The 71,863-nt window shown below is 45.4% G+C and overlaps 3 protein-coding genes across 3 annotated transcripts in view; 1 reads left to right on the plus strand and 2 right to left on the minus strand.

Moving 5' to 3' along the window:
• Window positions 1–4,549: 4,549 nt before the first annotated feature.
• LOC146189802 (lysosomal alpha-glucosidase-like) lies at window positions 4,550–41,109 on the minus strand. Its single transcript, XM_084605348.1, has 18 exons — window positions 41,039–41,109; window positions 39,401–39,620; window positions 36,440–36,577; window positions 35,382–35,521; window positions 33,811–33,973; window positions 32,248–32,350; window positions 30,835–31,079; window positions 28,175–28,279; window positions 20,503–20,619; window positions 19,564–19,683; window positions 17,505–17,713; window positions 17,153–17,286; window positions 15,213–15,373; window positions 14,152–14,300; window positions 11,218–11,262; window positions 7,046–7,140; window positions 5,314–5,363; window positions 4,550–4,720 (listed from the first exon to the last, which is right to left on the minus strand). The coding sequence occupies exons 1-18, from the start codon at window positions 41,107–41,109 to the stop codon at window positions 4,550–4,552; spliced, it is 2,436 nt and encodes an 811-aa protein (XP_084461474.1).
• Window positions 41,110–47,404: 6,295 nt separating this feature from the next.
• Window positions 47,405–65,364, plus strand: LOC146189803 (acetylcholinesterase-like). The gene is made up of 10 exons (XM_084605349.1): window positions 47,405–47,414; window positions 51,163–51,302; window positions 53,655–53,801; window positions 55,952–56,094; window positions 58,529–58,754; window positions 59,313–59,525; window positions 61,046–61,212; window positions 62,416–62,662; window positions 63,704–63,897; window positions 65,123–65,364. The coding sequence occupies exons 1-10, from the start codon at window positions 47,405–47,407 to the stop codon at window positions 65,259–65,261; spliced, it is 1,626 nt and encodes a 541-aa protein (XP_084461475.1). The 3' UTR covers window positions 65,262–65,364.
• A 2,593-nt stretch (window positions 65,365–67,957) lies between these two features.
• Window positions 67,958–71,863, minus strand: part of LOC146189804 (gamma-glutamyl hydrolase-like) — a 39,143-nt gene continuing 35,237 nt past the window's right edge. The window contains exons 9-11 of the mRNA XM_084603326.1: window positions 70,746–70,836; window positions 69,326–69,472; window positions 67,958–68,214 (exon numbers count right to left, since the gene is read on the minus strand). Coding sequence (XP_084459452.1) covers window positions 68,093–68,214; window positions 69,326–69,472; window positions 70,746–70,836 — 360 coding nt within the window. The 3' untranslated portion in view covers window positions 67,958–68,092. The remainder of the gene's footprint in view (window positions 68,215–69,325; window positions 69,473–70,745; window positions 70,837–71,863) is intronic.

A 71,863-nucleotide genomic window follows, 5' to 3' on the forward strand; every position in this document is an offset into this window, starting at 1 on the left:
ACGTCGTTAACCGCAATGAAATAATAACGGATGTTGGGGACAGGTAGTGGTGATTGGGGCGAAATATGAAACGAATCGCACTTTAGCACTTTCCACTTCTTAATATTCATTTGTAGTAAGAGTCCCAAATAACATAATCGTAATCACGAAGGAGACGAATTAACGAATTAACGAGAGCAGACAAAAAACAAGTGCAAGGGTTCAACGCTGCTGAACCAAACATTGATAGATAGCATTAGCTGCCGGTGACCGAGTGTCCTTCTTCTTATCTTTTTTCTTCTTCCTCAGCCCACATATAAAGCCCCGCTTTAATCAACGTGTCTTAGTGGCCTATAGGGGTAACGTGAATGTCAGGGTCCTAGCAGGCTGAATCTGACATAACCGTTCCATGTGAAACGAGAGACCCAAGTTGGCAGCTCCTGCCAGCCCGTGTGTCACGTGGGGTGTGACGTCACAGCGTCACGTGAGTAAGACATAACTGCGGCCGGGTCACGCGAAGGCTTGAAAGTGTGAGTAGTATTGCTTTCGCAATAAAAATCGGTATAGACCATCACGAAATCTTACTTCTAAGAGTTCGAAATCATCAGGCTTTGTTTACCCCAATTTCGGTACAAATATTTCTAAATCAATTAAAGTTCGTACATATAACAACGACCGATGATATTTTGACCTTTTCACTTCAAAGCGGCGAGTGCTTCCGAGTCTGCACAGCCTGGTACCAAGTCGAAGTGCATTGCAGATTTCATCTGTGCTAAAAGCAAGTTCAATCGGTAAAAGTAGGGGACGCTGAAGTGTAAGCCCGTTTCTGATGCCCTAGTTTCCTTGTGCAGCTCTCTCGGTGCCTCGTTCAGCCACTGCAGTGCTTCTTCAGTGTAACAACTGTTGCAATGTAAGTGTGCACCCATTTCGCCTTCGAGCAATTGGGTTCATGCGCTGCAAGTAGAACCAATTTAGTTCTTTTCCGCGTCGCATCTAAGATTACTGCTCCAGAGATTATTTGAATGTGAACAAAAATACTCATTAGAATTCGAATACCGGAAAGTATCACTTCACAGGGAGAATGCCGATGTTACTAATGTTTGTATGTTTTAATAACTTAAGTTCTTGTAATTACATAACTAGGTGCGTTGCAAAGGTGCTACCAAGGGCGCGTTTATTTTCAACCTACTCTGTTCACTTTATGAATTACATGGTAATATTCAGGTATTCTAGATATCTTCTTGGCTAGAGCGTGGCTGTGATGTTTCTTTCATTTTCACGGAGATATATTCTCAAGACGAAAAGTAAAATTTTAGTCACTGGCAGTCACATGCTGAGAATTAGCAAAAGAAAGTTTCTCTCGTAGTAGCTTTAGACAAAACGGTGCGATAAAAGTAGCACGTTGAAAATTTTCCTCTGGAAGTGCGGCACAAAGATATTCTTCGGTGCTTAGCATCTGTCGGAAGCGAATGACATATGTGGCTTTTACGAACTGAACTATTGTGAGCACCTTAAGCAAAACAGTACATTTACAACTCTTCACCACCACTCATCCAACAGCCAAGTGGGTTGAATTCCAGCACAAAAGGCTACAGACAAAAGCGACTACGTAAAGTGATTGGACTCTCATGGTGCCGACTACACGTAGCGTGCAAAGTGCACGTAACGGCAGCAGAGGTGCGCCAAGCGGACGCAAGGAGACAGGTGCAAGTAAATTGTCCCTGGAAATAAAATCTCGGAAGAAGTGGCCCAGAAAATCTTGCCTGTAAAAGATTGCCACTGAACAGGAGGCCACTGCGGCAGTGGCCCCATACGAAAAAACCTTCTAGTTGCACAGACACTTTCAAAAACCAACATCATACGGCAGGATAAATTTTATACAATGCGAGGTCCCCAGTTCCACAGCTCTTTAATAACCGCATGGGTAAAGTTAATAAAATCACTCAAAGGTATAGTCTTTGTCAAAAGTGTAGTCTAGGGGCTCTACTTCTGAGTCAGTTCGTGCGGCTTGTAATGCATTTTCAGTATTTCGAATCTCTTGATGTTAAGAATATTTTTTGTTCTGCCCTCTCCAATGGACAGGATCACCACTTCAGGTAAATAAACGCCACTACACGGCTCAGAAGCACGACCCCTGGGCTGTACACTTTTGACAAAGGCTGTACATTCAGCTTTACGACTGCACTCGTAGTCTTGAGGGAACTGCCCAAAATAAAATGCTTCACTGCAACGCTCTCATGGATCTTCCTGTGACAAAGGTCAACTCTTGCGCACATATCGTGTAGAATCCTTGCTGCATTTTTGGTGTTGATATAGGGTGCTAGAAAAAAATGCCTCGAGCATTACAAGGTTTTTGACCATGACCATCCTAAATCACCGTTTCGAGCTTTTGGCACACCAGTTTCAGATTTTGCGGTTCTGAAGATGTGAGCGAAGGTTGTTTTTATACTTCGTGTGGCGATAATGAAATATCGTTTCTTTAGATAATCAGATATCGTCATAACTCACGATATGTCACACAACGCTAAAGGTTCGAAGACGCAGTCTCATGTTTATTTTGATCATGGAATGTTTCACAATCTAGAAAATGAGATCCTTAATGCGGATTATGATCTTTTTGTCACTGTCCTGAGAAACGCAGGTGGAAACGAAGAAAATTGAGATATTGGTTCCTTGCATAAATGGATGATCAACAATGTCGAAGCTTCGATACTACACCCCTGTGGTGTTACTGTTCCTGATAACAGGAACGTTACCCATTTTCGGGTTCTTCGGAAGAAGACGTAGCATGCTGGTCTTGTTCAGAGGCAGCATCAGATTTAAAATCACGGTCTGCGAAGAACAAAAAATACACAGAAAAGAAACTATTAGCTTACACTCGACCCATTTTGTCGGATTGTGTAGGCAGCTTGAAGCTGTTGCTTTATATCCCTGTCAGCGAGCAGTTTCTACTCTAACTGAACTCGATCTGCATTCAACTCAATGCTGATCTAGATTTCCACATAACAACTTTCAAGTGCAATCGAGTCCGAACCTGCTTGACTCGAAGCCGCATTCTCAAGTTCTCTTGAGTTGAGAGCGGGCGTCGACACCCTCGTCATGCATGTGCTCCAATATAAATGCGAATGAACGCAATTAAACCACTAATAATAACACAAAAATGTATTAAAAAGAATTATATGACATTGTTAGAACATTATGCTTGTATATATTAAGGAATTTTATAATAGTGACACAGTTGAAGTGCCACCTAAAGCACAGGAATAAAACTTCTCATTGGCCAATCAAAACGCCCGTGCAGTACCGGATGCTCCAATCATTCTTGAAAACCTTAATGCACATTGAGTTCAGTGACTATCAAAAGTGTTCGTGTGATGGGGCATAAGTTAGTAGGGGGTTGCTTAGAACATGGCAATGGACGCCTTCCAGAGCAGTCATAATATTAAGATAAAGAAAAGCCTGGTATAGTGGCGCCTGGCTCATTTAGGTTGGAAAGGATTTTGCAGGGAACAAAAAAGAATTAGATTTCTTGCGCGGATATTGCTAGAACCCTCATTAAGTGGTGCGTTTACAGGAACGGTATGGGTGTATGCCGTCATGGCAGTCTAAGAGCCGCAAAAGTAGAAGACTGTTTTGGCTATGCAGGTCACAATGAAGCCAATTGTATGTTTCTCTTGTGTGAATTTGCAATATCAATGCATAGTGAAATGTTGGAAGGGCAGAGGTTGGACCACTGCTGTTGTTTAGATGACAGAGGGCGGTTTCGGTTCTAATAAGTGGAGAGAGAAAGCTCTAGACGATGGTCACCATGTTAGAGGTACTTAAAGGCAACCGAAACATTCCGTGGTAGACAAAAGTTACATGTAACTAACTATGCATAAAAATTGTGCTGAAAACGAGCCACGAATATTGTCCGGCATTGTCGCTTATTGACAAGGCACCTCGTTCAGTTTACAAAAATATATTTCTGTATCGGGAAAAAAAGTGAACTTTAATTAACAGGAACGTATAGTTTTGCAGCAAACCTTACAAATCATTATGTTAAAACAGCGCTAGAAACACGGACAGATAGAAGACAAACACACATTGCGCTTTCTCTCTGTCCGTGTTTCCAACGCTGTTTTAATATAATGTCCAATGAATTGTCAAGTCAATTCATAGGGTGGACATTTTCTGGTACGCGCAAGGTTACATTTCTGTGAACACATTGTGTGAAATCCAAGGTCGCTGCAGAGGCGCGCAATGCTGCTAACGTTCGTTCATGTGGCTCTTTTGTGCTCATTATTGCATTCTTCGCATGTACAAGCTTGGATATTATACTTTCCTGGCCCATAAAGCTGCCACGGCGCGACCTAGTACTGCTGGTGTCATGCTCCGCGCTCCCTGCAGTGTATTTACAAGCGTTGCCACCAACGATATATCTTCAGTACTCGCTAGATACCTGTGGCACCTGGGGTTTATGGTAACTCCTTTATATATGCCTGCTAAATGCAGACAAATCCACACCAAGGACACGACCGATTATCGGTTTGGTCAGACAGCCGCGTGAGAATTTTTTGTGGCAAGGCTATTATCGAAAGGGGTGCGAAAAGGCAGGCACCTGGTTTCCTTGCATGTTAAAGGAGACCGGGACGCCGTCCAATGTTACCAGCTCAAGGGCCGAGCGCAGGCCGACCAAGCGCACCTCTCGCACCAGACCGCAGGTAAACCCCGTGTGGCGGGGCATCACCGTCATGGTGTCCTGCGGTTACGAAAATAATGGAGCATTAGCGCCTGCAGATTTGCTCATTTATTTTTGTCCTAAGAAAATGAATTGCGCTGAAATCTTCCATTGTTCTCTTAACGTGAAGGTATGAAACGCAATGACTGCAACTAAAAATAAATTTACGAAAGTGAGATTTAATCGATCTACAGAAACCGAATGAGTGAAGCACAGCACCGTTATTTCAGACATAATTTAGTTCGTTCCAAAATTCCCTCTGATTAACCAGGTGATGATGTTGCCACATACGAAGATTCGAATATCTGTCCTCCACCCTTAATTAACTTCATCTGAAAAAACACACCTAATTAGCCCACAAACATTCCTCGTAAGGCGTTAGTGAGAGTATGGGCTTTCTGAGAACTAGTTTAAAGAACGACAGCTGTATAAATTCCACATAACAAGTGCAGGCTCTATCAGTGTCTAATTTCAGACAATAGTTCTCTCAGAATTCTCATAATATTCACCAATCTTATTTTGTAGCTAGCCCCATGACATGCGTAGTAACAGGTTCTTCCCGAACACGCATACAACACTGCAGAAATTGAAATAGGTGCCATTTATTACATTACCTTGTAGAAGATGATGTCGGCGAGCAGATAAGCTCCATTCTCGTAGGAGCCTGCGCCAAATCCGCCAGAAAAGACAATCGCAAAATGGCGATTTCGTGTACGTATATTAAACCACATTTTATTGTATATGACTAATTATTAACAGTCGCGAGGCTATCATTAAGGTTCCATGGCACTTTCGAAGCTGTAAAATTGCATAAGGATGAGGGTGGTTGTTCTCCAGACATTCTAAACAGTTTCCGCTTCAGGGACACCGCAAGGGTATACATTAAGCCATCGCGGCAAACCCTTAGGCCCCACCTACACCACTCCTTACTCATCCATGCTCTCCACTACCTACACACCACATGCAAAGTGTTTCCTCACAAAACTGCATTCATTGCGTGTATGGCTTCGCTTCGCAGCTGAAACCCAGACTACTGACAACAGTTTACCGCCTATTAAAGGATTATATTATTAATTCACATAAACACTCAAAGAAAACGTATGCTCTCCACAACAAGGACTGCAGATGAAACTGCCAAGGGCCTGAAAGTATGCTTGTCAGGCTTTGCCAACGGAGCAGCTTTAGATTTGCATTGATCTGAATTTAAACGGTGACAGTTGTATCTGTACAGACTCTTGTTTCGGTGCATTTTTGAGTAAGCCAGCTTATTCGTGGTAGGGTGAGCCTGTGAAGTTGATTCTCTGGCTGAAAACCGCTAAACAACGCTGAGAAGATCACGCCTTCAATGCAGTTCAGCTTATGTTGCGTTTTTAGGACGAAAACACAACTTATGTTCAAACTCAGTTAATATTATTGCGGCTTGCATCTCCTGAGCTCGGGCAAAATAAAACCTTTAGAGCCGGACTCGGTAGTTTCTTGCGGGAAGCAAGTAGAGGCTCATAAATATATCGGAGCACCGGACCGTCACGCGTGTTAAACGCACTCTCGCGCTATGCGTGGCACGTCATCGTCTCAAAGTTCCATTTATTCGCTAAAGCTTTCGCACGTCCTATTCAGTTTAGCTCAGTTAAAATCCTACCGTTTTAATTCTAGCCGTATAATAATGACAGTGGTTTAGCTATATGCAAGCGCGAATTTCACGTGTGAAAGCCACAAGTACTTTTAGGCTAAATGGGCTTAGTTAGGCCTGTCAGGCTTAGCTAAGCATATTCAAGCATAAATAGGCTGGAATGATGTAATTACGGCCAATGTGTGCTCATCCAGAAACAGTACTGTAATTAAACCTTACGACGTTAATAAAGCCTATTTCGCGTAATTATGGTCGTTTATGTATGGACACGCTCAAACTTTATTTTCTTAAACTTTCTTCAGAAAGTTTCAAATAGTGCCACTCGTATATGCCAAATAGGTTTGGACCTTGACCTTAGTCACAATCACAAATATCGAGTCAAAGTATAACCATGTAGGAGGTAAATCAAAGCTAGGCTAGGTTGTTGCAGTATAGCAACACTCGGTTGAATGGACAGAAACCGGAAATCAGCGAAATCCACCGTGCTAGGATTAAAGTGGTTTCTTGCTAAAAACATCCAGAGCCTTCTTTCACAGAATAAACTTGGACCAGTGACTATTCACATCTGGCATCGTCCTCTCTACGCTCTTATTAGCCGTAACAATCAATTAACAGTTCTAAAAAAGTCTCCGTTTTTACACGTACCCCATATAAGCCACATATCATGACTCGTGCGTAAATATTGCGGGGAGAAAAGGGTACCATTGTCCTCTTACCTAGCGATACTCCATCGTCGCAGTAGACGCTACCTTTAGCCTCCTGATTAGCGTCCAACACCACCATCAAGGAATAGTCCATATCAGTGTCAGGACTGTCGAAGGCAAAAATGAAAAATTCGTATTCGTCAGGCGTTCATTATGCAGGTACAAGGGAACAAAATTTGAAACCCATCAAGCATCCTAAAGGAAGCAGACAGCAGAATTGTTCAATCGACGCCTCATATGTTCTGAACTTTTTATTCTTAAATCGTGATGATTTTCTCAGATGGAAAAAAGCTCTGAATTGTAGCAACAAGAATTGGTTTACAGAACGAGTCAAGTAGCGATGGAACCAATGTGGTGGGCATCTAGGTTTAATCCACACTGGGACCTGCGGTGTTCAGCAGGTTACCGATTGCTGCAAGGAGCAGGATTTTTGTTCATATCAGTTTCGTTAAGCTACGACAGATAATATTGCACCAGGGCCTTGATAAAATGTTTGACAATACAAACACATTTATCTTTAGCGGTTTAGTACATAAAAAATAGGCATAATTTGATATTGGTATGTACCGCGTTGAAGGGGCTTGAAATACGAGTTGGCTGCTGACCTCATGACAAAGACATTTTCTTCAAATAATGTCAGGCTTGGCAGGTTTTGTTATTCTTCTGTTTATTTCTCCTTCTCCGTTCCTTGCGGAAAGCTTTTGAGAACTGTTCCCCTGCAGATGTATTCTGTACCAGGGCCCTTTGGAATGTCTGTCCCCTTTCAAGAAAGGTGTCAGCATCGAACCTTCTGTAGGTGCTGACTCATCATACATCCCAAATTGTAGTTTTTCCTGCTCCTGCCGCTTATTATTTTCTCTTTCAGGCCATGGGATCACCGCTTCGAACCTCAGCAATTCATGTCGAAGATAACATTGTTTTTCACCCCTTGTCCTGCTTTCTTCCCCAACCTCCTTCCTCCACCCTCCCTTTTTTTTCTTCTTCGGAAGCAAAATCGTATTTATACCTTCGCCAGTAACGATCACGCTGCACAGACGAAGACAAGTCCCCTTGTCGAAACGTTGGCTCGACTCAGTGCTCTTTCACCTTGTTAGTATCAGTGAAAAGAGTACTTGTAGAGGTATGATCCTAAATGCTGATGAAGGAACGCTTCTGCATACAACTAGGAAATGTCTCAGAAAGCTCGCATATATTCTACATGACACCTTTTTCTAGAAATTAGTAAACACAAATAATAAGAATTCACAATCTCAAAGGAGCTCGCTTCGTCTGATCACATAGATTACATTTCAAATTCTAGCGTCGGTAAGCTGTAGGTTCTTAGGAGGAGATTGCAAGACCGCCAAATATTCTCTAAGCTTCTGGTCCACAAAAAGTTCAAAACTATAATACGTGACAGTTATGCATGATCCTGACGTAAATAAATAGGCACAGACACTAGAAAATATTAAAAGGAACCTTACGAAGACAAGTCCACTTGTCGAAACGTTGGCTCGACCTGCGAACTGAGGCGTACCCCATTTACCCTTGTTCAGTGCTCCTTCATACCGTGTAAACCATCTTATTCCTCTCGTTCTACCTGGATCCTTATCAAATTTACTTTTTCAAAATGTAAGAGGCGAGATTCTCCAACATATCTGAAGAAACTTAGATATATCCCTACACTTCGTTCCTCTGTGTCGACAAATTTCTCCATCACGTATAAATATTTTATGCCCTACAAAATATTGCCCATGTAACTTGCTCCGCGTCCTGATCGGAACACGCTGTTATTAACTTTTTTCTAAGCTTGGAAACTATGAATCATGTCCATCTTCAATGTTATTGTAGCGCATATAAGGCCCGGTCTGCAAAGTAATCACGTAATCTACCTTTTTTTTTAATTTGGAAGTTAGGTGACACTGAATACGAAACGTCAGGTTTTACCCTACAACTCCTAAGCCCAACACAGCACCTAAGTTGTCCCTTAAGGTATGCTTGTTCTCCTCACTGTATTGCCGAAGGTGACGTGGTGGAAGTGGCCAAAACGTGCCCTCCTCTGAGCAGAAGCAGCACACGATGGCGCCCATGTTCCAGGTCACAGTATTCGCCATAGACAGAAGACCGTATAAGGACCCCACTGTAGAAGTCGTACCAAGTGCCCGCAGGTAGGTAAGTCCGCCATGTGCGCGATCTCTGCGTTAAGGCCGAGCAGCCAAGCGCTCACTATTAGCAAAAGCACTGATTGAATGGCGGCAACAATAATGCACGTGCATGTCCCGTTTTCTGAAGTACACTCTCGCTTCGCACACAGCTGGTGGTAATCCGCCTTTTTCACATGGCCGCTGTGTGCATGCGCGCTCCTGGTTGAAAACAAGCCACCAGCCCCCGGTGCACATGCGCAATTCTCGGGCTCTGCAATCTGCGCAGCCGAAGCTGATCTCGAGGGCCATGCGCAGTTCATATTCGTGACAGGCGTATGCGACAGATGGCGGTAGCTGCCAAGAACATATATTACCATTTCCCAGGTGGCTGCGTCCCACAAGGACGTTTTCAACCAGTAGCAGACGAATTTTGAACCCCTCCCCGAGGGCGACACATTTTGTGAAAAAGTCACAATATCTTGAGTGAGGGACTTGTCTGCTGATCCACTTTCGCGTACGCTCCACCCTCACCCGCACGCATCTTGGCAGTCGTTTAATCTCTACATCCTCTCTTGGCACCTCTTCAATCTCAGACGTGCTCATTAGGATACAGTCGTAAGCTACGACATTTTGTGAACTACCACACAACGTAGACATAAAAACCTCATTTAACAAAGTCGTAGAGTTAGAGTTTCTGACTCGAAATGCAAGGGCTGCGTGTTTGATTCCCATCTCCATTTTTGCATTTCATTTGTTTCATATACCTACATATCCTGATGGCATTTTAGTCAGGTTGCTACCTTGTAATTATAGTATATGCAAATTGAATTCACTTTTCGTTTAGGCTGCTCTAAGAGTGACGTGAAACCTTTTCGACTGGCTGGAATTTCCTTTCCACGGGTTCTCCGCAGATTTGGACCCTTCAATAACGATGTAGTGTTAAAACGTCTCAACCAATTCCTCACAGTAATGCGGCACCTTCGGTGCGTTGAAGAGCAGAATTTACAATTCAACTAGGCTTGAGCCTCTTTTTCGTAGCTAGCTAATCTCCCTGACTGGTACGCACAATATATTTTTGTGATAATTACGTTAGTCAGTACGCTTCTCTTTCTAAGAAGAGTAACCAAAAGCTAGAGCACCTCGCCAATGCCTCAAAACAGTGACGCCGAGCAAACTCTCTTTCTCCATCGCAACTGTACATTCATAAATGTCGCATAGTTTAGTTTATAGCTGCAAGTTGTTAATTAGACAGCAAGAGCCCACGCTTTCCTCCCCTCCCCTCCCATAGTGTGCTTTGTCTAATCACAATCACACAGCAGGCCAGCTGCGAGTTTAAGGAAGCCAGTCTCGAAAATAAATTTGCGGTAGTTTAACTATACTGAACCGAGTAAGACGAGCGATAGTTAAATTTTGCATTGTTTAACTTGGTTTAGCGTTTGGTATTAGATTTTACTCGTCAAGACTTTCTAAGCGATGTATGACTAGATGTTGTAGCTTCAATTTCAATTTTCACTCACAATTACCTATTCAGCAGAATTTAAGACATGCAATTAACGCAGTCTTATCGCATTCTGTTTAAGCCATACAACAATATAGGACGATGTTGTATCGTGAAGTTCAGTTTTTATCACGAATAATAATTAACGGCAACTATTTAAGGATTACAAAAAGGTTGGTTGGCTGGTTGGTTTGTTTGTTTGTGGAGTTTAACGTCCCAAAGCAACTCAGGCTATGAGAGACGCCGATTACAAAAAGGAAGTGCGATTTTACTCAAATTAAGTTATCCAACAAAACAAAATTTCTGCTGATATTATACTAGAATTTTGTTGTTGAATGATATGACACTTGTGTTGTTATTATACTCGACATAAGCTACATAATGATTTAGCGCTTGCATTGCTACAGTTCGACTCGAAGGTCAGAGATTAAGGCTACGCTGGTGCCCCATTTTGCCTCAAGTCGAGATCTTGCTCTAAAACGCGCAGTCGCAATTATTACCCCAAATAGCGGAAATGGCTCACCGGTTTAATAATGGGAACTATCATTAGCCCAGAACCCCACAGTAACTGGTCGTCGATGGCCCACGTCTCCTTGTCACTTGGGAACCTGCAACATAGCACAAAAAGACAATGTCATATTGAGGCTTCATCATCAGCAGGACTATGCTATCGCAGGGCAAAGGCCTTGCTATGTCCTTCCAATTAATTCATTCCTGTGCTAGTTGCTCCCACCTGACCCCCACAGACGTCTTTATCTCCTCCGCTCAACTTTCTCCCGCCCCTGCTATGCATTCATTCTCTTGAAATCCTATGTTATCCTTAGCGACCGTTGGTTATCATCCCTCCACATTACATATCCTGCTTATGCCCATTCCTTCTTCTTGATTTAGACTAGAATGTCATTACATCGATTTCGTTTCATGGCCCACTCTGCACGCTTGCTGTCTCATAACGTTGCTCCTCTGTTGGTCTGTTGAGGCTTACTCCACTGTCACAGAATTGGCGGCATCCCTCAATTTGTCTATAACTGAATGTATATAAAACCAAGGCATTCTCGTTTCCGCAAACTTGTCCATGGAGCCTCTATAAGTGTCTATCGCGCGGGCATGCCAGAGGGCGTACGTGCATGTCGCCTCCGCACAATAGTTTGCTTGGTTAGCTGCAACTTTCCCTTCACCCAATCGGGGGTCTACGGGCTGCTTTGTTTGTCTATTTCTTACTTGTCCCCCTCTCAAAGTCACCTTTACTACGACCAAAGTCTAGAGCCATGTCCGTAACTTTCCACAACGTATATCCGTAATGTCCGTAACGCATATCCATAACTTTTCTTCCGTGGCAATGTAACCTCTAGCAGAACCGAAGTTGTGGCGTACTACGTTGGGTCGCGTTGGTTGTGTGCTACTTCCTCCAAACACAACACAGCGTACATGCAGTGTCGAAGTGTGATGCATCTAGGTGACCTTCCCCTGTAAGTGAACTACTTTGTGCGCGTGTATTGCGAGCTTTAAATTTGCACTGCGACGCTGAGCACAAGGCATCGTCCGCGAGTGTCCGTTCTTAAGGGGTTAGAAAGGAGCTGACTAGGCACCAACGGCAGTCCGCTCCTCGGAAGGGAAGCCTGAGCCGCCGCGTACTCCTGGCGTCCCGAGCCGCAGTCGCACAGCATCCACGGAACCGCCAGCTTCCCCGGGGAAGGACCACCGCCTTCGAAGGCCAGCCCGTCTAGTTCATTCAGTGATGGGCTAACGCCGCGCTCCCTGGTCAACTGTATGTGCACTCCTGTTCTAAACGTATTTCCTGCTTTTGTTGTCGGACTATTGTTTGCACTTTGAAACGCGTGTTTAATTCTCTGTGTAACGTTATGGTATTTGATTCGACATGTTCCTCACTCGTAGTGTCCTTGTCCTTTAGTACGTTAATGCTGCTTCCCACTAGAAGCGGTGTATCGGTATTTCTTAATGTATAAGCATTGTTTGTAATTGTTACTCGTCAACACGCCTTCCTCTGATTCTCTACATTTCTTTACCGGCTACGCCGGTCATCGAACGACCACCCCTCCTCTTTTGTCATGTCTCGGTGATGCCCTCGGGTAATTACTGAGCTCGTGACATCCCCCAATAAGCACTATATTGGGACGAACGTTTACTATATTTCTACGTCTTCTTTGGACTTTTTCTAGGAATCCCTTAAAGGCCCACTGTCCACCTTCCGGTCGAAAATATTTTCTGCCCCGATGACTGTTAGACTTCGCCCCTAGAACGCAAGGCCGCAAAATGTTTTTGAAAAGAGTAACTAATAACGCAGTTACAGCCACCGCAATTACCCGATTCTGTCATGCTTCTCTCCTTCCGTTCCCTCGCAAATGTTTTTCACTCTCCTGCCCGAGGTCGTCTAGCTTCCGCAAGACAAATTCCCCTTCCTCCTCCTCGTTTGGCAGGAGGTGGGGCGTGGCACTCTGCGAGCGCGAAAAAAAAAAAAAACGGGCGGAAAGCGCGCGCCGCTGGATTCAGTCTGGCCGTGGCGAGGGAAAAGCGCGCAGCGAGCGGTAGACACCCATGCTTCTCCCGTCAGTCAGCGAGACGGACCAATGAACGTCGTTCTCGGGAAGTACGTCATAACTGTGGCTCGATGGGCCAGCGCAGGAAACGGGGAAGCTGGCTTCCCGAAAAAGAGCATGAGAGAGCTTTGATTTCTGTTTTCGTTGCTTTGCGGCGCTCGTGTCACTGTAGCATTTTGCACAGACTATCTCCGGTACCTGATCGAAACACTGGGCTCCTTTTCTTAAAAGGTCCTTCCCTGGACAGTGGCCCTTTAAGAACTAGTTGATCACTTCACTCTCTGCCTACAAGTCCTCTCCCTTCCCACGCACTTCTAACCTATACGCATCACCATTTAGCAAAGAGTCCGTAATGTACCTTAATTACCCGGATTATGAAAATAACGCTAGACCAGGGTTATCCCTTGTAATTTTGACATTCATTGCCTTCTTTATTATTTGTTTGTTTATTACTCGCTGAAACAAGCTCTAACCTGCACTTTTCATATCTACTATGCGACTAAACTATACGAAGACATAATTTGGCATTCCATCTCTCACAAAAATGTTTGCTTAAACCTGGGCGCGCACAAATACCAAGGGTTTAGTTGGGCACTACCCTCGCACTCTGTCATCAAGGCATTCACCACCTTACGATACCGCACAATTACTAGGCTAACTAGCAAAGCAGTGATACCTACCGCCGGAAACTATGCATGTAAGGGTTCTCAGACAGGAGCGTTAGAGCTCAAGCGAGAAAAAAAATCAACAATTTCAAATGCTTGCAAGGAATGCTACGTCACTTTTTGCACAGTCATGGCTTACAAATCAACAATTACCTTTGGTAGTACGCCTAGTGGAAGTGTCGTAAATATTTAACGGGGCAAAGGAGTTTCGCTGAGCGCAAGATGAGAAATACAAGCTTTTCGGATCGAAGACTTCTCTAAGAGACGCGCTCACTCGACAAACAATGGCCGCGCGACTGTGTCACCAGCGACGTGGCTTCGATGAAGCAGGTAGTATAGGTAGGGACGCAGCGACACTCGGACGTCCAGCATGTCCAGCGTCTCTGATAGGAAGGAGTTCGAGAACGGGGGCGGATGCCGCAACTGCAATGTGCAAACAAAACCAACTTTTTTCGCAATCTCCGGTGTGCAACATTAGCCCCAAGTAGCTGCAAAATCATTGCTCGCCAGAGAAATCTGAGCAATGGGCCGCGTTATCATATGCACAGGTGCGAGCAACACAGAAGAAAAAAATACTTCGTTCTAACTCGAAACAAAAGTTTTGATTTTCGTTTGTTAATCAAACTAGAAACGGCATTACAAGGTTCATGCGCATGAAGAAAAAGTGCCCAGAAAAATATTAGAATATATATTTGTAAACAACAATAGAGGTGTATCTGTTACTTGTGCGCTCATAGAGTGTGTACTTTAAAGCTGTTCCGTCTTTACTATACACATAGGTTTCCGCAGGCTCATGGTCTCTGCGCGGATGGGTGATTTTCTATTAAAGGAACAGAACATTGGCCAAAGTATGTCATGAGATTATCATGGAGATGAAAATATTTTGCATCACATAATACAGATCGAGCACCACAATATTATAAAAAAGAGGCTTTACCATTTTAATTTGCCGTTGAAAATCGCATAAAAACAACTGAGGCGCTATCTAGCGGAAAAACCCTATTACGTTCAGTGTAGTACCACACGTGACTACATGTCAGCAAAATATCGCTCATTTTCGTGATTTCACGCTTTTAGTTTTTCCATTTTTTCTGGCATCACTCAGGCAACAAAACGTGCTGCCCACGTGCCATTGTGCGTCTTCAGAAGCTTGTTGTCGTCGAGCCTAGAGGATCAAAAACGACAAGACCTCCAATCACACAATGCCTCACAGATGAGAGCCCTGTACAGGCGGAGAGCAGCTTTTTCACATCGTTACACGAAATACTTTGTCCTGAGTGTTGTGCAGAATTCTTAATTCGGATAGAATATAGCTCAAAGGTGAGATGGACATACGAAAAGCTCCCCGTTGCTGGTTCTGAGCAGCGGGTAGAAGACGGCCAGTGAAAACCACGTGGCGCACAACTCCTGGTCAGCGGGTGAATACAAGGTGAATCCGTCTCCACACAGCTCCGCGCCGGACAATGGCATGCCCAGCAAGCTCGCAGTCAGCAGCACTGCGCCCATCATATCATCGATAAAGGCTACGCAGCCAGGATGCGCGTACAAAAAGCATATCGCTGGTACCTTCAGGCACAAGCATCCACTTGTTAGAGCGACGAATTTTAAGATGAGAATTGCCTGTCCATATATTACGCCACACATTTTCATAGCCATCATTCTCTACGCACACTCCGTGAGAGGATCTCGATGAGGAAAAAGCTTGTTGGCTCCACTTCTCTCGTTACAGTCGTGGGCATCTTTGTAGACTTACTCATTAAAGCAGGTATCTTGAGCCCTAATTTTATCGTGTTCCTTAGATTCGCACTTCAAAACATCAGTAACAACGATGGTTCGGCAATCAGAGCAAGCGATCCACCTGGCTACATACGTGACGCTCCCCAGAACGTAGCGACCAAGCTTCCCTGCAAGACTTCTACTATGCCGTAATATTACGATGCGTTGCCGCTCTCCTGCTGTTTCGAAAAAGGCAATTATATTCTGACAAAACAGTGTGCACTTCCTTACCTCTGAACCCTGCTTAGGGCAGCTTGTTTATTCAATGCGGCATTATTTATTCAAGCTCCATGAATTGAGGTTCCTTTAAGGACTGTAACGCTGCACAGCGAGAAAACGCGGTTATGTGCCAATTTTTAAGATCTCAAGGAAACACTAGGATTAAGAAAAAAGGAACCACATCAAAGCTGCATTGCAGCAAAATACAAATACGGATTTACCAGCTTGCTATACAATTACTAAATTTAAATTTATGCGCAAAATTTGATAAGAATATCTAAGTGGCCTTTATAAATTTTGTATTCCGAATCATTTTTTATTGAAGTGGACAATATGAAATTCCTCGGATATTGCTCAGTGTTCGACTTAAGAGCATTGGCTACGTGAGCATCAGGCAGCGCCATCTGCTTCATTCGTTTTGCACTACTATTGTGAAAAGGTCATCGGTGCGAATCCTAAACATATTTCAACTTCATCTCAATTAGTAATTTTAGTCACCGGAGCATGCCAGGTCATTTGATAGGACTCCGAAATCTACGTCAAACGGGAAGCATCCCTTCCAATACAAAAGCAGCGCCATCAACTATGTGGATTCGGACTAATATTGCGAATTACAAACGCATTCGCCATATACTGAACATTTATTCGTTGCAACAAATATAACGTATACATCTCATTAAGGTTGTTGGTGCGACTCTCACACATACTTTTTTTTTTCAAGTAGCAACTTTATTCTTTAGAAGGTGCCCATTTTTTTGTCCCCACCTTCAATATTCTGCGTCAAACGGGTGACACCCAAATCTTTTCTAAATAGTGGTCCTCGGACTGGTCCCACTTCGACGGCCAATATACTGGTACATATAAAGAAATCGAAGGTGTAATTACCAGCCGAAATGCTGTGCGCTCAGTATTGCTCTGCATCATGGTATGGTCACTTGATATCGATTTTACTGCCTTCTCGCCTCAGTTTGACCTTCATATCAGACATACGTGACCTTTGAAATATAAATTAGTAAGAGCTAACGCTTGTTAAAACTTGTGCAATTTAGGTTATCACTAAATCAAAGTACCTGAAAAATCTGCAGTCAAAACCCACTCTAGTATCGCGATCTACTGCCATTTTTCAAAGTATGGCGAAGATTACCTACAACACTTGCCTTGTGTACAGCCTGAGTGATTTGAGCTGCTTTCGACACTCCCCCCCCCCCCCCCCCCCCCACTTGTCCAAGTGACAGTGGCGGGAGAGCAAAATTAAGAGTCTATAAAAATCTAGCGCTTACTAGGGATGCTGAGCCGCAGGTCCTCCCACGAAGGTCGGAGGCCGTGAATCACGTGACCAGCAAACGTTCCAATACCAGAGTAGCTGGCGCGGCTCACAACGAAGGGACGCTCTCGCGAGAGCTGGGTCAGAACGCTGATCATGCGAGGCAAGAGGTGACCCCAACGGCGTTAATACACTGTTTCTAAGCACAAATCTACCGCCTCCTCCCGTGCACATTCTATCCACGCTCTCGCTAATCGAGGTAGCGGCGAAAGAAAATAGAGAGCAGTCAGCAGGTATGTTCTACGTAACTGTTGTTCCTCTTACATTTAAGGCACTTGCTCTTGTCAGCAGGGGACAAGTGGGCTCACCCGTAGGCCGCCTGCGCTTGTGTGTAGGGGAGCGCGTTGTGCGCGACCAGGTGGGGCCCCGATCCAAGCTGCTGGGACATGCACAGTGTGCCCGAGTCTAGACGGCCCTCAGAGAGCAGGACCTTCGGGGTGTAGGGCAGGATATCCCAACCGTCCATGGGACATCCATTGGGAGGTTCTCCGGTCCCCAGAGTGGGTTCGTTGAGGTCCTATACAGATCATGGAGACAAAGAAATGGAATGAACAAGGCTCCGGCCCTATCTGTTCCAACCCTAGCTGTCCTTAAGGCAGGCACAGGTCTTCTCCCCTGGAACTAACTATTCCTCCACGTACAACCACACACTACCCACTGTGATACGGACCACTCTTCTTCGATTACCGGATGTAGACAAGAGGGTATGAGCGTGCCAACAAAGGATAAAAAAGAATCATCGAAGACGTTACTTTGTTTCCAGCAAAAAAAAAAAAAAAATCAGAAAGCTTCGGCGAAATCCCTGAAATGCTTGACAAGAACTTAGCTTCCTTGCACAGTTTGTAGTACAATGCAAAGAAAAGGCGTGAACATGTTGGACAGGAAACATCCAGCACATTGCGTCGAAAGCAATCATAGCAAAGCGAGGAAAGGAAAGGCCTTTTATTTGAGCAGCGGAGAAGGCATGAAAACTATTCAAGGTGATGATACGTGATCTTTATCGTCCCCAAGAAGGGACATTTTATGTGTATTGTCGATGTATCAGGATCTAAGAGCATACGATTTCGGGGTCTTACAAGTCATTTTTGATGAGGTAGCACTTAGTGTTTCTAAAAACTATTTCACACAAAGCAAACTGAGTTCAGTAAAAAATATTACTCAGCTTTCTTAGCCAATCCATCATTTATCTACATATCTAGTCGATGGATTTCATGATTCAGATAGGCATGTTCCTCCAAAACTTAAACAGTGCGTGCCGGACAAGCACACGCCACAAAAAAAAATTCATCCGTTGATAGTGCACTTCAAAAGGAATTCCCAGGATTAGATATTTCTCAGTACCACCGTCGTTGTACAAAGAACGATGATGGCTTGCCGCCACACCAAGGCTTCTACGCTTTCCATAGGCAAAAGGCTGCTGTTCAGCGGTAATATAGTGCATATTTAAGAGTTAAACGATCTATGAAAACCCCTATACTCCGTGCCACCTTTTTCGCAGGACCGCAAAGGAGGCTATTCGATAACACGTAAAAAAACGTAAGTCGAAGCACTGAAACAGCTAGCACAAGAAATGACGATATGCTTTTTCGCCAGATGGTATGCGTGGTTCGATCCCTAGAGCCGCTGAGTACCAGTCTCACTTCAAATGCGATAAGCGCTGCTCAGGGCTGAGGCCGGGCAGTTTTATGCAGAAATGCCAAATGAACTGGATTTTCTGCTCCTCTTCCAGCGGAGCAACATTATATTAGAAATGGGCCTCTAGCTGTCCTTGTATCATTAGAATGAGAGTGCCATAAATTCTGATAATTCGAATACTTTTATCACGTTTCAGGATTACAAAAAAAAAAACTATATTTTGCTACTGCATCGAAATCCCTAGCAGGGTCGGCTTGGCCACAAAATTCTTGCTGTCCTGACTGTACGCTCGCTCTAGAACATGCAATCTTGGCCCCGTGAGTGACGATGGTGTTATTTTCAGAGGATCACTGGGGAGCCTTGGCCCAACAGCTACAGGGTTTTCGAGTCCAATGTGCGCATGTGGGGAGGGGGACTAAAATACCCGTAATCTCAAATATTCTGCTACAGGTAGAGACCACCATCAAGAAAGTAAAATGCTACACTTACTGAAAAACCGTTGGATGACTATACTGTACTGGACATCGTATCTGGCTGCTCCCGAATACGATGAAGATACTGCAGGCATCAGCAAACTGTCACGTTGCGAAGTCACATGAAAGAAATACGCTCTAAAACTGGCGTCATTCGGTCTGGTGTGGCACAACTGTCACTTGTTAGTTTGCTACATACTAAGAACGGCCGTGCGATACTTTAGGATCAATCGCCTTCTTTTTAAAAAAGGAAGCTCACCAACCACAGTCCGTCCATGGCAGACCGGGGATAGAGATTACTCATAACCTTGCTCAGGTACATATCGTATCGAGGGGACGATAAGTCCAGAACGTAGGTCGTTTTGTTCGGCGCAGACACCTGGAATAATAAAAAGATTGGAGTAACTTTAGCCATACTGAAGCATATAACAAAACAGCGTTAGTGGCCTACATCTTCGGCTCCCTTTGCTGATTCTTGTTTCCGTCCATTCGTTTTGCGAGCCTTTCTTTTTCTATAAATCAACAAACAATGTCAGCGTGGACCCGCCATAGCCGCAGGACAAAGTATGGCTATAAATATACTGTGCCTTACTTTCCAGAAAACACCCGACCACTTGAAATGTAACCTTGTGAGCCACCTTAGTGTGGCACTAAAGGGTCATGACCTTGACCCTTCAAACTTTGTATGACCCTTTACCTTTCAAACTTGGAGCTGAGAAAGTGGAAGTGGAGCAAGTGATTAATCGCGTGGGTGATGTAACATCGCACCATCGCGTGATGGAAGCAGCCATGACGTCAGTCGATGGATATAAGAACGAGGAGTAACCGCGCCTCGACTCATACCCACCCACGGCCTCCAGTGGCGGTGGTGCTGTGCTTAGCGCGTCGTACCGATGGAAATTAAATCGGGCTATGAAAGAGTTCTAGCAAGAGTAGCCCTGCTGTGAAGCCTTCGCTGAATACCATGTTTAACAATGCTAATTTGTTTTTGGGAGGCGACGTCCCGAAATATGACGTCATCAATGTGTTTATTAATCGCGAAATTTCTATGTGACCCTGTGGTGTTCGATGATCGTGCGCAGTAACGACATAGTGTTAGTGTTTTAACCCTTCACGACCCGTGAAGTGACGGTCGGCTAAGATAGCATTGATAATACAACACCACTGTGCGCAGCCAAAAGACTAACTCCTCACTCACCTTATCTTCGACGGACTCCTGCGTCAGGTTGGTGAGGATCACACCTAGATAAGTGGCCTCCCTCACTGCCAAATAGCAAACCGAAGACGAAGCAGATTGCTCGGTCAGGGTCGGCACCTGCACATAAAAGGTCCCTCGCCATTTAACTCTGGTACATTTATCTCGCTATAGGCTCTGCGAGATTTCTTATTCCACTTCTGGTGCGATGAGTGTTCAGTTCTTTTCATTGTTTATTGAATACTTCAGCGCGCAGTTACATGACAATGTTTTCGAGGGGGCGTTAACTGGAAAGCTAATTCTTTTCAAGGCGAAAGCCTTAAATGGTTCTTCGGGAAGAAGATCCTAATGTTTTCACGAGAAATGTGACATCAGTACTAAGTCAGCCTCATCAGGACTGTGACGTCGGTACTCCTGAGACTAACGAGCAGCCAGCATCAAATTTGAAAAGGCCTCTTCTCTTACCTGGCGTCACAGGTCAAAAACAGGCCAAGAACATTCTAATTTACGCCGAATTTCTTAGCAAGCTTCCTGCACGCAAATTTATTTAGTTGAAAAGGAAGTTCGATTAACATGAAGGAGAAAGCGGGAAGGAAAAGGGGGAAGGGGGGACCGAACCAACACCTTGCGATTTCGAGATGGGCACACTGACCAGAGGCTGTGAAAGTTCGTTGCTCCAAGATGAATAAAAGGGGCCCAAGTGAGTGCGCGCGATGGAGTCAGTCGTTCTGACACTCAATGATAGGGAAAATTCAAAAACAAAAATATAGGCTGAAAGTTAAATGTAGTAAGAACCCAATAAAAGAATCAGAAATAACAACGAGCCATGCCTGCTTTTTCCTTAAGAGCATATGAGCAGTCCTACGTGTAATTTTTGTATTATTTTTGCGCAACACCTGCAATTAACTTTGCCCAAAATGCCATTCTAATTCATTCCTAATAAGTATACCGCTATACAATGTAGATACGCATAAATTTCTCTATAAACACTGCAGTCATTTATTCGAATAATCAGTGCCTCAATGGTTCAAATCGCATTCTTCCTTAAAGGGTCGTAATTATTCAGCTCTTGGTAATAAAATTAAACGTCATTGATATTGTCACGTCTCGATTGAACGCCAAGGAGGACCCAAAGATAGGACGGGTTTAATAAATCAACCTGGACGAGTCTTGCGCTCCAACTTCCTTCTCTTCCAGGCTCGCGCTTGTGGGGCCCGGTCATCATCTTTGGCGTCGTCTTCTATGCGGCATTTGCCCCCCTCCTCAGGAAGCATCGTCCCGATGAGCATAAAAGGGAGTAGGGGGTCAAGGTCAGTCCGATTTGTACGGCTTCATGCGTACAACGTGGACGACGTCGGCTTGTTGCTGGCGTCGCTTTGAGGTCGACACCCCGTCTGGCACCACCTCATAAGTGACGTCGGTTAAACGTCGCTGGACAACATATGGCCCGAAATATCGCCGCAATAGTTTTTCGGAGAGTCCACGGCGGCGAATAGGCGTCCAGACCCACACTTTGTCGCCAGGTTCGTACATGACATGTCGGCGTCTATGATTGTAGCGTCGTGCATCATGCTCTTGCTGATTCTTGATCCGCACACGCGCTAGTTGGCGGGCTTCCTCTGCACGCTGAGCGATTTCCTCGGCGTCCTGATCGAGATCGTCGGTGTCGGCATTCGGGAGCAACATTGCATCCAGCATAGTTGTTACTGGTCGCCCGTGAAGGAGGCTGAATGGTGTCATACGAGTGGTGTCTTGGCGTGCCGTATTGTAGGCGAACGTGACGTAGGGAAGAATTTCGTCCCAATTCTTGTGGTTCACGTCAACGTACATGCAAAGCATGTCTGCAATGGTTTTATTGAGGCGTTCCGTCAACCCATTGGTTTGGGGGTGATAGGCTGTAGTTTTACGGTGACTGGTACCACTGAGGCGGAGAACGGTCTCCAAAAGTTCGGCCGTAAATGCAGTTCCTCGGTCAGTTATAATGAGCGCCGGAGCGCCATGCCTCAGGACAATGTTCTCCACGAAGAACCGAGCTGCTTCGGCGGCGGTACCCCTTGGCAGAGCCTTGGTCTCCGCGTAGCGGGTTAGATAATCGGTGGCGACAATTATCCATTTATTTCCGGCTGTCGACGTCGGAAATGGTCCCAGGAGGTCCATGCCGATTTGCTTAAAAGGTGTTGTTGGCACTTGAAGAGGATGGAGTAGGCCAGCTGGTTTTACAGGGGGTGACTTACGGCGCTGGCAGTCTATGCACGTACGTACATAGTGTTTCACTGTCGCAGGCAGTTTTGGCCAGTAGTATCCGTGCTGGACTCTAGCCAACGTGCGGGTGTAGCCTAGGTGACCGGCGGTTGGCTCGTCGTGACACGCTTGCAGAACTTCACTGCGGAGAACAGATGGGACGACGAGTAGATGACTGTTTCCCCCAGGGCGAAAGTTCTTCTTGTAAAGCACGTTGTTGCGAATAAAGAATGAAGAGATTACTCGGGTGAAAATCTTAGGCACAACGGTAGTTCGTTTTTCCAAGAAATCAATAAGAGGAAGCAATTCCTGGTCTTCTCGCTGCTGTTGGGAAAGCGTTGCGTCATCTATGACACCTAAAAACGCAGTGTCTTCATCGGTCATAGTGAAAGGTTCGACCGGCGCTCGCGAAAGGCAGTCAGCATCCGCGTGCTTTTTTCCAGATTTGTAAATAACTGCCATGTCGAATTCTTGTAATCGAAGGCTCCAACGCGCGAGTCTCCCTGAAGGGTCCTTTAGATTCGTCAGCCAACACAGCGAGTGATGGTCGCTAACTACTTGAAAGGGGCGAGCGTACAAATAAGGGCGGAACTTCATAACCGCCCATACCACTGCAAGGCATTCTTTTTCGGTTGCCGAGTAGTTCGCTTCTGCTTTAGATAAGGTCCTGCTGGCGTAAGCAATTACTTTTTCCACACCATCCTGGCGCTGCACCAGCACAGCACCTAAGCCCACGTTGCTGGCATCCGTATGAAGCAGTGTAGGGGCGTCGTCATCAAAGTGCGCCAGGACAGGTGGTGTCTGTAAACGTCTCCGCAGCTCATTAAACGCTTGTTCCTGTTCTTCACCCCAGTGAAAGACAGCATTGTCACGCGTCAGCGAAGTTAATGGCCAGGCAATTCGTGAGAAACCAGCAATAAACCGGCGGTAATAGGCGCAAAGACCCAGGAAACGCCGCAATGTCTTTTTGTCCGTAGGTGTCGGGAACTTGGCGACTGCGGAGAGCTTTTCAGGATCAGGCCGGACACCTTCTTGGCTAACGACGTGACCTAAGAATTGCAGCTCCTCGTACCCGAAGTGGCACTTCTCGGGTTTTAGTGTGAGGCCCGCAGATCGTATGGCCTGAAATACAGCTAGCAGACGGCGTAGATGCTCTTCAAATGTGGCCGAAAACACAATCACGTCGTCAAGATACACCAGGCATGTTTGCCACTTAAGTCCCGAGAGCACAGTATCCATCAACCTCTGAAATGTTGCTGGTGCTGAGCATAAACCGAACGGAAGGACCTTAAACTCATACAATCCATCGGGAGTGACGAATGCTGTCTTCTCCCGATCTCTCTCGTCTACTTCTATCTGCCAATATCCACTTTTCAAGTCCATTGATGAGAAGTAACGTGCATTTCGTAGGCGATCAAGGGAATCGTCGATGCGAGGAAGAGGGTACACGTCTTTTTTAGTTACTTGGTTGAGCTTGCGGTAATCTATGCAAAATCGTAAGCTGCCGTCCTTCTTTTTAACAAGTACCACGGGGGAAGCCCAGGGGCTCTGTGACGGCTGGATAACGTCGTCTCTAAGCATTTCGGCCACCTGGCGCTGAATGGCTGCACGTTCTTTCGGAGCTACACGGTAAGGATTTTGTCGAATCGGGCGAATCGAGTCATCCGTGATGATTCGATGTTTTGTCAAAGGCGTTTGGCCGATCCGCGATTCGGAAGCAAAGCAGTCTCGAAATTGATCTATGAGATCTAAAAGACGGTCCCGTTCTGAAGAAGACAAATTTGGACTCACATCGACGATGGTTACGGGCGTCTTGCACATTGATCCTTCCTGTTGCAGTGAGAAGCAGTGCTGCGCATTTGGTATGCTGTCGAAAAAGGCCACAGTTGTGCCTTTCGGAATTTGCTGACGCTCGTCGCTGAAGTTTGTCAGCAGCACTTCGGTCTGTCCATTGGTCAAGTTGACTAGCCCTCGAGCTATAGAAACACCTCGGCTTAGTACCAGGGCGACTGCCCTTTCGGCGATACCATCGCCGGTATGCGCCATGTCGCACTTCACTTCAACAAGAGAGCATGATCGCGGAGGTAATGTCACTGTCTCATTGGCGACGCGTAAGGGCATCAGTGGTACTTCCGCACAACCAAGGTCTTCATGATTGTTGGTGAAGGCAACGACGCTGTCACGAATGCTGATTACAGCCCCATGAAGACGCAGAAAGTCCATGCCCAAGATGAGATCTTTGCAACAGTCAGGGAGAATAACGAAGCTGCCAACAAACACCGCGTTTCCTATTCCTATCCGGGCAGTGCACTTCCCTGTCGGTGCCAGTAGCTGGCCCCCAGCACTTCTTATTACTGGCCCAGTCCATTCGGTTTTTACTTTGCGCAGCGTGTCAGCCAGTTTCTGGCTAATAATTGAAAAATCCGCCCCGGTATCCACCAGAGCATGTACCTCCAGCCCATCAATGGAAACGGCGAGGTCAGCGCTAACAACGTTATCTGGGTTGCTCGTCTCTTTCGGCATTTTCGGCGGAAGTGCGGCAAGGTCAGCGGTATCAGCTTCGTTGTCGGGGCTGCTCATCTGATGCGGCATTTTCGGTGGTAATGTAGGCGGCATTTTCGGCGGTAGTGCGGCAATGTCAATACTAACGGCAGCGTCAGAAGCACGGGCTGTCGGCTGTTGCGGCGGTGGTGAGGGTTTTGACACTTTTAGACTGTGTGCAACCTCCCCTCGTGAGGTTGCGGCTGTTAGTTTCCCCGGTGAGGGCTAGGGGACCGCCGTCCGCCAACGTCAGCATTGCCACGACGCATAGGCGGGGAATAACGCTGTGGCGATGGGGAGGAGCGGCGGCGGAAGCCCGGGGATTCGGTTTCCCTGCTGACCGGAAGGCCGTCCTCGGCTTGGGCAGTGTCAGCGTCGAAGCGGCGGCGAGCAGAAGCAGACGGAAAGGCCTGCCCCTCTTCGCGGTAACGGCAGTACCGATATACGTGGCCAGGTTGTCCGCAGTAGAAACATAGTGGCCGGCTGTCATAACTGCGCCACCTGTCCGTTCGGCGTAGTTGAGAGCCCCTGGAAGGCGCCCACTGAGGCCCCTGGAAGAATCGCGTCTCCTGACGGCTTGGTGCGCTCGGTGAGGCGTGGTCTGGAGGCGGGCGACGTAGGACCGCGGCGTAGCTCTCAGATTGCGGCTCGTGATAAGGTGCAGGAATGTTGGCCGTGTAGTTGACCGGTTGTGGAACGCGGTATGGTGGTTCGGAAATGACTGCCGCGTTGTCGACTGGATGAAACTCGTTGCACTGGGCAGACGGTGTTAGGGAGCACCGAATTTCATTCCTTACAGCCTGCACGAGGGCCTCTGACGACTGAGCTTTCGTAACCGAAATTCGCTGCAACTCCTCAAGGACAATTTCTCTAATCATGTCTCGAAGAGTGGTCTGATCTGTTGCAGTCAGCGCCGCCGCAGTCGTCGGGGCACAGTTGACCGGTCGGTTGTACTGGCGGCACCGGTCTTGGAGGGCTCGTTCGATAGCCGTAGCGTCCTTAATGAACTCACTCACGGTTTTAGGTGGGTTGCGTACTAAGCCGGCAAACACCTGTTCTTTGACACCGTGCATAAGATGCCGTAACTTCTTTGGCTCACTCATATCAGGGTCGGCACGGCGAAAAAGGCGAGCCATGTCTTCCGCAAACATAGCCACGCTCTCATTCGGCTTCTGGACACGCACTTCAAGCAGGCGCAGCGCATTGTCGCGTCGATCAGTTCTCGCAAAGGTGTCTACAAGCTGGCGGCGGAAGTCGTTCCATGTGGATAAGCTGGCCTCGTGGTTTTCAAACCACGTTCTAGCATTATCCTGAAGGGCAAAATAAACATTGCAAAGCTTGTGATCTTCGCTCCACTGATTAATCTTGGCCACTCGCTCAAACTGGTCAAGCCAGTCCTCGACATCTTCAAACGCTTCCCCGCGAAAGCACTCTGGCACCTTGGTGTTCTGAAGAGTCACCGGCGTAGGGTTGGGATGTGCCATGGCTTGGGAGACCTGATGGACTTGGTCGTTTGAAGAGTCGCTTGGCAGATAGTTGTACTCCGGGGCTAGGCCTAGAAGGCGGCGGCTAGCGCGATGTACAGGCGTGTCGATGTCTGGGATTCGCTGTGGACTGCCGGAAGGAGTCTTATGCATACCCCAGCGTGCTCCACCAGTGTCACGTCTCGATTGAACGCCAAGGAGGACCCAAAGATAGGACGGGTTTAATAAATCAACCTGGACGAGTCTTGCGCTCCAACTTCCTTCTCTTCCAGGCTCGCGCTTGTGGGGCCCGGTCATCATCTTTGGCGTCGTCTTCTATGCGGCAATATTGTTACGGGGATGTACTTAATGTAACGGCACTGCGATGGGCTGAACTCGACGCTAAGACTTCAGTAGCCGTGCAGAATCCACTCTCTCAGCGTCGTCTTCTTTCTCAACGCTTCGTCGTGCCCGCGTTCCTCGGTCGTCGTTTTTGTCAGTGAGCACATCACTTTGGTCCCGCGTTTCCCGGTAACAATATGTTCACACGAAACTAGCACAGCCAGGGCGCTCAGTACTCGATTGGCATGAAAAAGCTACCTCCATTTTTGTTGCGTATTGCAACAGCTACAACGACAACCGTCATTATGGTAGACCAACGTCTTTTCGTACGTCGTAAAGAGAGACGCGCGTCTACTCCTTGATTAGTAAGAATTCATTCCAGGTAAGCATGATGTACCAGGTTCATGAAATTTGCATTTCGAAATCACATGTCTCGTTCTCTTATTACTTCATTCAGTCCTGTAATGTGCAGCGGAGTACACCAAGGCTTTTGCAGGAATGTTCTGCGTTTGCCAACGCGGTCTACGTAAGTCATCTTGCTGTCCTTGTCTTTTGAGGATCTGAACGCAACCTCTTAGGGTAATGTCACGAACGAGCTCATGCAACAAGTACATTGACAGCGAAATAGCTTAAAAATGAAAAATCAATGTGAGTGCAAAGTTCGCGTAATCACAGCTCATGAATAACACTGCAATTATTCATCAAAATGAAAGGTGTATAAATGATGTACCTTTCGAGCGCTGACCTACGGGCTAGAAGAAAATCTTGAGCTTATGTTGCGTTATGTTGCGAGGTATGGAAAGGAAAATGATAGGCATAATTTTGTGAAGCCGTAATAGAGAAGAGTGAGTCAACAATGTGCTAGCAGTCATGGGCTTAGGAGCATTTACTTGTCCGCTTTAAGCGAGCACTTAGCACATGCAACGGAGATATTAACCATCAAAGGTATCGTGCACAGGTCTTCCTTTTCATTTATTGTTGAATACTTTAAAATATTTCAAAGCGACATTGACCCAGGCTTCGCCTTTATAGAAAACTATGCATTGTTTTATTCTTTGAGGGGGCTATTACAAGGGGCTCGTACTCACCAGCGTATGGACGACTCGGATGGACGGTCGGAGCCTGTTCATCTCGAAATACCGCGTATGCTCGCACTTATCCCTCTGCACATCCAGAGGCATCCAGGCGACGTCCTGGGCAGTGGGAATAATTTCCTAAACATATGATGGAAGAACTAATGCTCTCTTCTTTCGTTCGCGAGAGAATTTGAGATGTTAGAGCAAGTGTTCATCTTTTCTTTTTCTTTTTTTTTTAAGGCGAAAGCTTTTAATGCCTCCTCGTTCGTCGTGAACAAAAAGTGTCCGCGTTTCGCGGTGGAACCGAAAGTCGACCAAAAACACACTAACACCTATGAGGCCCAACTAAGGATTAGTAATAGTAGTGGCGGTAATAATGAACCTATCTACCAAATTTAACAACGAAACAATGATTAGTTAATTATCTATCATTATAATCACATTGGACGTCAAAATTGCATGTTCCAAAAAACAGCTCAAACAACCGGGGGCAAAAGGAAGAAAACACAGGAACAAGCGCTGACAGCAGCGCTTGTTCCTGTTTTCTTCCTTTCGTCCCCGTTTGTTCGTGCTATTTTTTTGGAAAATGTATCACCAACTCGCCCGCTTAGCTATCCTGTTAAAATTGCATGGAAGTCTATATAGTGGATAGGAAGTGACGTCACGGACGTCGACTGAGTAATTGCGACGGCTGCTACTGGGTGGCGTCGCCAGACTGCGCAGCCGCCATGCGGTGTGACAGGGAGCGGAGCAAGATGATTGATGGTTGTATCAGGCGCGCAACGACGGAATTACTTTAACGGCGCACCTGCTGTGTCAGTAGTCTGTGGGAAGGATGGCACGTGTCGCCATGTCTCCGAACAAAAAGTGCGTGAAAGATGCTGAGCGGAAGCTGGCAAAGCTTGAGGCTAAACGTCTGCGCACGGGATTACTGCCACGACCGTCACCACAAAGTCCTAGAACTAGGCGCAGGAAGCGACGTGAATGTATGCGTCTGAAACGTCTTAACGAATCTCCTCGTGCGAAGGCGAAGCAAGCTGAGAAACGCCGTGAGCGTTTGGCCAGCCGTGCGCATCCTTTCGCCTCTGACCGCTTTAGACAGTCAAAGTGACCCCCGAATTTTCGTTTGAGTGATTCAACATAGTTGCACAGACCAATTTGGAATGACTGGTGAACGGCTCTTGTTGGCAGGGACTCAGGCAAGCACTTACCAGGGCTTTATTTCTTTACCCCGTCAGCTTAGTGGAAAGGGCAATTAAAGAAAATAAATGAGAACCAACAGTATACGTCACCGACAAGCAGTTTTAGCTCCCTCCCCGGTAGCAAGCTTTTCATGCACAGCTGATAGAAGACAAACTTTCATTTGTATTACACCCACAAAGGTGTTATCATGACAGCTACTGTAGCGTACCAGACGTGTGAACAATGAAGGCTATGTTCTACATTTGAGCGCAGGATCATTTCCTACAATGTTTACGCAACAACGTTTTAAAATATTAAAGATTTGCCTCGCATTAAAAAGAAGATGTTTACACGCGTGATATTTAGTGCCTTAAGCATTAAAAAACATCATCCTTCTTTACGGTGACAGGGTAGCAATTTCTTGTTGTGAAAGATCTTACTTTTTTTATTTCCCAATGCCGGCCGCAGCAGCAACTTTGAGACAGACACAAAACGCTAAAGGCCCCCGTGGATTGTGAAAAGTTAGTGATTAATAAAACCCTTAGTGACTTAAGTTAATACAGAGTTCTCCACTACGATGCCCACATAGCCCATGTGGCGATTCGGTACATATATAATCCCCTATTAACCTTCAATTCGCTAGTGCTGCTTTTCTCATAACAAATATTATGAAATACAAGCCAATCTTAGTGCCAATTAAGTAAAAGCGAAGTTTTGTTGGCCTACTTCGGGGCAGACGTATGACAATAAGCGCAGCATTTTTTTTTACCTATTTCCAGATCGACATCTCAGAAGAACAAATGTATTTTTGTCCAATTTTTCGTATCTTCCTGCATCTCGGAACGGCAAGGCGAAATAATCATATATTCACATACGAAGTCGCATTTCGCACTTTATGCACTAATGTGGACTTCGCTTATTAGAACAGCGCCATTTTTGCTTCTTAGAATTACCGTCTTTTTTTTTTTTTTTTTTTTTTTTGCGCAGCCTAAAATCATTGCTGTAGTTGCCGATCACAAACTTGAATAGCATTTTTCTCATAACTACGTTCTCGTATGGCATGTCATTTGCCCAATAAGTTAAAAAAAAAAAACAGGAGCGAGGGAGCTGGAACGTCAACAGAAAGACGCAAGTGTGTTAGTTACAGTACAGGAAATACAAGCAAAGTTGACTAACAATTCCAAATAAGAGATCGTTATGACTTCGACGTGAAATTAATCCGCTCTATTACTGCGCTTCACCCGGCTAAAATCTTCTCGTATGTCTGTGTTATGTTTTACCTATTCCTTTCAGTATCACGGTAATGTCGACTAAGGAGCCAGTTGGAGCTTGTATCTTAATTTTTACAATATTTTTTTCTATCCTTTTTGTATGGCTAAGATTGCAGAAACCATAGAGCCGAACCTAAGAATTCCGCAATAAAAATTATAACCTTATCGATATTATAGCGGCGAAACTAAAGAGAAGAAAGAATCCAGCGGCGAACACACCACATGATAGTTTCCGTGTTTTAGCAGAGGCCACAGATGGTTCCCCTCCTCCAGCGTGGGTGGCGGAACGCGGGGCATTGTCGCATGCAGCCCAATTGCCCACAGCGGGGGCATGGCGGGCCGACCAACCACGTCCAAGTACTGGCGGACCACATCTGCCGGGGTGGGGCCCCCGAAAACAAACACGTCTACCTGACTGCCCAGAGACCGGAACGTCAGCGCCGGTGTGGTGTGACCCAACACCTCTGCAAAATACCGATGAAACGGGCTGCAATGTGACAGCCAATTCAAGTGCAGCCTTCGTGAAAGGTTTGAGGAGTAACACAGCGGTTACAGAAGCAGGAGATCTGCCGAGTGATGGCGCTGTTGCAAATGACACTGTAATGGTATCCATGTAATGGTATCCATCCGGAAGTTGATGCAGGCGCAGTCACTGTTCCTGAAGTTCTGGGGTTTAGAGATACCAGTGGCCGGGTGAATAAACCGGCGGTGGATGCTAGCAAAAAACGACTGGAAGATTGGTGGCTTAATAGCAGAGAAGTGACATAATGTTAATAATGTAGAAACAAAAATTTAATAAATAGAATGAGAGTATAGTTAACCAATCTAAAACAATAATTAAGATATAGGGAGAAAAATGAGCATGATAGCTACTGCTACCACCCCGTTTCAAAGGGGACGCTCCTACATTCCATTCCGTCCATCCACCCATCCATTGACGGTACGGAAAGCGCCAGGAGATACGGGTTGCTCATTTTGATTTTTCAAGATTTCATTGCCGGTAGAAGAACGAGAGTGAGAAGGACATGCCTCCTTACCTGGAACACTTTCCTATTGCGAAGATCGGGTAATCATGGCGGCAGTACTTCCTCTCCTTCCGCAATCCCGCAAAACTGCTAAAATATCCTTTCCTGAAGTTGTAGGTTTAAAGTTCGGCAGTAAAAATCTTGGATCTCTTACATTCTCTCCTAGTTAAAAGTACAGGAGAATATCAGTCGTGTCCATAACAAAATATTCGCACATGCATAGCGCTCTACAGTAGATATCCGCATGTACCTACTAAGGCTACAAAATTCAAGAGTGGTTTTTTTCAACGAAGCTTTTTATCAGCGAACTTATGTTTGTAATTACAGAGAATATCTTAATTGCTGCACTCGATTCAATACTACTATGACGAACAGTGCTGTTAAAGATGTTTCTCCTATTGGCTCAAGAATATGAGTACCGATTCACTCAATATACAAAGAAATAACTTTTGTGCTTACTTCATAACCGATGCGCTGGCTTTTTGCTCAACTATGAGTGCGAATCAGAGCGTCGCCCGGTACCCTCACTTGGCGCCGTAAAATTTGGTTTGAATATAGCTCAAGACTCACAATGCAATAACGCGAGCTATACAACTAAACTGCTTACCGTATATGGCGCTGGTGCGAAAATAGACCCCGAAACTGGTTCCCATTCGGTCGAATCCCATGTAGAAAGGATGGCTGCTATGGAAGATGTGACTGCTGTCGTTCTGCGACAGGGTTGAAAAATTCAAGCGTTTTATTATTTTTATTTTCACTCCGGATATTACCAATAAATGGGTCGCTGTCTCAACTAGTATTGTTCCGCCAGCTTGCATCAGACAACGGCGAGAGGCTTAAATAAATACATAAATACTGCATATTAAAGATCACCATCAAAGCCAAATATGCGCTCGCAACACCTATCACTCACATGGGGTATGTAAACTTCGCCGACTTTCGTTTTTACGTTATGAAAAGCTGCATAGGGCTACCTCTCTGGAAGCACTTGGTCCGGACCATTTCCATCACGCTCGAATATTTCCCTATTCGTATCTTGGAGTTTACAGCAATTTTTGACAAGTTGATAGTCAATAGCCGACCAAATAACATATAGGCGAAGCTAAAATGCTAGCGGGTATATAAATAAATTCCAACAACTTTCACTTCAGTTGAATTATGAAGACCGCTTAGGTCTTATTTGTTTTAATATCTGTTCATTTCTGCTGCTGAGACAGAGGCAGCACCCTCGTATTTCACTATCGCGAAAACAGTGGCCTGGTGATCCTTCCTGACGCTGAAAGCGTGCTAGTTGATAGTGTAGTTGATAAAGATCGCCACCTGGACTCTGCAGTGCGCCTTATGCCAGAGCTCATTGAGAAAGGTCTGGGACGGGTTCTTTTCCCGGTATCTTTCATCACATCATTTGCAGAACAATGAACGGGTCAGACTGCAGCAGTCATAATGGGTCAAGACATTAGAGCACGATAATTGACTTTCGTGCCATTTGGCGGATGGATCAGGGCTTCTCATTCCAAGCTTATGCTTAAGACAAAAAGTTATCCAGCGCCGCCTGAGGACACGGGCTTCGAAAGCCAGGCTTAAGCTTGAGATGAAATTGCAGGCGTGCGCCATTGTTAGTGTATTGCGATCATCAAAAGTGGCGGCTCCCGTTTTCAGACAGAGCGAATAAATAACTGAGAAGTGAAGAAGAGCGAGAGAAGGAATAAAATACTGGTGGAGCAAAACTACAGAGGATACACATTGCGAACAATCAAAGGAAGAGATATAATAAAGCTATAAGATATTAAGAAAGGAGCTGGCAGAATGTAATTTACCTAGAAATAAAGAATTGAACTTTTTTTTAGGTAGACAGAAAACACGTCTTAATACATCAAAGTGTCGTAACCAATTTATAAGGCGCCAAATATTCAGCAAGGCGGCTCTAGCCAACATCCCGATAAAGCGGAGGGCCCCGATAAATATCAATGCATCCTTCCACCCGTAACCACCATAAGGTAAAACCTGAAATTTGATGAGGAGTTCTCATAACTGATAAAATTTGAATGAAGGACTGTTTTCTCTGTTCTTCTGAAAATATTTAACATGCACTTATTTGGTGTCTTCAGTTTGCCGCATCTCCCATTGACCACGTCTTTAAATCAGCACATGCGAGTGGTTCAATGCGTACCAGGGCGAGGAGGTCCCTGTTGAAGGCTGCATGCGGCTTTGTGATGTTGCGCAGCAGCCTGCCTTTTCCCTCACCGAGGCCATACAGCTGCGTGGTGGGCACAAGCGTCACCAGCTGCACCAGCCGAGGAGTGTACACCAGCCGCGACAGATCGGTCTCGAAGCTGCGAAGACCGGCACCGCAATCCCTTTGGGCACAAGCACGACATTCTACTGTGTTTAAGCATAAGCTAGGCATATGAAAAGATAATCGTGTTGAAGCACGAAGAATTACAGGGCTACGAGATCGCAAAACATCGCTACGAATACGAATACAACTATGCGGGGAGTGGCTAGGAGTGGAGCACCACTGACTGTGAAAATTGTATCACCAACGGAGACTAATCCCAATGTGCTGAATGACCATCCTGCGTGCCGAAGAGCCTTTCAGGTGCCCACATGCTCGTGATCACGAACCTGCAAACAACGTGTTTTCCTCCAATATTCGCGGTACGTAAAGCGTTATGATTTGTGTAATCTGGTCGACATGTTTAGTGAAGACATTGCGTTCCTCGGCGAAACGAAACAGAATTCTAAGATATGGACTAAAGAATACTTTGAAAAAAATACAATAGTTTTCGTGCGACCGCAGAGACACAGCAGGAACAGGAGTCCTATATATTCAGCATATTGAATTCTCTTGTAGTTTTGTAGTACCTTTACGTATATCCGTAGTTTTTTCTGTAGTATTTTTTACAGCCTGCAGTTCTGTAGTACTTTTCTGAAGTAACTATGTTAAGCATATAAGCATTACAGGTTATGGGATTGCTTTTCAAAGGTGTATTGTTAAATCGTGTAGTACCTCATCGACATATCGCGGGTTCTGCCGCACGACCAAAAAAACAGATTGAAGTGCGCGAGACACATGATGACGGAGGATGAGGGATGTATTGATCACATCTAGACGACACAGGTCGCACGTCGATGGCTCAACGCGCGTCGTCACAGTCACCTGCCACCGGTGTCGAAGAACCGTGCCTAATCAAGCCCTCCCGACCCAGAAGCGTCAGCGCCTCACAGGCAAGCACCGGGATACTATCGGACCTGAACCCCAAGCTATCATACAAGGTTCGCTCATTCACGAACCCAACGGCCCCCTGGTGAACCAAGAGGGAGAACCGTATGCATCTGCTGCTGCTGCCCGAGTCTACGGCGGTCTCCCCGTTCCATTCCCTCGCGCGGCCTCGCGTCAAAACAATAACCCAATAAGGTCACCTCATCTGGAGGTGGTCCAATGAGGACGCGAGACCGGCACGGGAAGAACGGGAGAGAGGAATGAGTAACAGCAGTTTACAGAGGAGCGCCCTTCGAAAGGAGTCAGCAGCATCCCTGTTGTCCCCTCTCTGTAGCAGTGACGTCACAGGAGGTCTCTAACTGAGCAAAAACAAACGGCAGAGGGCGCATGTCCCGTGTCAGGGAGCCCAATCCACACAAGGTACTTCTGGTTCTGTGTCATAACAGAAAATTTTCAGTAATTTTCTCCTACGGCAAATAAGCGGAAGCCACGCATAAAAGCCGAGAGAAGCGCCTCACAGTATCTGTCCGTCACTGTGCCGGTAGACTACCACGTCACCCAGCTTCGAGGTGAACAAGCCGAGTGCTGGAGACGCAGGCTCCCGTAGCTGCGGAACAGCGGGAACCCCAGTGCGATGTATGTCTCCGGGTGACGTCACCTGCGTCGGTGGAGTCATACGTCGTGAAAGCGAAATCGCCAAGCAAACTCGAAGACGGTTTTGCTCAGCCCACTTTTTTGTTTCGAATGAGGCCCTCTAGCCAACTAGTTCTAGGATTTAACAAGATAAAAGATATCTTTTCAACGCAACATCAATCGAAGTCATGTTCCAAGGAAAACCGGTCGTCGGCGCCATGTCGAGAAACCTGTTTCATTGTTTCATCTTTCATTTCATTATTTTATTATTTATTTTATTACTATAACTAATTTCATTACTGGTTGAGAGGACAGAACGCCCCAGAGCCTTAACATTTAAAGAAAAATTATGTCTGATAGCAGAGAATGAACAAGCTGTACACAGAAGAGAATCACGAACAAGTCTTAAAAGACAAAATTCTAGTTTTGTGGTAGTCTCGTCTGTTCTCTGCTGTGACATGGTGTACTTAAAACGCCGTCATCACCAATCACGCCCACTGCAAAACAAAAACTGCTGTTATTGGCATCCAGTTAATCTTTTTAATGTCAGCTGCGGCCATTTTGCTTGTGATAATCCCCTGATCTCATCAGATCATTTCTTAGAATTCGATTTCACTGCCTAAGAGTGCCGTATAATTGTTTAGCTTCATTAATTGCCAAATCTTTCTTCATGTTCATTTTTTCTTCTTCATTACAGCCAAGATATCATTAGCACTTCGTTAATGATCGCGCTGTCTACACGTCCACTTGTTGAAACTTTGGCGTGGCTTGCGAATTGAGGCTCCCTCTCATTCCTACTTCAGTGCTCTTTCATTTTGTTAATGATTAGAAATACTTCGACTAAAAGGAAAGAACGGCTATAACGAAGTGACTTCGCAGTATCTTCCGGTTTAACCAGAGACAAACTTCTTATGCAAGACAAGTGCTCTGTATGTGCTCTCACCGTTAGCCGGGCGATCTGTGGGGTGTGCAGAGCTGCACTCACGTCGATCTCACTCGCATCCTCAGGAAGCCTCGAGGGCCGCACCCGACGCATGCGCAGGAGTGACAAGCCGCTGGGCGAGTCTTTCCACTGCGTAATCTTCGAAAGCGGCCCGGATTCATGCGCAGAATGGACAGAATAGCTTGAGTCAAAGTGTACTATTTGTAGAAAGTAAATGGGCCAGAAGGTTTCCTTCTAGGCTGTGATACCAGGGGCGTTTGGCGGTACCTGGTACTTGAGACCCAGCGTAGCGAAACGACACGTGGGCTAATGGATGCTTAAGATTAATTTTTCCAATCTTGGAGTTCTTTCAGGTACGTTAAAATAACACGAACGCATCCTGATGTCTGATATCATACCAATTGCCGGTATTTATTCACTAGTTTCGGGATGACAAAGAGACGCATAATTTGATCCATTGTGCATATCTTTCTCGTGCAGCACACAAACCTTTACCTCTCTTTACTACCCTCTCTAGACAAATATACTATTAGCGGACACTATTGAGCCTGCCTTCCTCGGACAGCACACACCTACACTCGTTATCCTGCACGTTCCCTCTTGCTAGCTGTCTAACTCGGATGTGCAAAGTATTTGCAAGGAGGCTGAGGGTCCGGGTAACCCTCACTAGGAAACCTCGGCACCAGCGTCATAGCTAGATTTTATCAACACTGCGCCTGTGTCCGAACTAGATAACACCTCCCTCAAACCGATGTGCTCAGACTACATCAGCGACGCCCAGAAACGTAATTGGTGCGGACACAAGTTTTTCACCCCAGCTCTTGGTCGATCAAATTATGCTCATAGCCGTAGCTTACGACCTTACTTGCAAACAATAATCATATTTCATATTTATATGTGACCCTCTGTAACATCTCATTATTGTTTTCACGGTTCGTGCCTTGTAACCCATTGTAGGAAAAACTTACGGGGTACACGTGACACCTGACAGCGTTAATGACTGCCATCTGTGGTTTCCCTTGCTGTTCCTCATTCGCATGCCTGTAGTTTCTGCTCATTTAATTCTTATCCCTTTAACTCATTCATCTAATCTGTGGCACAATTTTATCAGCGTGCAGTCCTAAGCTCCCACGCTATACAGCATACGTACTATAATGTCCCGCTTCAACCAATCCGTGCAAAAGCACCTACTTGGCCTAGGTGTATCGTCCCTTACTCCGATTCGAAAAGACATGGAAGGTTGATTGCTTTTCCACTCTCCTACCCCAAATAATAATTCCCAGCTGACAGCTCTTACCAATATTGTGTCACCGAAGAGTATCGTTAAACCACAACTCTCCGGCGTGACGTGTGCAGCGTATAGGTAAGAGTAGAGACAAAAGGTTTCGCAAGAAGGGTCAGGGGGTGGGCGACGAGTGATGGAGAGAGAGAAACCACAATCCCATATCAAAATCGAGAGGTGGGGAGAGTAAGGGGGGGGGGGGGGGGGGCGAATCTCGTACCTCTCGAACATCGATACGTACTGCGTCATGCAGCCAACCACTCGCACGACAAGAGCACGTCGGTGGCAACGGCTCCTCCGTTCTCTGGGTTAACACTACTGAAACGGATTCCAATGTATCATGAATCATACTGACCGTCTCAGAGTACTTTTACTTGTATTCCCTCGGTCGCAATGCAGCTGCCGTAGTAAGTAATCCGACACCGTTACCTTAATATTAGTTAATCAAGTCTAAAGGTGCTGAGCCACTGCTCTTGATATGGCTCTATTTATAGGGCCAGCCACCCATATTTCTAGAAAGTCTTTGTCGTCCCACCGAAGCTTAGCATTGTAACTGAAGGTACGAGAGTGAACATATGCGGCTGAGGAGCAAAGTTCGTGTTAAAAATAAACAGCTCAAACATAGAACACGACGGAAGACACTACAAGCATTTGTGTTCAGCAATCTAAGAACAGCGGTTTTGGTGACCGCCTTTGAATACCTGATATTCTAAGTGTATCGACACAAGCTAGGATCACCGTTTGCTGTGTCAGAGGTGACATCTTTCATCTAGCCATCTGGGAAAATGCCTCTAAGTTGAAGCGACACCGAAGAAATCACGATATTTTAGTTCTTATTACAAATCTATCATCCGGCTCTTCATGGCTCAGTCAATATTGGTTCGGTGCAGATTTGAGAATTTTTAACCGAAATGTGGATTTTAAAGGACGATTTTTTTCTAGCAGTCTATTCAAACAAATAACGTCATTTCCGAGAAATACTCCGTGATCGCCATCTGGGAGTAAATAGCGCTGTAGCCAAGATGAGTCCCAGAGATTTTCATTCAAACAATTATGTCCATGTCGTTGCTGTTTCATAGATGTAAGAAACAGGTGGGTGTGATATAGCTCCATTTCCGTCGTTTTTGTTCCCCCGCAAGCTTTGTTTGAGGACGAAGTATCAGAATGCGGTAATTAATATCTTCATACCTCCGACACTCAATATATTCTCAGCGCCCCTTTATTGCGTATTGTGTAATAGACATGCGTACGTACATCATCCTATATATGCACAGCAGTGCATTGCCGTTTGTACTGCCAACACTTGTACTGTATTGCTTGTATTAAGCAGTTGCCATTTGCAGTAAGACTGGCAGTACAGTTACAATGTGACTTTGCTACAGCTGTATCTTGTAGCATATATATCCTTCATTATTTGTATTCCCTATTCGAATGCGAGTGACTTCACCGCACTGTCACTCGTGACGGCAGTGCATTCCCCCTTCCAGCAAGCGGAGTGACCACGGCGCATCTCAATGACGTTCTGCGGAGCGTCATTGCATTTTGATCAATCAGTGTAACGCGGCGTAACGCCAAAGATGACGATGCGAACAATGCCGCAGCGCCAGGAAATATTCGCGTCTGAGATATCGTCCCTTTATATATAGCATTCATCCACGACACGCTTCGTTTCCCCATACCTTATACCCAACGAAACCAGCGGGGAAGTAGCAGGCCGGCTCATCCTTGCTCCAGGCTTTCTTGAGGTAGCAGCATCCGCGCCGCTCACACGAAGCGCGGTTCATTCCGGGGTCGGGGTGACAGTCGAAGCGCGCCGCCTCGTCCACGCTAGTGCAGGCCCTCGAGCGCGAGTCCCAAGGACGCTGCCGCTGGACGCCGATTTCGGGACCCTGATCGAGACTGCGATGAGGTAGGATGTCATGGCAACTGCTACGTTATAACGTTACAACTTCCTCAAGGTCGGCAGTAAAGGGTTGCTCCGAATGAATGTTTCGGTGTATTTTATGTGCACTTCCCGCACTCCACGACAAATGTCCTTGAATTCCTCTTTTATTCAATTCCAGTCCTGCGCCGTGATGAATCCCGCGAACCTGTGCTCTGTAGCCGAACAACACAGCCACAATTAAATTCCGCTTGTCACAGTGCGTCAGTCGCGAGCTGGACTGTTGACAGCTGTGTTTATTCAAGGCTGAATTGCGTCATCTTTGAATTGGATTTAACACAGTTCCTACTATGATAATGAAAGGGCAATGCGAAGGACGGCGCACTGTTAAGTATACCCTCAATTCAAATAAATCAAAAAACGCCTACGAATTTCTTCCGATGCCCCCTTAGACCGTCTTATTGCTGCTGAGCAGCGAAGCATTAGGTTGCACCAAAAATTACAAAGGTTCAACGCTGCTGAACCAATTATTGAGCGAAAGAATTAGCTGCGGGTGACCGATCGTTCTTCTCTTTTTCTTCTTCCTCAGCCCACATATAAAGCCCCGCTTTAAGCAAGCCCTATGAACGTGCCTTAGTGGCCTATAGGGGTAACATGAATGCCAGTGTCCTATAGTAGGCTGATTCTGACATAACCGTCCCATGTGAAACGAGAGACCCAAGTTGGCAGCGCCTGCCAGCTCATCCCTCGCTTTTTTGTCACGTGGGGTGTGACGTCACATCGTCACGTGGGTAAGACGTGGGTACCGGCCGCGCTACGATGAATGCTAGAAACCTAGAGTAGTATTGCTTTCCCAATAAAAACAAATCTTATTCGCCACTTTTAGGTGTTGCTCGGTGGGGTCCATGTTCTTGTCGACGTTACAAGAGTCGCTACAAAGACCCGTGTCCTTGTGATTCAGACCTGCCTGAGCATATTGTCTTCAGGCAACAAGTCAACGCAAGGCCTAGCAGTTACCATACACTACGACATCCAGTAATACTATCCTGTTTACTAGCACTGGCTGTCCAGTACATTCCAATCTTTGACTTTTCCTTAATCTTATTTTTCTTTTGCGTCTTTAATATTTCCTGAAGAGACACCCCACCTGCGCTGTCACCGGGCTTGGTCCAACAATGGAAATAAACGGGAAGAGCATCTCCTGCGCTTTAGACGCGACCGACATTCATAAACCAGTGATTTTCACCTGCTACTCACAATATCAACCTCCCACTCTCTCTTCTCTTTCTCTCACAGTTTGCAAAAGCTGTCACACTGCACGTTCCTAGAGCGCACATGCAGCACAGAGCTTCCTCATTTCTGCCGGGCACAAGTCCAGCCGAACGGCAATTTTCAGGACAGCTGGCAATAAGGAATTAAAGGCAACAACGCTCACCGCTGAATCTTCAGCAGCAGAAGCATGCCGACGACTATTGTGCTCATGAACACGCTCAGGTGCACTTCCATCGGGATCGCCCGCACGTAGTCGGCAAGCCGAGAAAGGCGAGGCTCATACCGGAGGCGGTGATCTGCGATCAGACATCAAGCCAGTTTGAAGCATGGGCTCGCGATCAGCTGGGGTTCTGCATAGCTTGCCTTACCTTGTAGCAGGAGCGAAACGGAACTGCCCTGCCTGAACCATCATCTTCGTCGTCATTAACCTGCCCACTGCAGAGCGAAGGGGTCTGCCATGAAGACTCCACTCACTGCCCCCCCCCCTTTTTTTCTTCTTTTTTTTTCTTTCTTTTTGAAATAAAGTTCTCTCTCTCTCTCTCTCTCTCTCTCTCTCTCTCTCTCTCTCTCTCTCTCTCTCTCTCTCTCTCTCTCTCTCTGCTATATCGCTCCAATAAACTCGACCTTGCGTAAGTAAAGGCCACCTGTCCTAGCAAAGTACTAGCCTGACAGCCTCACCTGGCTCAATTATAACCCGAATGTGTTTGCCTTCTGAAAACCATTCTGTTACTATCATAAGGTGGGAGTTTATTTGTATAAAGGCTTGGGAACTGAAGCAGACCATCTTCTTTACCCACTTACGGTAATCATACATTTGCAATTCGTGCCCTACCCGTGCCACTTTCTTGGACTTAATTTAAGCCAGGATAGTAATAAGGGGCCTGTGCTTCCTAACGCGCTCGGCTTCCTTCTTGTCTATTAACGTTATACCCGGCCCTCCTGGATAGTACTGAGAAGATGTAACTGTTATGAGCTTTAGTCTTTGAAAATACTAGTAGAATGCTATTTTAGACGCGTAGGCGCCTTCTAAGGAGATCCACCTCCTTTCTGCTGTTCTGTAACTTTGGTTTCTTTCTTGACTGTGCCATAGTAGTATAAGAAACGTAAAATGAACGCCAAATGCCCATTAAAGTTGTCACCCTAATGCCATGACGTCACGGCTAACTGCGTTGCAGCCGCTAAAATATATTGCATGTAGCAGACGCAAAGCCATTGCCATCATCAAGTCACCGGGCCGACGGCAATGTTGGTTAGAGGTCCGGTTTATGACTTCAAAAACACTTTGTCCATGTTTGTTTCGTGCCGCGCATTCATGTAGACCATTTTAGAAAGCCTATGGTTGCCGCGTTCTGCTAGAAGAAATAAGAACGGGAACCTCAGGTCCCGTATTTACGTTGTTCATTGTATCAAGGCCATGGTTGCAGCGCTACTCTAGAAGGAATAAGAACGGGAAACACGAAATCTGGAAACTACGCAGCCAACGAAGCGCAAAGAGGTAGATACGATTAGTGTTTGGAATTTGATGTTAAAGCTACACGTGAACGGCCATGAACTCCGTAGCGGAGGGCTATTAAGACCATATCGAGTTCTTCAGCGCCGCCCACCACACAGTCGTCTTCACATTCTGAAATGCGGCAGGGTATACAGGACCTTCAGCCCGCGATCATGAGTGTTGCAGCCAACCACTCCCAGCTAGGGTTGTTAAAGAAGTATAGAAGTCTAATTTAGCCAGTTAAACAACGGAGACTGAGTTTGCAAAAAGATACGCTCATGAACGATACGCCAAGGGAAGGAAAGTGTAGCATGGGGCGGCAGAAAGTTAGGTGGGCGGATGAGATTAAGAAGTTCGCAGGGGTCAAGTGGATGCAGCTAGCACAGAACCGGGTTAAGTGGAGAAATATGAGAGAGGCCTTCGCCCTGCCGTGGGTATAGTCAGGCTGATGATGATGATGATGATGATGATGATGACGCTCATTAATAAAAAGTAAGGCTTTGATGATAGTCAAGCTGAGCGAGTAAAGCACAGTGAATTATGCAGCTAAAATGGTTTCACAAAGGGAGCTGACACCATTTGCAAAAACATTAACTTTTATTTCTTAGTCGCTATTCTAACTTAGAGCCGTCCTAAGAATTGTTATACTAAAAGATTTGTAAAATATATAACGTTGGTAGATGAACCATCAGGCAGAACCTCCACAAACAGCTTATACGTCAACACATGAAAGCCGGAACAGTTCTTCCACCTACGGTTAGTTATGAAAAAGATATACGAAGACGAAGGTACTTGTGCCTCTACGAGCAGGCAGACAGAGAAGACGATGAAGTTTTCTTGTTTCTCGGCGCCGCTCGCTGTTTTTTTTTTTTTTCAGCTGCCACTGTCTCCGTTTGTTGTAAACATTAGGAAATATATTCCCCCCCCCCCCCTTCTCCTCTTCTGCAACTTCTTGATACTCAAAACACAATCACTAAAGGTTTTAACAAACAGTATTTCATTTACTGTGTGAGGAGGAACGAATCAACGTATATATAAGCAGAGTCATGAATCCCAAAATGAGGCCAGATAGATATGTGGAAGAGTGCACGTTATGTAACTATAGGGCCAAACCAGGACATACTATTTCACCTTGGCTTTGACAAATGCCCATTATTGCAAAATTAGTAGCCCTATGGTCAAACGCGTTGAGAGGCCCGCCTGACTGACGCCAACTTGGGCACACAGCTCATGCTGACAATTAGGCCAAAGGCGACAGCTGAGGTCAGCGGGATCCTGGACTATAGAGAATACCGAGAACTGAAGATCCAAATCTCTTTCCCTCCCCTTATTCCCTAACTGTTCCTTTACAAACTCAATGCAGCTACTACAACTACTGCACAATACCCACTGAGCGTTAACGCATCAGTACCAACTCACATTATCTCAAGAGCAAATAGAAGTTCGCAGGGGTCAAGTGGATGCAGCTAGCACAGAACCGGGTTAAGTGGAGAAATATGGGAGAGGCCTTCGCCCTGCAGTGGGTATAATCAGGCTGATGACGATGATGATGATGATGATGATGATGATGAAATATTTCGCAAGGACCCTGCTGTATATTTAGGCACAAAATTGAAGCCGCTTCTGCATCAGGCTTTGGGGATCGCGCCAAAAATATAAAATCCTCAAATTGAAATGACTTCCCTCTTTTTGTATCAACTCGACGCACGAAAAGGAATAATATGCGTCCCTCTTAATTTCCGATGAAACGCGAGCCACTAGCGTTCGGCGTAACAGTCATTCTCCCTAAGCACTAAACGAGCGCACAGCGACATGAATTTCTGGCAAGCAGTGGTGTGCAAGATGCATTCGGCACAGCCATTCTTGAAACCTCGCGTAACAAGAAAAATGTCACGGAAGCTGACACGGAACTTACAGGAGTGCCGGTGGATGCGAGCCATTCTTCTTCCTTGATTCTTCATTTAGTTCCTCTTCTTCCTCTTCTCTCAATAAGAAAAAAAGAGGATAGAATAGATACAAAAAGAAGGGAAACGAAGGCAGGAATGTTAACCATCTCTTAGAAAATCTAGAATTTTAAGACAAAGTTAAATGCGTTAAGATTTATTTCAGCCCAGGGGCTATATTTGGGGCTACGGCAGAACCAGATAAGAGGCGTAATGCTGCAGTTAGTTTCCTAATTAACTAAATAAGCTAATTACCTTTCAATTCTCACTCCATGAAATATGTTGTACTAGCAAAATTCTAACTCGTCCTATAAATATAGTGAAATATAATATAGAAATATAATATTGTGAAATAAATATAACCGTGAAAGCAAATTTTCGTAAAAAATTCTAGCGCGCATTGCAAGGCCCACAGATGTCACCCTGATGGACAGCTTCACACAGTAACACCGCGATGGTGGCGTAAACCACACTGCTGACATCCTTTTGCGGGCATCCCCTGAGATCCAGACGGGCGCAAGAGGTTCGTTGCCGATTTCGTTTCGACCGCGGCCTGGCTGATGCGTGCATAGAATGCACTTGCAGTCGGGCCTAAAAGCGCACAATGGCCTAGCGATCTATGCCGTACGTGCCGCTGGCGCTTAGTTACTGTGTGAAACCGCCTATAAGGGTGACATTTGTGGACATTGTAACGAGCGTTAATTTTAGAGCGCAGCTCTTTGGTACCCATTCCTGCGTTTCGCGTCGTCGTCGCCGTCGGCGTTGTCCCTCGTAACCAGCTCCGCCCCCTTTAAGCTTCCCCAGCTCAGCCCTCCTCTTCCTCCGGGGAGGTGATTGCAGCGCGCGCTCCTGCCGGCACCGTTGGCTGCGTGTACCCCTCCTCCCTCTTCCTGCGGGGCGGCGACGTTGTTCTCTGATTGCAAAAGCGCCGGCTCGCTATCACCGGATCACGGTGCGTGCACCCCAAGCCGAAACGCAGAGCCACGTTGTCTTCACTCGCTAGCGGCGTCAGCGGCATCAGTCAGTCGCTGCCATCTCTTCGCAGCGCAAAGTTCTTATGGGCCCACGCGCTGCTTCCCACAGCCTCCCGATAACGTAATTGCTCTCTTCATTTTTACAACCACAAAGCTTCCTTCTTGGCAATCAAGAACTGATAGTGGAGTGTTTCTTGAAGGAATATGTGTGAAAAATTAGAAAGTTGTCGGTAATTGTACATACATGTCTTGCTCAAAATCTTTACCTCAATCTATCGAAAAAGATGAAGCAGCTGATGAGCTGCGCTCAAATTTCGCATTAAGAAGTAACGTAATCGTCAGCAAATTTTTTAAGGAATATCTTTTATTGCGGCTACACTATTTTCTGGGCAAGCTCATATTCTTAAGTATGACACACCCACGTGTTTAGTTATTTATTGTAATAGTGTAATAGATGAAGCCGTTTGCCTCTTAACCTGGTGTCCGCAGTAGCCCTCAATATAGCTCCAAGAATAAAATTATTCTAAAGACAGTTATCCTTTTTTTTTTCTTTTAATTTTTTCCCTTCTAAAAGACGCACTCGGTATACAGTGGGTTCTATAGGCCTCATACACATCCTTGTAAAATATTTCCTCTTTAGACAATCTTAAATCTACAAACCTGCACAAACACATCCCTTCTATAACTCCTGCCTAAAATTTCAAGATCATATTCCCGTCATGCGAATGTGTTCTTCACTGTCCACACATGGAATCGTCAGCCCAGCATAGGTATTCCTTCCGCAGGTCTCGGAACTGCTTTCCGCTTCCTGCCCCATACCTGCTTCAATTGGCCTGCTGACCCAGATCACCTCAACCGGCAAGTGCGCTCTGCCTGCCTTGGGTATATAGTGCATATGTGGTCAAGGCACTAGGTTTTGACTTCTAGTAGACTGCTCTCGTAATTGAAATAAGGCTAGTTTTGCAACGTCCATATAGCGTTTAAGCCATTGGATGACTTTATTAGTAAAAGTCAATGCTTCATGAAATACTCATATTCTTTTTGAGCCGTTCGTTGGCATAACCTCTCAAATGCCTTTTTCCGTACAAACGTTTAGAATGGCCAATTTCATTTAACAGCGCCAGTGGAAGTTGGAAGGGGCTTTTTCTGTAAAAGAAAACCCCGAGTGATCCTGACTCCATTACCAATCGAAAAAAAGGAAACAAATAGAAAAGCAGTAAAAGCAAAACAAAACAAAATTCTACACAAAAAATTGCGTTTAGTTTTGAAAAAGTGTACCTTTGTGGTTTAATCACTCACTGCAGACTGCAGCGCAGCATCAAGAAAATTGCTCCAGAGGAGCACGTTGAGGTACGTTTGTGGGCTACCCCTATAGTCTAATTATTCGCTTGAAATTATGTGGTCTCAGTCTTAGATTGAAAATAAACCTACCCAGCTTTTTCGTAACAGAAGTCAGTTCAGGGTTGTTATTGTCGCGACCGCAAATAGCACGCACCATTACTTATGAATAGCTAAGAACTGGGAGCCATAGAAAGGCTAATGAACTCTGCATTTTTGCGCCAAAAACAGGAAAAGAAGAAACCAGAAAAATAAGCTAGATAAATGTAAGTCTCCGTTAATCCACCTGAAACTTCGTTGTCTACAAGAAGTGCACTGTTTGCCAAGGTAATTCATCGCCATGGATACGGTTCAGTCGATTAGTCCAACAGAGCAATCCGCCTGTCGACATTTCTTTATACATTTGTTTTTTTCTTTTTTTTTTCTCCTCAATGCTTTCCTATTCTAGTGTTTTGCGATTTCTTCTCTGCCTGATCCGGAAGAGCACTGTGGCCCCTTTGCTACAAAGAGGGCTCGCCGCATCGGGATCGCCATCGATGTTCACAAATAATCCAATCCAATCCAATAATGGACTCCTGACGGGTCCGAGGCGTTTAGCGGTCGCCCGCGGCTACTCGGGGCCGCCGCATCGACCATGCGAAATTCTCACGCGGTCATAATGTGATCGCTCCGGGAGAAGCCGGGCCTCCAGGCAGACCACAGGCCGCAACCCAAAATTGAAGAAAGAGCCTGGGTTAACTCAAAACGAAGGTCCCAGCAAGAGCACCAACTGAATCATCGTTATGGGAAAAGGTGAGCGGTGCTTTATTTCCTTCCTGACTGCGGTGTATGAAGCCGCTACCAAAGCACGTAAGAGGCGTGATTGCAACCTTGGGTCGATATGGCAACTCCCGATATCTATAAGGCAGTAATTAAGGTCAACGTATTAGCTCTTCTTAGGGAAGATTGCATAATAACATGCTGAGTTCCTTAATTTTTCATCGGAGATATTAGATACCATCATTATTCCAGTAGCTTCAAGCATACTTCGAAAGCAGTAAGCTTATTTCCTCACATGGTACACAAAAGTACGCTAGGTACTAAAATTTGATATGTAAGCAAGCGTAGCATGTAATGTTACGCTGGCCCTTCTTGAAACATCAACAAATAATATCGCATGTTGTAAGGCAAGTATTAGTCTAATATTTTATGTGAAGATAGAGTAATTAAAAATTTGTAAACAATGAAAAAATGATCAACATTACTGCTCCAACATCTTTGTAATTATGTGTTCTGAACGTTATTAATATTTTTATTTAACAATGGGCGCCAAGCTAAACATAAAAAATCAATTTCATCGATAACACTTCGTTCTAAAATTTTGATGACCATTACTAAAAGACTCGCATCCTCCTTCGGTCCATCGGTAGAATTAAGCAACCTGGTTTAGGAAGCCAATCATGTAACTGGAGCGCCTGATATTTCCGAGTCTGCACTAACTCTCATTTTTATAGTAAAAACTGATATTTGGCGCAAAAGATGCAGATTGTCCACGGCTGGCTATTTTAACACTGCTAGGTAAGGATATGGTATGCGTTCTTGAACGCTTAGACATTTTGCTGTTTCTCTTCTTGTACATCGTGTGGATGTAATGACTGCTGACTCCTAGTTGCTTTTATTAGGAAATTACGAAACATGCGCATGACTGCTTCCACCGCGCAGTTTTGCATGTTCACTCCTGCATGCAGTACCTGTTCATTACAAATGAAGAGAGCATAAACTGCATTATTGTATGCGAAAGGCATTCATAAGTTCCCCTTTGTGAGGCGCACGAGAGGAGCTTCAAAATGAACGTAAATCTCTCTGCTACTAGCGGTCGTGCAGCTGCTGGCAGATGACGTGCGGTGGGGGTTGATAAGCGGCTGCGGCAGATCACGCTTCCTCTTGGAGACGGGGTTTAAAGGTGTATTCACACTTGCGACTAGATGAAGACGCGCGACTACCAGTCGCGCGACCAGAGGAGAGGAGCTCGCCACTACCGATGTTCACACTTGCGACAGTCGCCTTCTCGTTCTGTTCTCGTTCCGAACGAGTTGGGAGTAGGAGAGCTGCCGGGCGATGACAGCGAAAGTCGGTAGCAGGCGCGCTTGCCAGACACTTCAGCTTTTTCAGGCGAGCCGGTGCGCATGCCGCGCTCTCGTGTTTCCAGGAGAACGCCGACGACGAATAGACGGTGTCAATATAAAATGTTTGCACCTGCGTGAAAAACCCATTTCTCAAAAGTTCATGGTACTAACCGGATAGTCTGAATATCTTTCCTCCACTACGGCGTCTCTCATAGCCTGAGTTGCTTTGGGACGTTAAACCCCACAAACCAACCAACCAATCTTTCCAATCTCCTCCCAGGCCATATATTCCTTCTCCCTGCCTTTGAATTCCGGGTGCCGTTTGTTGAAAAGGTAGGGGTATTCTTTAATTGCCTTGAGAAGGTGCTCGATCGAGTACTCCGGAACCTCGCTGATTGGTGAAATGGTTTGCGACTAGTAGTCGCGCGACTAGTAGTCGCGCGACTGGAAATTTGAGCAGTGCCCGATCGGCCCGCGGCAGTCGCTTTTCGACCGATGAGACCATTTGCGACTGTCGCTTTTCGACCAAAACGGTCGCGCGACCGCTGCTAGTCGCAAGTGTGAACGGGCCTTAAGCCGTAGTCGACGTGCGCCCGCTAGCTTCAGCGTCCAGCCCCGATTTCACATCTTCCGCCGAGACACAGTGACGCCCCCTGCATTTTTAATGGAGACGGAAGGCTTGCTGGACAAGGAGAATAACGATATCATTCATACGAGCCCGGCGTGAAGTAGTGGTTTGCGCACTCGGCTGGAGATCAGAGGGACGGTGGTTTGATATCTGGTATAGGCGTTAAATATGTTTCTTGAAACAGCAATGTGATAGGCGTTTTCTGATCACAATTTGTGATTACTTCCTGCACCGGTGCGCATGGGTCAATGAAGGCTTTTTGCTTAAAACGTGCCCATGAAATGCTTGGATTCTGTAGGACAAATTCCCTTCATTGCGCATACATGCTGAGCTAAGAACCGAAGTCGATAATTTTGAAATATAGTTAATTGATGTTCCTTCGCCTTTCGGCGACCGCTGGCACCGTTCTTTCGCGCGAACAGTCCGCTTTAGCGAGCAGCTCCGCTACTTCAGTACCGCCGCTATGTATTCTAGGAGCTGAGGTACTGAGGCAATCGGCCGCGTAGACGTAGCGCGCGTGACATCGTTTATGTCCCTACAGTGGCGTAGGCGCGGGAAGCGTCCCTGTTGTCAACACGCGTGCTTGTCTGCATGAAAGCTCGATTTTTAGGATAAATTCGTTCACTTTGAGACGTCATGTACTTCGATACTTGCGCGAAGAATGGGTCCCCTGATTTTTATTTTCCCGTGACAAAAGGAGCCCCCCAAAATAGTATGGAAGCATTTCTTGGGGGTAGTTGGAGGGGCTGAATTGAATTTATTGGAGTCTGTAGCAAAATACAGTTTTGCCGTGGGACCGAGGCTAAAGGTGACGTACACGTCATTTGACTGGGCATTCGGCACAACAATTGACACGTGCAACACAACGCAGCAGGCACAGAGCAGCACAAAATAGTCAGTCAGATGTCGGAATGTGATGCAAACACAAACCATCAGCAAAACACATAAAAGTAACCTTTAACATACATCAAGGTAACAGTTTCAAGAACAGTAATTGCTATTACACAACGGAAATAGGAACAAAATAGTCACGTATGTTCCAAAAAGTACACCTTAATTTGTTTTTGATGTAAACAGTTCGGTATTTCTGCGGTTCAGTTTTTTTTTTTTTTTAATGTAAACAGTCAGTTTGGTATATTCAGTATCTTGCCCCTTAGGTCAGTGCGCGTCATAAAATATAATTTTTTTGCGGTCTGAAGCTTTAAAACGCTTTTTGAGTGCCGTTAAGCATTAAGGCATCATTAACATCTGACATCTCACTTAGTGCCCCTTTAACTCTGCAACAAAATTCTTAAGTACTTTTGGACTTCTCGCGCAGCTGAGACTTCACAATTGCTAAGCAATCACCACGAGTATGTCAAACTGCTGTCGTAGACATTTTTGCATTCAGTTTGAAAATCGTACTGACATTTTCTTTCGCGCATTGATTCGCTCTTTTACGCCAGCCTATAGACCCTATTCACTATCAGGTTTAGCATGCGGCAGTTGTGGCAACCCTGCATTGTGGAGACGTCATAACGTTGGGCGGTCCGAAACTAAATGCACAGAAAAAATGTTTCCGACGCGTTTCGGCGCCGGTTTTCCGGCGTCCTCCCTCTGCGCGGCGTTCATTTGTCGGAAACTTGAGACGCCGTTTGCAACGCCGTCCAACCAGAGCTCGGATTTCACATACGCCGTGTCATGATTCGCCGTAGGCCCTCTCTCTCTTTTTCTTCCCTCTCTCCGATGTTGCGTTGTGCGTGCCATGTTTGCCAGTACAGCTGCAAAGAGGTCACGTGAATAAGCTTATATGCATTCCTACTTGCAGGTCAACGACTCTTTCTGTGCACATTTTTCTTGGTCGTGCCAACGGTGATAGCGCCGGCTGTAAATGCAGACAATTGCAACACGGTGCACGCTACTAAAGTCGTCAACACGACCCTGGGACCCGTGCAAGGATTCTGTGATGTAAGCGGTTCAACAGTTCTCTCAGAGAGCCTTCACCCGCAAACCACTCATCTCTGACCTTCTAAATGATGGTGCTCGCATATTCACTCGTAATATTTCGTCCGCAGTAAGTTGCCCTTTCTATTGCATGTCAGTACAACGTGATGAGTTTAGGCCCTAGATAGATGTGTTTATTGCGAGAAAACGCAGAGAGGTTAAACCGCAGGTTTATAATACATATAGTGAAATTAACGGTGTTTGCAGTTCTTTCCTGATCGCCCTTTTAAATACGATTTGTTGCGAATACGGTTCGGCACCGACTTCGTTTGTTTAGCTTGCCGACTTTCAGATCGCTTCGTTCTCAACCCTGCTGTAAAACAATAATGTCGCTGCAAAACTCGCGCGGACTTTTCGCACCATATGAAAATCTCTTTCTACCATGCCGTGGTTACCCACACCAGCATGAGGGCTGATGTGCCCACCACATCGAATGCTCTTTCGGTATTAATGCAGAACATGTCTAAGGGTACTAACGTCCTCCTGATCAATAGAAAACTTATTGTTATAACCTAAATTTTACCCCATGAAACCGGTTCTTTGCTCCCCTTATAGTATGATGTTATGTTAATAGTCAGCTGTGACGCAAAAAAAAAAAAAGAGGTTTTGGCTTACACTAGGTGATTTGGTTATGGTTTGTGGGGTTTAACGTCCAAAGCGACTCAGGCTATGAGAGACGCCGTAGTGGAGGACTCCGGAAATTTCGACCACCTGGGGTTCCTTAACGTGCACTGACAACGTGTGCTGTGCATTGTCAGTGCACGTTAAAGAAATCCAGGTGGTCGAAATTTCCGGCGTCCGCCACTACGGCGTCTCTCATAGCCTGAGTCGCTTTGGGACGTTAAACTCCACAAACCAAACCAAATCACCTAGTCTAAGCCAAAACTTACTTTTTTTGCCGCAATCAAACCTTCATGCAGTCCAAAACCTTAACTTATGTGCCTTTTAATAAAGGTTAGGGCATAAATTTTGTGAAGGAAACAAAATATAGGAAAAGTCATGGGCTCGTTATAGTATGCTTACGACAAGTACGAACAGCCACTGAGACTGATCAGAGTGGATTGAAAGTATAACCATGGATATAACTGGTGAGAAAGTAGATCAAAAAACAGCATATACTCCCGGTAGTATCCCAACTCATGATCTCCATTTTTAAAGTATCTTTTCACATTGATGAACACAAGAAATGATGGGGGTTTAAGCATGGCTTGGAGCTAGCTATACGAGCTAAAGGTCTGTACCAAGGTTGCACACGGTTGGTATTGATTAAACTTTATTGCTTCCAATTAATGTTACGATGATGTAAGGTCAGTGCTTATCACATGACTACCATGTTATTGTCATATTGTTACGGGCGATGAAGAAGCGGGAACTGGCGTAGGCAGGCGCGCTCGCGCTAGGTCCGCCATCTTTCATTAAACCGTCATCTACCATCGCCATCGGTCATGTTCTGCCTCCATTCATCGGCTTGCAATATTATGAAGTCAAGCATGCCCAAAGGTAAAAGGTCAATGTGATTGCGACAAAGCGAGGCCAATTAAATCCAAGGTTGCACGCCGAATAGTAGTGATTCCGCCCCAAAAAACAATTCCCTTATAATTTGCATAGTGTCAAGGACTCTTTGTTTCATATGTACATTTTGTGAAGGAAAGAGAGCAGTGTGTGTGTGTGTGTGTGGGGGGGGGGGGGGGGGGAATGGGTGAAAAAGCATTTTAACAATGTGCGTGTTCCCGACACGAAGAAAAAATGAATTTGGTCAAAGCGGTTAATGCGAACGAAATATAGTCGGTGGAGTAAGAAAGTACGTAGGCAAAGGTAGGAATTGCATTCATGACCCAAAGCAACTCAGTGGGACATGTTCATCAAAATTGCTAAGTCATTTACAAATTGCAAAAACTAGGCAGGTTGCATCACCAGTTAACGCTCGCTAGCAATGGCTTGCTTATATTTCATACTCCTTCATACATAGTATCTAAATTTAATAGTACCCTTTGAATAATAAGAGTCCTGCAACGCTGTTCCGCATCCAAGAAATAACTCCTTCACAAAAGAGTTCCTTATTGGCTCCGAGCGCAGTTTGGTAGAACGATGAGAGTACTAATGGCTATCAATGGGATAAGATTTTACTCTGCAATGTTCGCAAACTAGACGATGCTAAGAGTGGCTAATTTTTTTAAATACCCGCATTTTTGGAGACGCTCATGCAGCGCTACATATCGTGGCGATACATGCAGCTTTTTTGGTCTGAATGAACACTTGCTTCACACAAAACTACATTCTACGAGTTCATGTGTTTGTCTTGCGCCCGTGTCTTAGGTGGTGCTAAATAGCACCATCTACTCGTTCCTCGGGATCCCGTTCGCCGAGCCTCCCGTGGGACGACTGAGGTTCCGGAGACCGGTCCCTATTCGGCCCTGGAAAAATGTGTTCGCGGCGACAAAGATGCCGCCTCGGTGCAAACAGGTAAGCACGTGCTTCCATTCATTATCTAAACGCGCGGATTGTTGGCGCCACTTCACGAGACTCACCTAAAACAAGTTGTCCGTCATGATGACGCGCATTCCTCCAATGAGGCGCTCTCACCAACAAAGCTGCCGCTGTAGCACCACGCATTATTTTGCGTGACGCTTCCATTCCGCAACCACTGCAACCTGCTATGTCCCAGCGTTTTAGTGCTTTAAGGCGGTGGAACATTACTGCACAAACGCAAACAAATGTATGGAGACAATCCGGATACAGGTAAAAGAATAAGTTTTGACCACAGCAACGAGAAAAATAAAGTAAAATTGCGAAAACAGAGGAAAAAACGGCGAACCGGGAAAACGAAAACCCAGAGAGCGTTTGATGAGCCGTATGTAGTACAGTCTACTTACGCGTATTGCGGAACGCGCCACTGTATAAATTTTATTAACCGTGCCGATAGCTCTCGGTATCTCGGTAAATCTGCTAAAATTCCCGCCTGAGTGGAAGTTTCCTGCTCCACTATGCACACACATGACTTCAATAACCTAGTAACTGCGCTGATCAAGATGTCACTTTATTTAGAATCCAATGAGGTCCCTCTTTACACAGTGAAGGGTTTTGCTTGCATAGTGTGCAGATGTTGAATTTGAATTAAGCAACACAAGCTTACAAAGAAATAAACTGGCCTGAGCCCCAAATTATCGCGAGTAATATAGAGATCATCAGAAATGACGTAGGAGCCAAGCGGCAGGGAGTCATCTTCATCTAATTCCGCACGTATGTGCCGAAAGGCATTAACAGAGTTGTTGAAATGATAGACGCTGCCGCACAAGAGGCTGCGAACTACGGCTAGGACTGCCACGCAGATGTATGGCGACTGGTCGTGTCGAGAGCTCGCTCTTCTACTTCCCTCGCGACCGGCCGTGGCATAAGAAGCGCATCAATAAATGATATAGAGGAGGGTTCCCCGCTGCCCATTCATGACAGCAAGCATTGCGATACGAGCACCTCGTTTCGAGAAATCTTATCAACGCAGCGAAGCACTTAGTTTTATGCTTAGCAAGAAGGCGCAGCCTCTACTAGAATATTGGGTAGTGTGCTCACTGCCCTATGTGGCGCACAACACAGCTGAAATAGCCCTTCCTCTAGCGACGTTGCGTTAATTGATACTGCAAGCGACGAGTTTCGGAATCCCCTAAGCCACCACAGAAATGTTTTGTGCATGGAGCAGTTTTCTTTCCGTCTCAGTTGTCGTTGTTACCAGACTATATGTTCTCGCTTTGCTCCCCCTTCTAGGTTTTGTGCATGGAGCAGTTTTCTTTCCGTCTCAGTTGTCGTTGTTACCAGACTATATGTTCTCGCTTTGCTCCCCCTTCTAGGTTCGCATCAAACAAGCGCTGTGCTGTTAATGCATCCAGGATGATCTCTAAATCCGAACATTTCGTCGTCTTGACAAGCCCTTCTGTTCAAAAGTTGAAGCTGCCTCACCAAACATGAAACGCTTTATAACCGTGTAGCCTAAATTCAGTGAAGATTTGTTGGTCCTGATAAAGATAGCTAAATTCAAGCACCCATGCACATTTTGTTTATGAATTAACAGCAATCGTGTGCACAAATAGTACGTCTATGGCATTCTCAAGCTTAAGAAAGGTAAAGAGGAAAGCTTTAGTCCACTATCGCCAATTCATAGAATAGTTTTTGCCTGGGCCCAGACGAAGTAATCATTTCCAATCGAAATTTTGGCCAGCGATTGTGTCGTTCAATAAAGTTAGGAGAAAAAACAGTTGTGTAAGGTAGAGGACGAAAAGTCTTGGATAGGTCGATGTGGAGTGATTAGGTAATTAGAGGCAAAAAGGTTAATTAGACGTCGAAATAGCTCAGACGTGCACACTCGTAGTGACGTCCGAACTTTCATTCACGTCATGACAAAATTTCTGAAAGAATTACAGGGCGTAATTTGTTTTGTTGCTTCCGACCTGCTGCAAATATCCAGAGTTGTAGCCATGATATTCCTGAACTGCGCTAAAATACTAGGACTTAGCAAGAAAAGCACACAAGCAACGCTACACCAACTCACCCAACTTTCTATTTAGCCATCTGAGTTTAAGGAAATGGTAGACGCATGAACAATTCTTTTTTTCTTCCGTCAGGCCAACGTACTGAGCCAGGAAGACTGTCTCTACCTGAACGTGTGGACACCCACGTTAGACATGTCGGAGAAACTGGATGTCATGGTCTACTTCCATGGCGGTGTGTTTGTCTTCGAGAGGCCACTTATTCAGAGGGATCTGAGGTAATCCTCACCTGGGTGAGGCATATCCTTGGAGCAGTGAATTCGATTATTTTGGCACTAATATCATCTGTTGGTCATCACCAGTGATAACCGCATAACGGAATAGGAACATTTTAAACTTGTAATTTTTAGAGGAAAGGGAAAGAAACTAGGGGGTCCCGAAGGACCATCCGCCAGCATAGTGATTATCTCGACCGATGTATCCTAATCCCTGCAAAATATTACTTAAAGAATGCTTCTCGCGCTAATTATATTCTAAAACCATTCAACATCAATAGGAATGTCGCAACGCGCGGGTAAGCGTCGACCGCAAGCAGAAAAAGACGAAATGGTTTTGGCACGTTCTGAGCACCACTCACACTCTAACTTTCGCCTCGGCCGGACGCTGTCGGCGCCGCTCCTGCAGCTTTCTCGAAAAACTTTAGATCCCTGTGTTAGATGCCTGTGGCGACCGGCACTGGAGTAATGCGAAAGCATTGACAGATGCAAACGGCGCACCATACTGCAACGTATCACGCAACTGCAGTCATACAGCACATTAGAAGACGCGTCGACAGCAAGTCAACGACTGGCATAATCCAAGCAGAAGCGGAGGCAACGCGCACGCCGCCACCTTCCAGTGACATAACGTTGTACCAAGGCACGCCATGGCATCACCGGCGACGTCTACTTTTTTCATGCGCGTCAGCCTTTCTCAACGCGGCGCCACTCTTTCCCATCGGGCTGCCATCCTCTCTCATGACGTCACGTGCTGCTAGGACATGCCATAACGTCACAGGTGGTGGTCCCCATGGCAACCGCGTCGTTGTGACGTCACCATGAACGCACCTCTTTTTTGACATTTTTGGGCAGATTATATTTTAATTATCTCTGACTAATTCACACTAATTAATAACTTTATAATAATTTCGACCCTTTATTTGTCTTGTTTATGGTTCTATAAAGTGCTGCACAAAAGAAACGAGACTAAGTGTGTAGCTTGAAATAAGAATGGAATTGTAATGATTGAGTGGGTTCTCAGTGGGCAGACTGTTAATCAACACTACTACATTCAAGTAATAAAAAGACTTCGTGAAAAACAACAGGAAAAAAAAGGTCACAGTTGTGGAGTGATTGATGGCTGTTGCACCAGAACAATGCACCCGCTCACATGGCCCTTTCTGTCAAGCAGTTTCTGACCAGCAAAAACATTACTATGATGGAGCATCCTCCTTAATCACCTGATTTGTCTCCATGCGACTTTTTTTATATCCTAAAGTTAAATCTTGCTTAAAGGGAACCCATTTTACCTCAGTTAAAGGCGTTCAGGCAAAAACAGAGAATCTCCTGAACAGCCTTCCAAAAACCTCGTTCCAGAGAGCTATTACCAGCTGTAGCAGCACAGAATGCAGATGTGAAATCTGAAGACGACTACTTTGAAGGCGATATATCACATAAAACTGATTCTGTAGGTACAATAATTTATTATACCAGTCTCGTGTTTTTGTGTGTCATACCTCGTATTATCACAATATTGACGACTGTCGCTTTGGTGTGACGTCACTACGAGTGTGCACGTCTGTGCTATTTCGACGTGTAAATAACCTTTTTGCCTCTAACTAATTAACTAATCACTCCACTTCGACCAAATTTGGTATCCAAGAAGATTTTCATCCTCTACCTTACACAATTGTTTTTTCTCCTAACTTTATTGAACGACACAATGGTGCAGACAATTTTTTATGGCACGAAAATGCCAACACAACTCGCCACGGTCGTCCCTGCTAAGCGACCTCCACAGGAAATACCGAACATTCTATATTCCGGCGTTGACTTGAGTGATCAGCTTAACTCGGCGCATGACGGCGCCCTTAAAAGCAAGAATTTTTCGTCAGATATCCTGGAATAGGTGTGTGTCACATAATCGATGCAAGCAGTAGTGTTCAGCGAATAATTCCTGTCATTCTTGTAGCCACACCCTTCACAGTGATACAAAGGTCTTGAAAAAAAAAATGACCTACTAAACCACGTAGTGCATGCTAGAGCTTTCGCGCACAGATGGAAGTGAATGGAGATAAAAAATCTCAGTGCACAGCATGAGAGCGCATGTGTTCCAGCCAGCTGGCGTGTCGGTCAGCTGCAGTGATAGCTGCGACGTTCCGTGCTCCGTTCTCATGAGGACCATCTGGTTTTAAATCTACTCTAACGGATTAACGGATTTTTTTTTCTTCCACGCTCGGCACATGCAAGCCAGCCGCAACAATCATAGTTGACGTGTCCATTTTAGTGTGGGGTCGACGAACGTATGCTTATGAGAAAATACTCGCAGTTTAACATCACAGACTGCCTTGGATCTGCCTAAGTGATATTACTCGATCAGGCGATTTGCAAAAAAAGTGGCTCACCTAAATGCAACATTATACAAGTGAGACCAGTCATTCTTCATTTCTCTCAGGTACATGGCCGCCCTGGGCAACGTGGTCATAGTTAAGATGAACTACCGGCTGGGTGCCTTCGGCTTCCTCTACGGCACGCATGAAACGGCCCCTGGTAACATGGGCCTCTACGACCAGTACCTGGCGCTGCTGTTCGTCAGGGACAACATCCACCTTTTCGGCGGTGACCCTGAAAAGATCACCGCTTTCGGCAACAGCGCCGGCGCTATGTCCATCGGCCTCATGGTTGGTATCGATTCACGACATCCGTAGTAGGGCGGGACTCCACACGTAGGATAGAAATGCTCTTTTTGCATGCGCGAGTCGGGGTGACACATCGTTAAGAGCGGCAGTACTAATTCGTAAAGGTTATTTGGCTAACTATTACGTTGCTATTCGGGTCGATTTGTAGCGAATATTCAGACATTAGAAATGAGTAAATGCCGATTACGCTGGTGGTGGCGGGCAATGATTTATTATTTGCATTACGGGAGACAATGGGCATATTAGGCACCGAGAAGACACATCAAAGGTTAGGCAAATGGGAAGCGTCACCAACCCGATACAAAAGAACAGCTACGCACATCCATCTCTCGACTCGGTATTAGAGCTTGAAGTATAGGAAAATAGGAAATGGGGCAAGAAATCTGCAAGCTGGTGTTTCTTTGAGTGGGCAAGTGGCCCCCGCAAGCTAGGTCGACGGAGAGGCGAAAAGTGCAATCTTCTGGGTGGGTGTCCTCCCCCACCTCCAGAAGAAAAGAAGCGGTCGCGTCACGTCCTCAAGGCGGCGCCACCTTCTCGCAGACTACGTCACCACTGGCCGGGCCCCTGATCAAGCGGGCCATCCTGCAAAGTGGCAGCCCGTGTGTGTCCATCATCGCGCGGGAGAACCGGAGCCTGGAGCTCGCCGACAAGCTGGCCTACAGCACGGGCTGCGCCTTCGGAGGCATGAGCATCACCAACCACGCGAAACAGATCATCTCCTGCCTCAGGCGCGTAGAGGCCGACAAGATCGTGGTGCGCCTCCGCGTTATCTTGCGATCGCCGCCGAGCCGATTGTGTCCGTACTTGCACTGAAGCAGTAATATACAGTTTTAATTTCACACAAGTGCAGAGTTCACGCACGCGAACATGGGACGTCTACGCAATCTAGCCGCCTTTTGTTTGAAACCGTTCTATTTACACGTACGCGACGCACGCTGTGCGTTGTGTCTAGCGTCAGAAGCGGACAGCTTCTCCTGGCCCTGCAGCTAAAGCTAGGCAGGAAGGGTGAAGAGACGCGCGTTAGTCACCATGCCCCGGCGTGTATTGTTAAGAGTAGAGGCGCGTTTGAGTTAAGGGGGGGAGATAAATGAGGCAGTACACTCCCCGCTGGGCAGGGACAAAAGCCCATCACCTACCCTTTTCCGCCTAAACTTCGATGTAGGACAGTACAAACACTGCTGTACCCTCTGGTCTCGTAAGATCTCGCGAGATCATCAGTAGGACCACGAAAAATGCTTTTTCGTCAGGCTTACCAGCTGGAAAGCTGCCCTCCTGACTGACAAACGAAAGCTTTTCGTTATTTGAAACATTATGCGAGGCTAAGATTGAGCAAATTGGAGGCGAATGCAATGGTTTAGAACACAATATCGCTTCGGGATATTAGCGACGACGTTGTATGTACGTAAAGCTTACACGTACGTGAAACTAAAACTATCTAATAACTCACTGCGCGCAGAAGTTGTAGCAAACGTCTATTTCCGATTTTCTATACGAAGTACTCGCTTGCGTCACACCACCGCCCAGACCTTGTACTTGTACTGTGTACTGTGCTGTCATTTGAACACTTTCTGCCATGATAGGAACTAAAACCAGTGAAGTTCTTTAACGTAATCGCGTCCTCAAAGTGTGCTTGGATGGCCGTTCTATGAGGCAGTGACAGAAGGCAAAAAACGTAGAGGCTAACAAATCCTTCTCGTGACGATCGCGCTAAACGTGAAGCCCAGAGCAAAGAAAATTACACGGATTCACCTAAATGTCTCCTTTACTTCGGAATGCCAAAGTATTGCAAGTTCCGTGCCTATTTTCGTTGGGAGTTCTGTGTTTCATTGCTTTTCCGGCGTCTACAAATGTACTTTTGGTTTACTTACTTATCTGCCTGACTTTTGGTACGAAGCTGCCACTCTATAAGGTGCAGAGATGCCTAGTTACCTTTACCATGAGCACATGACTATTGTGAGTACGGTAGTAGGTTTATGACGGTATATGTCTATGTGTGTATGGGTTTTGCCTGCCAGTGAGTATATAGAACTTGTAATGCGGCAGTCACTCCACCAGTTCTGTTTCCCGTAGAGCGGTTCGACGCCCCACCAAGCTTCCCCCAAACAGAGTTTTTTATCGGCCTCTCTGTACTTACATACATAAATAATCTAAGCTTGATCTGGAATACGTGAGGAAATGTGGTTGTCGATATTCTAACACCTCTCTGCTGCGACGCCTCTGGCGGTCACAGTCGGCATCGCGTTCATTGAGATCCGTTTCTTTCCGCGCTTCAGGCCGTGCAGTCAGACCTGTTCGCAAGTATCGCGGTGTACCTGCCTGTGTTCGGCGATGACATGCTTCCTGTGCATATCCTGACTGCCCTCAAGAGGGGCCTCTTCGACAGGGATCTCAAGCTGCTCATCGGTGTCACGCCCGACGAAGGCACATCCATACTCAGCACGTGCGCACTCAGCCATTGACTACTCGCGCTAGTTTTTCGCTCTCGTGGAAATTCAGTTCTCATAAAGACTAACGACACTAAATACCCTTACGGGAATTTTCGAGGGCCAGTTATCTTTAGGGTCAACTATAGTATTTTAAATGTTGGAAATCGACTTTCGTAAGTTCAGCACTCCAGTATTTGTAGATGCACATTCTAATACATCAATTTTAAACAGTGCGGCTAAAGGGCACAGGTTACCGGGCGTCCTAGGCGTCAAGTGCCTTTTCTGCCTACCGCGCAGAGGAGATGACACACAACTGCCGCATGCTTCCCAACAAAGCTTTTTAGACTGTCTACTGAAAATCTTGCAAGGAACATTCTTGGTTATCTAACAGAGCGTAGCACTTGAGGGTTTAAGCTATTAGGATCAAAATCTTAATTTCTCCAATTCTTAGATTCCCAAGTCCAGTACGACCTATCGGCGACACATCGGGAAAAATTAGCATGGAAGTTTATAAGAAACGGCCGCACTGTACAGAGTAAGCAGCCAGGTTCACAATATCCCGCATTCCTATTCCTAACAAAATGTTGCTCACAACGATTTTTACAGGTCAGTGTGCTTCTCACGTGGTTCGTAATCGTGGAAATTTCATGTTTCTTGGTTATTTTATACTGACAACACAGACTACAGATGCGGATATTATATTCACGCGGACTGTGTATGACGTCACGCACAACTATGGAAGATGGGCACAAGCTTACGCAAAGAATGTGGAAACCAAAAGGGAGAATTAAAGACGTATAAAGTTTACAGATTTTGGTAGAATGTTTATAATACAGGCTCATTATAACACAGCCTTTCAGTACGGACGGCACTGACGCATTTATGAGGGCCCGCTACCTTTACAATGGCCTCTTTCCCTATTCACGTATTTGTAGAGCACTTTCATTTTCGTATGCGGTACAGTTAGCAGTATCGTAATATGTCTGGACATCTCTTAAATTATAATTTGCGTGTCTTCTGCCACAGCTTACAAAAAAAATGAGATGCTAATGTAAAATTAGGAATACGTGGGTGGGAGATATCCAGTGTTTGCAATCAAAGGGCATGATATCATAGAGGCATCTTGAAAAAGGGGAAGGGTACAACGTCGCATAATAATACCTTTCTCTGCGTAATTCTGAACTCTTCCTTCTGTCTACTGCTGCTTGCATTATCAGGGCCAGTCCGCAGTTTTTCCAGCGGGACAGCCATCGCAAGGTGTCCAAGTCCGAGCTGCTGTCCACATGCAACCGGACCTTCCTGCATTCATTTTCCAAGGCCAGCTTGCGCCGTATCTACTGGAACTACATGGGCCTAATGGGCCACACCAGCTACCTGACGCAGCGCGCTGCCCTGTCTAACATCATCGCTGACTACTTCATGCTGTGCCCCGCGCACCATTTTGCGCAGGAGCTCAACCGGAAGGTGATGGATCTCCATAGTAAAAGTTCAAATGCCCCTAAGATTGATGCAGCATCAAAGTTTAGAGTGAATGTCGTTCACATAAGAGGACATGAGCAAATGCCGCAGCATCAGCGGGGCGAGTGAGGTACTGTCTCATTTTGAAGCGAAAGCTTTACATGCGTCATGTATCATCCAAGGTCAACTTGTTTGGCCGCTTGACCTTCAACGAGCAAGAGGTCACAGAGTGGTCATGTTACTACATGACCATGGTACTATGTATGATTTACCGTCACTTGACCTTTGACTTTGCCCTCTGATCTCTAGATACAGATACGGCATCACGTCTTCGTTCATGTAGTTGACGGCGTCCTGGGCTGCATAGTCTCGCCATTTAATCCCTGCAAAACCATGTCTGCCCATGTCTAAACCTAAGCCTAAGCAAATCAAAACCAAACAAAACAACTTGTTTTCGCTTCGCCTAACTAGGTTTAGCAGAGACAAATCTCAGCCAATTTTTAAGTGCTTGAACACACTGCACTCTCCGAAGTGTTCCGCTAGGCACAGAATAATGCCCCCCCCCCCTCTCCATGATTATTTACATGAGCCTGAAGATGGAGCGTGTGAGCACAAGAGCTGGACGGAGCTTTAATTGCCCATAAGGAGTAAAGATTATTTCAACCTTGATATACACACTCAATTTTCTATTTACTTTAAATAAACTTTCGGTACTACCTTGACTAAATGTTTCTCGAGGCTATTTGACTGTTTAGGACACACTCGTCTCCAGTTAATTGTAATACGTTTTATAACTTCAATCAGTTAATATATCAGATTATGTGAAACACTGTTTCGGTTCACTAAATGTCCGGTGAAGCTTCGTTTTTTTCGTGTTCTTTATTGTACATTTTGCAGCCCCATCCTTAAACGTTCAGGCACTGTAGATGTTGACTACGCTTTATTTGACTGGTTCCTTTAAAAACACGTGGCTAAATGCAGGGAGTTATAAAACTTTTCGTTGTTTCCAAGCTACTCATTATCTCTCATACTGTTGTTCGCGCGCAGGGTGTCGAAACGTATTTCTACTTGTTTGACTACCGCACCAAGAACTCCCTCACGCCTCCATGGATGGGCGTGATACATACGGCTGAGCTGTTCTATCTATTCGGTGAGCCGTACTCGACCAACTGGTATACGGATGAAGAACGCGAGTTCAGCAAGACCATTGTGGACATCTGGTCAACCTTCGCTAAAACAGGGTATATGTATTCTCCCGTTCACTGCCCTGTGCAGAGACAGTGATTTTAACGTGGGCCTGAAAATAAGGTTAAGTTGATCACTGTTTACAGGGACACCAAACTCCGCCCCTCAAAAATGCTTTTTTCAGCTGCCTTTGTGTTTAAAAGATGCTAAGCAGCTCTCTCGCGCGCAGAATGTCGCCTGACGGCTAAGGTTACTTGAGTAAAACAGCCAAACGGATAACACCACACAGGAAAGAAGGCACGTCACGAGGCTGGGGCTAGGATATAAATCACGTGAAATGAGGCTTTCCAACCGAGGTAAACCATCCGCAGTCCTTTACTACATTCACTGAGTGCATGGTACAGATCTCTGTGCAGTACAGCCATGCATTAATTGTGAAAAGAAAAACGTCAGTTTCAGTTAATGGCGCAACGAAGTGAGCCTGAGGTCAAACCTGGTGTTGAACAAGAATCTTAAATGTGGGTAAAACTCTTGCCAAACATTTTAAAACATTTCGCCCTAGTGATATGCAGCATTAAACTCTCCAACCCAGAGTGCGATCCCTGCTACCACGAAGTAGCCGTGTTGTCCAGGTGTCTGCCCCTTTCCTTCCTCACTCTGGAGCATCATGATGACCGAACCAGTTCCAGCGTAAATAAAGCGACTTCGTTTCCCGATTAGTCAGACCATTCGACCATCTCCGAAGTTTTGCCGCTCTGTCAGCGCGCGCACGTTAAAAGAAGCACCGAGGTGTCAATTAACCCTGAAACTTCCCTACGGCTTCCCTAGTGACCAATCGGTCTTTTCGGGTATTCCGAACCATAAATTTTAGTTACATTTCTCATCTGCCTCAAGTAGTTTCCAAATTTCTTTGGCTTGCAGTAAGGAAATATAACACGCGACATGCTTGCATGTTTCTGAAGGCACAAAGGCCCGTAGCAGAGCTCAAGATGGAGAGCATTATTGAAAAAACTGTTACACCTAAGTTGAGAACCTTTTTTGTGCACATCCAATAAAACATAGTGTCCTATGTGAGTGTATATTAGTTCGCTTTCTAAAGCCGAAATTTAGCTCTATTCTGCTGAGGGCATGCTGTTCGCTTGAACAATAGTGAAGATATTACCTTTCAGAAGCAGGCAAAGGCGGAAAGGGGGGAGGGGGGCAGCAAAGTGTTATACAACAACGGGATGAAAATTCGAACGCGGTTGTAAGCATCGCCCGGTGTACATTTTTTTTTTTCAGGCAGCCTCCAAAGCACCTTTGCTGGCCCAAGTATTTATGGAGCCGGCCCCGCTACCTGCGGCTCAACCCGCGAAAGTTCGCGCCCGGCAGGGGGCCCCGAGAACAGTGGTGCAGGCTGTGGAACGGCCCCGTCGTTTGACGTCAGCAACACTTCGGAATATTTACGTCCTGCAACGCGATTCACTAACTACGCCACGATTCATGCTTGTTCGTTGGGGATCGCCATTAGCTGCCTTCTCAAACCTCCGAACCATGAGCAAGTAAAAAAAGCAAAAGTGGCAGTTCTACGCAGTTAGCGCTAACGGCTGCATATTTACCACCACGTGAACAGAAAGAACGTGGCAACGACAGTTTTTCAGAGCTCAGAGCGTGTTTATATCCCAGTCGAAAAAACTACAGAACTGTGTCAAAAATACGACAAAATATCCTGTAGTTCTGTCGTAACCATCAGATTTTTCTGTAGTACTTTTCTGTAGTTTTTCTGTAGTATATTTCTGTTGTCTGTATAGTTCTGTAGCACGTTTCTGTTGTAACTACAGAAATTTCTGATGTTACTACAGAATGTTCTGTTGTCACAACAGGTTTCCCATTAAAAACCGCACAAAAATTTTGTCGTAACATCATAAAACTTTTCTAGTTTTTTCCGACTGGGATATATATATATATATATATATATATATATATATATATATATATATATATATATATATAGCATAAGTAAATAGACGTACTTGGTTGCTAGAGGTTACATAAAAGTGAAAAATTGCTTCATACTGTTTCCAAGTTTATTTGTAGTAGACGTTTCGGCAGGAGCCCTGCCTTTCTCAAGACTGGTGGTACATGATTCTTGTTTGTCTTCTTATAGAATTGGCCAGAGGTGATACAAACAATATGGGCACACACAGGTGAGTCAGCTGGACACGCACAACACACACATACACACACAGGTGCGGAGAGCAGGCTAGGCCCAATGGGCCATCAACCCAAGGCACTGGCCGCCGCGAGTCATCTGTATACAATACAAGACACAATACAGGCAACCGCGGAACAACCTTGGAAGGAAGAAAAAAAAGAAAAAAAGAAGACGAAAACAGGTGGGGGAAGGTGTTTGCTGTTCTCACTAAAAGATGGGAGCGCCCAGCGTGATGAGAAAACCAGGTGGACACTGCTGGTTAGAAGAACCTGACAGCGGCGAGTAAAGTTCGAGCAACTTGCGACGGGAGATGAACCTCAAAAAAAGAATAAAAAAAAATAAAAAAAAGAAGTAAGTAAATATGCGGGACAGTAGAATGGTGAAATACTTTGAGGTTTTCGCTAACAGGTGTGAGGGCTAAGCAAAAGAAGAAAACAGGTGGGGGAACCTGTTTGCTGCAGGTGGTGAGAAAATTATTTTTCTTGTTCTCACTGGGAGCGCCCAGCCTGATGAAAAAACCAGGTGGACACTGCTGGTTAGAATAACCTGACAGCGGCGAGTAAAGTTCGAGCAACTTGCCAACTCTATAAGAAGACAAACAAGAATCATGTACCATCAGTCTTGAGAAAGGCAGGGCTCCTGCCGAAACGTCGACTACAAATAAACTTGGAAACAGTATGAAGCAATTTTTCACTTTTATATATATATATATATATATATATATATATTTATATATATATATATATATATATATATATATATATATATATATATATATATATATATATATATATATATATATATATATATATATATATATATATATATATATATATATATATATATATATACAATAAGGCAAATTGCTCGTGCTTTTAAGCACTGGTTATAGTTATAGCTTTATTGTAGACAATTAAGAATATTACAGAGATAGCTTGCAGAATGTTTTCATAATCGCCCTGCACTTGCTGATTTCAAATGTCCCATCTGCATTTAAAGAAGCTGTACAAGACCATGGCGATTACGCGACATTCGCGACCCACTTCCTTTGTTCCAGCTATGGAACAAAGCGGACAGCATACGCAATTTTCGAAATTTGTCCGAAATTTCGTATATCGTCATCGCACAGCCTGCCGCTTGTTTTTTTCGAAGCGCATCATAATTGCGACGCGTGTATTCGGAACGTCAGGTTTGATATGCCAGATGCCGCTCTGTACGTACCAGTTATTGGTGCCAAATCTGTGCATTGCATGTTCAATGCTTCATGAAGGCATCTTCATTGTTGTGTTCATCTTGCGACTAACATTCATTCAACACGTCCTGCCCTTTTCCAAGACCACCACATCTTTTTTTTTTATGTATATTTCAAGCAAGAAACCTAGCGGGGAATTCGTGAGTTAGTTCGATTTCATGCCAGATATATTTTGTTGCGTCTTTTTCCAATTATAAAATGAGCAGGCTATGAATAATAAATTATCCGCTGCATAATAAATGTCACGCACACTGGTCTGCACTGGCTCTTTCTGTTGTTGAGACCTGTCAGAAAACGTTCTTTCTATCCATGTGTCTTCAAATGTCCCAACAAACACGGTACGTCGTGATGTTTTCTTTCCGTTAAAGATTTTACTAGGGGTTGATCTTCTGTACTGTGCAAGATATATATCGTGATCCTGACTGTATCCACGAACATTCGTCATCAGTCTCACCCGATATACAAGTGGCAAGCGTGGTTTGGTGTTCCGAACGAAGTTCTGCCGGTTTCTTGTTGACTTCTCACACGTGTGCAATAGTTCAAAATTAGAACGAACAAAATCAAGCTAAAGAAATGGGTTAAGAGAGCAAAATATTTCAAGGTGTAAAAGATGACCACTCAGAATACTCTTCCGGCCCATTTTATTAAAACTGAGCCAGAAAATGTTTCGCATGTTACGTGAGATGTTTTCTGCGATACTAGGCAGCTGTTAAGAGGTTGTTTTGTGGAAATCACGTCGTTCGGCAACTATGGCAGTCCTCCAGTAGTTTTTTGTTACCACCGCGTTTCTGGCGTCACATCCGGGTCACTGGAATATGTACATCTGCGTAAAGCTTGAGTGTTCTTGAGTGTAGGTCGCCGGGTAATTGTAGATCAGGGCGCTGCTCTCATCTTCAGGCGTGGCAAAACTGTGGTCGTTCTTCCGGGCTGCGTCGAAGATTTAAAAAAATGCATAAAAAATGATCAATAAGTAATGCTGTACAGTGATTCGTGAATTCAAAGTTTATTAAATGCACTAAACATCCACTGTAAGTTCCGTACTCAGGAGAATGCTCAAGGGGTGGGTGGAGGGGTAGATTTGAAGAAGCAATTAAAAAATAATCGGCTCATACGTCCAGGCGCAGACATACGTATACAAAGGAAAGCTCCACAGATTTTACAGAAACTTCGTAGTAGACAAAAATCGTCTTTTCCCTGAAAACTTGCTATGTTTATAACTGCTGACGTATAGTTGCGTCCTCATATATACTGTCACTCAAGGCAGCAACAGGGGCCACGTTGACTGCTAATGAAGTGGTTAAACGTACCTTGTACGCCCTTAAAGTCATGTTAGATATATTTGAGTAAAACCTTGAATACAGGTAGACTGCGATTTCAGACAATATTTCACTGTAACACTAAAAGCCACAAAAGGAACTATGTTCGTTAGGCGTTCTACATCATCATTAAAAAGTAGCCATGGCTGTAAATTTCGGTTTGTTTGTTTTTGTAACTTCGAAATTAGTAAATAAGTTTCTGCTTTCTGAAGCTGCATCACGGGACAAGCATAAAACTTCATCACGGCTCAAGCTTAAACAACCTGCATCTTGAAATTTTTGAAGATGAACTGTTCGCCACGGTATACCACGCGCTCCATAAGCAAGTATTAATTTGAAAATTATAAGTTTCCATCGACCCACTTCCTCCACAGGTTTTGTTTTGTTTTTTCTTCCAAGGTGGAAACAAACAAATGACACCGCTAACAATGGTAGCATGCTCGCCTTCATGCCTACGATTTGCCTTAGAATGGCTTTACTGCCGACGGTGACGTCTCCTACGATGACGCTTCAGATAGTACACAAAAAGAAATACCTTGCATCACTGCCTGTTAGGCCGACACAAATCTATCGAGGTGACGTCACGTATAGTTCCATTGCCTCTTGAAAAGCAGATGTGTCATGCAGCATCGTCGTAATCAATACTGCAGTGAAGAAAAGTTTAACGCTCCACCGGCGATGATGGCGCCACACTTGTTTACGAACACGAAGTGGGTGTTTACCTTCTCGGAGAAAGAAGTTGGCGAAATACTGCGACGCTCGCACGGCGCTCTCGGAGTGAGGAATGTGCACGTGTCCCTTCTTGTACGCCCATTCGAAGTTGTTCTTCTCAGGGTGGAACTGGACTCCGTAGAACGGGTACTGAAGAGCTGCGACACACGGAAGACAAGAGTTTAAGTAAAGCGAAATTGAAAACCACCCATGGTGTGTCTGACAAGCGAATGTTTTTCGCTCATTGGTGGAAGCCGTATATTGTATGAAAAGACCGACGTGGAGCATAGTTCTGATTCAAACATGGCAGCGTGTCTGCCAGAAGTAACCAAGCTGCTTACGACTTCTCATTTTATCGGTGGACACATTACAATTCACAGAATGGGTAGTGACGCCGCAAATTCATTTCACGTATGTTGAAGCCGACGAGGACTGCAGACTGCAACGCCACCGCTACCCCTTTTTCGCCAACCCACTCTTTCCGCGATCTTACGGCAGCCCGTATACTTTTGACAAAAACGACCAGTTTCACCTGCGTGATGCTTCAACTGTTGTCGAATTCTCTGAATATGATATTTCGATAAAGACTCATGTTTATTGTGCCGTTCCAAAATGCCCGTATTTTTTCCTTCGATGACACAAACTGAAAGAAACACAAACGTTTAGAGCCGGCCACATGATGTGACGCGAGAAATGTGCGTCGGCAATAGAGGTTCTTCATTTCACTTAAACACTGGTCGCCTTCCCGTTGTGTATTTGACTTAAGTTTGGACGTCGCTCTCCGTTCCAAAGGTGAATGAACTCGAGAACAGTGGGGCTTTTGAGTGGAAAAGTGTGGGAGGCAGGTTGGTTGACTTTGGGTGGAGGAGTGTGGAAGTAGAAAACAGGTGGAGGGCGAGGATGGGTGGGTAGGGAGCGCAGGCCTCCGAAAGGGTAGCAATGACTTCAAAAAACACCAAAATAACAGACTTCGGTCAATCGGGGACACTAATTCAAACGCATTTATAAAGCTTTGTACAGCAAAGAATATATTCCTAGCAAAAAACACCTCCCATTTGTATTTCAAAATTAATGTTAGCCGATTCATTTTTGGGGGTTTCTTACGACAACAGCTTAATCAGCGGAAAAAATAAAGATTGATGCCTAAAAACTGAACAGTGAGTTATTGATGCAGTAGGGAGAAAATCGATGAAAAAAAAGAGCATGTTTACCGTTGATAACGTTCGTATTCTTCCAAGGAATGCAATATGAAAACCATGTGCATCAGCTCTCCTAACAATTGCATGTGCCAAGCTGCCAAAGAATCGCGTATTGTGCCCACATCCCGTTCATCATTCCAGTCAGTTACTTCAAATGTATTATGAATTCATGACCGTTGATCACATATAATGACCATGACCGTGAACATAGCAGAGCCCCATGATAGCTTGCCTTCCATGCTGGAGATAAATTGTACGCCATCCGGCTCGACGTTAGTTGACAACGGCCGGAAAAACCGGTCCAGGCCGAAAGCGGTGAAGTTCTGCACAAGAGAAAATCAATGCAAGCAATAGTAGGAAAATATTTTTGCATCAGAGTTATTTTGTTGCCACGTATATGTTATATGCATCTGATCACGCAACAAGGACGCCAACTATCTGTAGTAAACGTTTGCAAGTATAAATTTTATGTAGTTAGAATTTAATAATTTCGTAAAATGCAGCTCTCCAATATGCCCACGCCCAGCGGGAAGAGGCTGTAATGCCTCCCTGTGCCGAACCTCGAGGCAGATATATCGCGACAAAACCAACAGCATGTCACATCCATTGCGCTTTATCAAGAACTGTGAACCACATCAAGAAGTTGCCTTAAAACAGCAGGAATCAATTCGAATATTTGATTAAATTTGATTTGAGGGGTTTAGCATCCCAAAGCGACTCATGTTATGAGAGACGCCGTAGGGGATGGCTCCGGAAATTCCGACCGCCTGGCGTCTTTAACGCACACTGACATCGCACAGTACACGGGCGTCTTGCTTTTCTGCTCCATCGAAAAGCGGCCGCTGAGGCCGGGACTCTATTCTGCATCTTTGGGCACATTAGTCGAGCTCCCTAGAAAATACGATTGCTAGGAATCGGTGTTTAATTTTGGGACATAACGTCCTGAAGCGGCAGAACGGCTAAGGCGGACGCCGCTCTAGTGAGCCTTGAAATAAATTAGCAAACTTGGATACTTAGCGTTTCCTCGCAGTGAACCTAAGCCCGGCCACCCCGGGCCAGGAGTGAAATTATGAATTTGATCTCAAGCGAACGCCAAAAAAAAACAGACACAGCAACGATTTATAAGGGTAATATATACATATATATTAAAAACACGTTGGAAATCACTCTAGCATTGTATTATACAAAACAACGAGAGACATTCGTTGCTAAGGCATATACAAGTACATATGCCGTGACACCAGTGTACAACCTAGTGATATGCCGAAGTAAGGGTTGACGCGAGTTTCAAAGTAACGAGCAGAATTTATTTCGGAACATATTCATAGTGCGACTTTCTTGCGAAAATGT

This window comes from Amblyomma maculatum, chromosome 5 (assembly GCF_055883805.1).
Source record: "Amblyomma maculatum isolate TAMU_Amacu chromosome 5, ASM5588380v1, whole genome shotgun sequence".
Lineage (NCBI taxonomy): Eukaryota > Metazoa > Arthropoda > Arachnida > Ixodida > Ixodidae > Amblyomma > Amblyomma maculatum.

Bases quoted from the DNA above. Each gene is read 5' to 3' on its own strand.
- LOC146189802 (XM_084605348.1), bottom strand. From the start codon at position 41,109: ATGGAAGTGCACCTGAGCGTGTTCATGAGCACAATAGTCGTCGGCATG. The intron at 32,351-33,810 runs GTACGCATTGAA...ACCCTGTCGCAG, and splicing joins ACAGGGACCTCCTCGCCCTG to AACGACAGCAGTCACATCTT. The intron at 11,263-14,151 runs GTGAGCGCGTCT...GCTATGTTGCAG, and splicing joins GCGCGGCCATTGTTTGTCGA to GTTCCCAAGTGACAAGGAGA.
- LOC146189803 (XM_084605349.1), top strand. The intron at 61,213-62,415 runs GTGCGCACTCAG...TTGCATTATCAG, and splicing joins GGCACATCCATACTCAGCAC to GGCCAGTCCGCAGTTTTTCC. The intron at 63,898-65,122 runs GTATATGTATTC...TTTTTTTTTCAG, and splicing joins TCAACCTTCGCTAAAACAGG to GCAGCCTCCAAAGCACCTTT.